This window comes from Triturus cristatus, chromosome 4_1 (genome assembly GCF_964204655.1).
Source record: "Triturus cristatus chromosome 4_1, aTriCri1.1, whole genome shotgun sequence".
NCBI classification, from domain to species: Eukaryota; Metazoa; Chordata; class Amphibia; order Caudata; family Salamandridae; genus Triturus; species Triturus cristatus.
In genome coordinates, this window is record NC_140585.1 from 55,084,830 (window position 1) to 55,145,777 (window position 60,948).

Here is a 60,948-nt window from a genome sequence, read left to right on the forward strand (position 1 = left end):
TAGTCAAGACACCCATCAACTCACCTGAAGCACCCGACATCTGTGGGTATTGGTCCATCCTGCCCTCGGTCACTGGCAAGTGACCCAGACTCTGTCCCCTCTGCTTTCAGGTTCCTTACATCCTAGATCCAGGTTTGGATCTCTCCGGACACTTCTCTTCATGGCAGCAGCAGTTCTTTGCAGGCTCCTATTGAAATCGACGACGCGACCCGACACCAAAAGACACCTATGCACCCGGCTTCCCTGGGTGAGGTAACTCGAGTACTCCGGTGCTCACGTCGGTGCTAGCCCTAGAACGACCTAAGTCGCAAAGGGTTTGGTCGTGACTCGATTAGAAGTGTTCCTAATCTTTCAATTTCCAACCGCGACATTGCCCATAGAAGATAACGGGAACCCGCGGTTGTGTTTACACACTGCATACAGTCCCTGTGGGTCCCCTGTGTCACTACCTTGGGTGGTTCCTTGGGGTCCCAGCGATTCTAGAGGCAATAGACCTAGTGTCTATTCCAGTCGTGGTTCTTATACCACTTTTTTGGTATATGGTTTGGTACGCCCCTAGGGCCCAAACGTATATTTGTGCTATTACTGATGATTGCTATCTTGTAACTTAAGTACTTCGAACTCCAGTCTCATAAAGAGACTAGAGGGGTGTGCGTTAACCTAAATACATATATTTTAAATATATACCTGGTGTGCTTGTCCTTTCATTTGATCATTCAAGAGATTATAGACTGGCAAAACAAGCTGCTTTACATTCCTTCAAGACTTAGCCTGAAGGCTACTCTCCATAGCTACCACTAGGATAGCTTTCAATAAAGGTTGTCTTTAACCTATCACCATAAGGGGTTGTTTGGACTGATACAAGGTGCCCACTAGAAGTAGTGGACAGCATATATCAGGCCACCTTCTCACAGTATCCCTGAGACTACGGTCAGGAGGCATGCTCACAACAAGCCCTTGGAGTAGTATTCTGCAAGATGATGAAAGTTCTTTAAAAGTTCCTTCTCCTTTCCTTGGGAATGAAATGCAGGCCAACCCAGCAAACAGCACACTGGCAGAGGGGCAGTCCAAACTCCTGCAGCTTCCTTGGTTCTTCTCCTTGGCAAAAGGTTTGTCTTGTTCCCAGAAGTGATCTAAAGTCTTGAGGTCAATCAATCAATCACAGACATTTATAGAGCGCACTACTCACCCGTAGGGTCTCAAGGCGCTGGGGGGAGGGGGGTGCCGCTACTGCTCGAACAGCCAGGTCTTCAGCTTCTTCCTGAAGGAGAGGTGGTCTTGGGTCAGGCGTAGGTCGGTCGGGAGGGAGTTCCAGGTCTTGGCGGCCAGGTAGGAGAAGGACCTTCCTCCTGTAGTCGCTCTTCGGATGCGGGGGACGGCGGCGAGGGCGTGGTTGGCTGATCGGAGGTGGCGTTTGGGAGCGTAGAAGTTGATTCGGTTGTTGAGGTAGCTCGGGCCTTGGTCGTGTAGGGCTTTGTGTGCGTGGGTGAGGAGGCGGAAGGTGATTCTTTTGTTGACGGGGAGCCAGTGTAGGTCTCTCAGATGTCTGGAGATGTGGCTGGTTCGTGGGATGTCGAGGGTGAGTCTGGCTGAGGCGTTCTGGATCCGCTGGAGTCTCTTCTGGAGCTTGGCGGTGGTACCGGCGTAGAGGGCGTTGCCGTAGTCCAGTCGGCTAGTGACGAGGGCCTGGGTGACGGTCTTCCTGGTCTCGGTGGGGATCCACCAGAAGATCTTCCGTAGCATGCGTAGGATGTTGAAGCACGCCGAGGAGACGTTGTTGACTTGCCTGGTCATGGAGAGGGAGGAGTCCAGGATGAAGCCCAGGTTGCGTGCGTGGTCTGTCGGTTTGGGTGCGGTGCCCAGGGCGGGAGGCCACCAGGAGTCGTCCCAGGCGGAGGGTGAAGAGCCCAGGATGAGGACCTCCGTCTTGTCTGAGTTCAGTTTCAGGCGGCTGGTCGTCATCCATTCGGCTACCTCTTTCATCCCTTCGTGCAGGTTGGCTCTGGCGGCGGCGGGGTCGTCGGTCAGGGAGAGGATCAGCTGGGTGTCGTCGGCGTAGGAGATTATGCTGAGGTTGTGTTGGCGTGCGATGGCCGCGAGGGGGCTCATGTAGACGTTGAAGAGGGTGGGGCTCAGCGAGGATCCTTGAGGGACGCCGCAGATGACTTCGGTGGCCTCTGACTTGTACGGTGGTAGGCGGACTCTCTGTGTTCTTCTGTCGAGGAAGGAGATGATCCATTCCAGAGCCTTCTCCTGGATTCCGACGTTGCTGAGGCGCTGTACTAGGGTGCGGTGGCAGACAGTGTCGAATGCCGCGGAGAGGTCTAGGAGGATGAGGGCCGCTGTTTCTCCATTGTCCATCAGGGCTCGGATGTCATCGGTGGCGGCGATGAGGGCGGTCTCGGTGCTGTGGTTGGCTCGGAAGCCAGACTGTGAGGGGTCGAGGGATCCATTCGTCTCAAGGAAGGCAGCCAGCTGCTTGTTGACGGTCTGGGTCCCCATATTTATACTCACATTCTCTTTGTTCTCTGAAGGCAGAGAGACCTCTGCCTAGTCCAAACTAGTTCAGACGCACAGTGGGAGGTGGAGCCAGCATTGTGGAGGGAAGGCAGAGCCCTATTCAGGTCCCAGATGCAACTCCTTCCACCCATCTAGATGCAGATCTCTCTATTCAGCACTGTGCTTTTACCATAGGCCTACATGCATTCTTTGTTGTCCATGCCTCCTTGCTTGTAGTTGTTGTTTGACCATGTGACCGGTTGCCATTTTGTGTATGTTGTATACACAAGCGCGGCCTTCCTATGTCATGCTCATGCTCATCGGTGCCCCGCTTGTAATGGTTTAAGGTTGACACGGGTGTGAAACTACTGTTCGCGCTCGTGTCCACCTTTTACATAATGCGGTGGGAGGTTGGCATTGTGGGAGGGCACGTGGGTGCATCTTTACTATGGAAGAGAGGGGAGATATAAGTGGGTGTGAACGACGGTTGTCATTTCTCCAACTGGACTTACCTCTGTTAACTTGCTGAATAAAGATTTCCACCAACAATTCCTGAGCCATCTTTCATTTGAAGCTAATGAGCCTTTGCTACAGGGTAGCCAGCCAGTGTACCTTTGCCATAGGCCTGCAAGTGTTCTTTGTTGTGTCCACATGCTTGTAGTAGTTTTTCGACCATGTGGCCGGCAGTCATTTTGTGTAGCCAGCTAGTGTGTGTTTTATCCAGTTTTCAAAGCCCTTTTCTATGGTGATTGATAGAAGAGGGCTATGCCATTCTTTTTTTTTAAACTTTTTTTTCCATGAAATCACTTAGTTTAACATGCTTGTGGAGCACTAAAGTATATGTATTATTCATGAAAAGTGTTCGATAAAATGTATTATATGCATTTGTTTCCCCATACCTTCTTGCCTCCCAATAGATTTCGCATTGTCCCCTAGTACACCAGCAATTATTTCCTTTTCTTTTTAGTTAAAAGATTTTTTTCTTCATGTTTGACATTTTCCCTCTACACCCTGCTTGCCATAGGCGCCTGCCACATATCAGCATTCAGAATAACATTTTTAAGGATTGTCATTAATCATTTTCCCCTGGACACCCTCCCTGCCATAGGCTTACACCAGCATTCATTTTTTTAAGGATTATTCAATTTTCCCCTGCACTCCCCTGCCTGTCATAGGTGTCTCCCCTTAGATGCACATAAAGCAAACAATTACATCTGTATGTTGATATCCTTACTGAAATATTATATATGGTGATAGTGTGGTTTGACTTTTGAATGGAAAGGATACACTATTGTTGTTCATTATTTCTGAGAACATAACTTCACTAAATTATTTTGTCTGTACTATGAATAATCAGATTGCAAAAATACCAAGTTGCACGAAATGTTTTTCTTGCTTTTAGCCTGATGCATAACAGATAACAGCCACTTTACCGCCAGCACAAATTGACTTGACCGCAACACGTGAGACATTCTCTCTTCTGCTTGTGCAGCAAAGTGCAAACTGACAGAGCTTGAAGACAGCCCCAAAGAAAGGTGCTGCCTAAAAAGGGGCCCAGGCAGAAGAGAAAAACACTTTGCCTGTGCCACCACTGGCGTGACGACAAACACCTTTTCAGGAAATGTGGTGTGGCATTCCCACATCAATGCCACCACCCCAACCTAAGCCCAAGGCCATGTCTCCCAGCGAGGCAGCCACTGCCATCATGGCGACAAGCCCTGCGTCTGAATTGGATTTGTCTCAGCCGTAAACTAGTACCCAGTCGTTGCAGGAAACTGAGCAAAGTGAACAACAGGATAGGCAGCCAGCTATACATCTTTCTGAAGTACGAGGAGAACGGGAGGTTGAGCTTCCTGCTGAGCATGATGTACCTCTTCTTGAACCATTGGATTTCTGATCTCCGGCAAAAAAAAAAAAGAAAAGGTACTCCATCATCTTCTCCAAATTCCAAGCCCCCCCTCTGATGATCTGGACATGGATTGGACCCTGGCTGTCAGGCCGGCAGTAGCCGTATACTCTAGGCTCCTACTAACCTGCGGATCGATCGGCAGGAACGATGGCGTGTAGAATATTTCTCCCTTCCCACTGGTGCAACCCCACGCTGGCGAACCCAAACAACCAATACGTGGTAGAGGCACTTAGGGGGAAAGAGAGAGAGGAACGAATGAAGGGAAGGATGGGGTCCGCTTGTCTCTTCTGTCAGGGAGCCGGAGGGTCTGACGGGTAGTTCTCTAGTAGGCTGCAGTAGTAAGGAGGAGACAGACAAGTCAGAGCATTAGGGAAGGAAGTACCTCTTTCCTCCTACCTCCCTGTTCCCCGCTCCAGGGCCCCCACTCACCTACTGTGGGCGCTAACTTCGATTCCCCAGTCAGAGAGACCGTTGGCTTCACGGTCTTGGAAATGGTAGATAGGGTATGGCCTGCGCAGAACCAGTTCGTTCTGTCGTTGCGCACGCGGTAGTTATTCCCACTACCGTGGCAGCAATGCCTATCTAAACAATAAGGTGTTCTCTCTTTGTAAGCAAATGTTGAAGCAAGCGGCAGGGCTTCCACGCCTCCTCGCGCTGCTCGCGTAGGACGCTGTCGAAGGGAACGGAATCGGGAATTCCTCGGGAAAGACTCTAGGCTACGGCAGTTACGTCACTGCCTAGCAGAATAGGTTGCAAACGGGTGCTCCTGCTCCTCCCAACGTAGTGTCCTACCTGATACCGGCTCAAGGTACCTCAGGCAGGAACGGGAACCAGGGAGACCTCAGGAGCGGCGTGACAACGGGTACAGGACATGGGAGTCACTATGCTGAAAAGTAAGCGAGCGCTCGTCCCCCAGCGGGGAATACCATCCGCTAAGCGCTGACTTCAGGGAACCTCCTCGGATTGTCAAGCGCCGTTTCTCCAGAGGGGCATGGTCTTATAGCGGCGGTCATGTGACCGACCCCTCTTCCGGTGCTCCGCCGTTGGATGTCCCGAGGTCTTCTGGGACTTGTAGTCGGTCTTAGGAGTGCGCTCCTTTGCCGCGCTGTTAGATACCCCCGGGTGGCGCCGATCTTCTGTCTGGAAGCCAAATGGCTCGCGAGGATCATGACACTGGCTGAGTCCAAGACCCGCCATGAGTGACAAGGGAAAAATAAAGTTCCTGAAAGCCTTAGAATAATGGAGGGGGATGAGGAGGAAGAGCCGGTCATAGTCATGGAAGCTGGCTCAGAGGACACCTACATTACCCCTCCAATTCAACCTGCTCCGAGGGATGTGGCAATGGTTCCACCACAACGGCCAGCTTCCATATTTGTAAGGAGACCGCTGAGACCTGCATCCACCACTACCTTAAAGTAATCACTGCAGAGGAGCAATCAACTTTTGTTTAATACATAATCAAATATTGAAAAAGGTTTACAATTTTCAGTTCTGCTTCTTCATTCGTACATCCTTTATTAATTTTAATATTATTAAATTTTGTAAAAACATTTGCAGACTCCTTGAGTAGGCCTCGCAGAGCCCCAGGGGTCCTCGGACCACAGGTTAAAGACCACTGCATCAGAGAACAAATTAGGGAGGGACAATACATATTAAACAGAGTCAAACCGCTATCCACAAAATTAAAGATAGTCGACTAAGTGCATTTAATTAAATTAGGACTTTCCATCATAGACACTGGGAACACCTGGGTTTTCTTGTAAGACTGGAGACTACCATCATGCTATTTTAAAACTGCTTAATAACAGAAGAAGCATGAACAATTGGTTTGTAATGGAAAGTTTTGAAAGTGGAAGCCGGAACCAATTTGCTGCTCTCACAATGTTCTTTTATTGGAAAGGTTTAGGAAGCCATGGCAGGCCTAGAGGAATGACCTCATGAAACAGGTTCTATTAATTGCAGATTGTTTCATGGACCACGTAACCCATCTGGGGTGTGGCAAAGGATAGAGGAAAATGAAGTATCCTAAAGTAAATAAATAAGTAAATAAGGATTTGAGGATCAAGCACTTGATGTTCCAGTTTCCTTCTCTTTACTGGATGCTTCCCCACAGGTTTCTCATCAATAAAGTGTGGTGTATACAATGGTCGATCTATGTGTTTTCACCATTCTGTAAGACTTACATGGAGTCGCTGGGTATTTAAGATATTTGCCACAATAGTGCGAGAGCCACAGTTTGAATGAATTGTAACTTGCCATAGTGATCTGTAACATTTTAGTAACATCACATTATTAGTGAATCCTCATGCCCTTCTTTCTGCAGCTCCTGCGTCTCATAATGATGGCGACAAACAGATAGGATCCCGAGTGGAAGGGGACACTACAACGCCACAGTTGTAAGCAAACAGATAGGATCCCAGGTAGAAGGTGGAAACTATGATGCCGCAGTTGGCAGCAAACAGGTAGGATCCCAGGTAGAAGGTGGACACTTTGACCCCACAGTCAGAAGCAAACAGATGGGATCCCAGGTAGAAGGTGGACACTACGACCCCACAGTTGGAAGCAAACAGATGGGATCCCAGGTAGAAGGTGGAAACTACAACCCCACAGTCGGAAGCAAACAGATAGGATCCCAGGTAGAAGGTGGAAACTAGGACGCCGCAGTCGGCAGCAAACAGGTAGGATCCCAGGTAGAAGGTGGACACTTTGACGCCACAGTCGGCAGCGAACAGATAGGATCCCAGGTAGGAGGTGGACACTACGACCCCACAGTCAGAAGCAAACAGATGGGATCCCAGGTAGAAGGTGGAAACTACAACCCCACAGTCGGAAGCAAACAGATAGGATCCCAGGTAGAAGGTGGAAACTATGATGCCGCAGTTGGCAGCAAACAGGTAGGATCCCAGGTAGAAGGTGGACACTACGACCCCACAGTCAGAAGCAAACAGATGGGATCCCAGGTAGAAGGTGGAAACTACAACCCCAGAGTCGGAAGCAAACAGATAGGATCCCAGGTAAAAGGTGGAAACTATGATGCCGCAGTCGGCAGCTAACAGGTAGGATCCCAGTTAGAAGGTGGAAACAAATATGCCGCAGTTGGCAGCAAGTGTATGGAGACACAATGGTTTTAGATAGGTCTTTATGCAGCCAAAGAAGGCTGCACACTACTTTTACACATAGTCTGATTCAACAGCACAGCCTCGTGGGGTGGCACACTGCTTTTACACAACATTTGATGCAACAGCACAGCCTTGGAGAACGGCACACTGGTTTTACACAACAGCTCATACAAATTACTGGGTGTAGTATGCCACTCAGAGAGGGGTTTCCCTTTTAAGGACGGTGCCCCTTCATGATGAACCATGACTCCGCTAGTGTGTGAGGGTAACCATCCTTAAAAGGGAAATCCCCCTCTGAGTGGCATAGTACACCCAGTAATTTGTATAACCTCCTGTTGATTTCGGACCCGTGGCCTTTTTTGCAATATGAATAATTAGTGGGGAGTTGGCCCACGCAGGTCCTGAAATCTCCTCTAGCCCCCTTGTGTGATTGCGTGTTTACACAACACCAGACACAATGTTGCAAACTTCCAACCAAGGTCTCTAAGGAAGAATCTCCACTTTCAACAGTTTTAAAAATTTGGAGAAACTGTTCTAATAAGGCTCTTTGAAAAGCAACAGAAATCCTTGAAGGATAAATTGGTGAAAGAGGTTATCCCAGAAGGACTGAAGCAGGCGAATAAGAGGCCAAGAATCATAGACAACCTCCTGATCCCTAATTCATGAGTAAGAGAAGAAAGCATGGCCGTGGTTCTCATGTGTAATCCCTTAGCAAATTGTATTAAACGGATTACAAAAATAAATTGGAGAATGTTTGAGGTTGGTAAGAAGAATCTACCACAGTTCCCCTCATTCAAATGAGGTCAGAACCTCAGAAACCCTCACAACAATGACCGACATACCTGGGGCGGTTAGTGTAAGTACATCAGACCGTACGCCCTACTTATGGTAGGCATTCTGACCTACTTATTTTTCTTCAGGAACACTATGAAAAGATTGGCAGTCTCAAACGGAAAAATACTAGGAAAAAATGACCCTTCTTCCGAAGGAGAAAGGGCTCTCGGAGAAAACCCATCCGGGATTATTAAATAAAGAAGCGCTGTATAAGAAGCTTAAAATAAAAATTTAAGTCAATTTTGTATTTGACAAATGCATATTTAAATCCCTCGTATGACAGAATGCTTTCAAGTACTCAGCATTCTGTAGCATTTTTATGGATTATTAACAAGAGGAGTGCCACGATACACGCATATTTTTCGTTTTCCAAAATAAATCCGGTATTTATTGGGTAAAAACGACTAACTTAAATTCCCAACACAGGAGTGAAGCCCAGATCTCAGTATTACAGGTAGCACTTCTCTCTTCATTAACACAGATGCAGAGGTGGTACCAACTCAAGCAAAGAACCGCCTCTCACTCTGAGAGAAGGCACACTGGGAAGAATAGTCTCCTCTGATACCACCTGCGACAGACTCCCTTCTGAAAGCAGTCATGCTATCGAGATTAGACACCTCCATTGCCAAATAATCTAGGCTCCTTGCTGACATCACAAATTATCTTTATAGTATAGGGAAGAAATCACATTTAACATCTCTTTCCATACAACCAGCAGTCAAATACCATGAATGCAAATACATTTTTTTATTACATATCAAAAAACATACATTTGTTGGTAATATGTAAAATCTAGTCATCATTGTTTACATTTCATAGCATTATGACTGTTCTTGCTGTATGATAAATTAGTTCATGTTAACGTTAAAGTAAATTGAGTTTGATCCTGGTACACACCTCTGTAGTGTGGTTTGTAAAGGCTCTTGGATGTCCATACATAGGTGGTGTTTGGAGGTTTGGTTATGTATCATTAATACAGATTTATAAAGTATTGGGTTTCAAATGTATTATGCCACTAATAGCCGTACAAACCACTTGTTCCTAAATATAATTTGTTCAGTTTAGAACTTGTTGCTGTTAACGTGAAAGTAAAGGGAGTTTGACCCTGGAGCAAACCCCTGTAGTATGTTATGTATAAGGATGGGTGTGCTGAAGAGCAGTCTTGTTGCTGTTCCTCACTGGCTGTGTGGTGGTGGTGGTGATGATGGTCGGCAGCAGGAAAAACTTCCCAGACTCAGCACTTTGTTAAAATGACCTCGGTGGAAAGCATTAGTTTTACTATCTTTGGCTACTGAAGATGTATCCTTTCTTCTGATGTGCATATTATATTGGTGAACTCCTCCAATTAAGCAAGGCTGGGCCATAAGAACACTGTGTATTTGGCAGTTCCAGCAACACAAAAGCACCTTACAGATGATTCAGAATCCTACGATCTATCTTATTTGTGGTCTGAGGACATCCCAACGGCATCACAAAGATTCAATGTTTGCTCATGAGGCAGCACATACATTTTATGTCCATTCATTCACCGGCAGTTTATAAAACAATTGTTTCTTTTTACTTGTAAACACAAACCTGAATATCATTTATGTCAAAAATTTGTATCATTTGTGTTCCTTTACTTCTGAATCCAGATGTATTTTCCAGTGCCAAGGTTCAAGAAATGTAAAGCAGGGAGTCGATAGTTGTGGACTCTAAGAGCTGGAATTCTTTACTGCTCAAGATTCAATCTTTACCTAACCATCAAGCTTTCAGAAACCTATTCAGAACTAAACTTTTCAACAGCTCTCTCTCCGATCAATAATTCTGCCATCATGCACTGATTCTGTCATTTCAGCAGTTAGGAGTTGGTTGGGTGATTCTTTGTAAATAAGAAACGTCTAAAATATATTCATATACAATTAATCTCACCGTGAATCATTTACATAGTCAGTGGTGAGCCAGCAATTTCCCAAGAGTCCAGCTTGATATTGGACACCGCTGAGGAAGTGCCACTATGGTGGGTGCTTTTACATATGCATGTGATGATCGAAATGAGCATCATTTTTTCCCACGTCAGGGCTTCGGAGGTAAATGTTGTGCACTGCAAGCATTAACTCTCAGAGTTACAGGTCACATTTTCCTACTTTGACTTCTTGTGCCTTTGGACGTTGTTCTCTAGCAGTTGTCATTGAACCAGTTGTTGCACAAAATGGCCAAACACCAAAACCAGCTACAAATATTCTCCAGTCTGTGCTTGTTAAACTTATTTAAGTGTGTTGTTTTTATAGGTGTTATCACTAATCCCTGTAGTTAGCTGAAAATCCTTTCTGCAACTACTTCCAAATCCACTGCAATGGTATGGTTTCTCCCCTGTATGTGTTTGCTGATGTCTTCGTAGAATTGATAATTGACTGAAGCTCTTCACACATTCACTGCACTGGAATGGCTTTTCTCCTGTGTGTGTTCGGTGATGAATCCTGAGAGCTGAGGAATGACTAAAAGTACTTCCACATTCATTGCAATGGTATGGCTTTTCCCCAGTGTGTGTTCGCTGATGATTCCTTAATTTTGAAGATTCCTTAAAACTACTTCCACATTCGCTACAATGGAATGGTTTCTCCCCTGTGTGTGATCGCTGATGTATTTTGAGTTGTGATAACTGACTGAAGTTCTTCACACATTCACTGCAATGGTAAGGTTTATCCATTGTGTGTGTTCGCTGATGTCTTCGCAGGCTTGATAATTGACTGAAGCTCTTCAAACATTCACTGCACTGGAATGGCTTTTCTCCTGTGTGTGTTCGGTGATGAATCTTGAGAGCTGAGGAATGACTAAAAGTACTTCCACATTCACTGCACTGGAATGGCTTTTCTCCTGTGTGTGTTCGGTGATGATTCCTGAGAGCTGAGAAATGACTAAAAGTACTTCCACATTCGCTACAATGGAATGGTTTCTCCCCTGTGTGTGATCGCTGATGTATTTTGAGGTGTGATAACTGACTGAAGCTCTTCACACATTAACTGCAATGGTACGGTTTTTCCCCGGTGTGTGTTCGCTGATGTCCTTGTAGGCGTGGTAACTGACTGAAGCTCTTCACACATTCACTGCAATGGAATGGTTTTTCCCCTGTGTGTGTTTGCTGATGAATCCTGAGAGTTGAGAATTCACTAAAACTACTTCCACATTCATTGCAATGGTATGGCTTCTCCCCAGTGTGTGTTCGGTGATGAATCCTGAGAGTTGAGGAATGACTAAAAGTACTTCCACATTCATTGCAATGGTATGGCTTTTCCCCAGTGTGTGTTCGCTGATGTCTTTGTAGGTGTGATAACCGACTGAAGCTCTTCACACATTCACTGCAATGGTACGGTTTTTCTCCTGTGTGTGTTTGTTGATGTTTTTGAAGATATGACAACCGACTGAATTTCTTCACACATTCATTGCATTTGTATGGTTTTTCTCCTGTGTGTGTTTGCTGATGTCTTTGAAGATTTGATAACCGACTAAATCTCTTGGCACATTCATTGCAATGGTACGGTTTTTCTCCTGTGTGTGTTTGTTGATGTTTTTGAAGATATAACAACCGACTGAATTTCTTCACACATTCATTGCATTTGTATGGTTTTTCTCCTGTGTGTGTTTGCTGATGTCTTTGAAGATTTGATAACCGACTAAATCTCTTGGCACATTCATTGCAATGGTACGGTTTTCCCCCAGTGTGTGTTCGCCGATGATCTTTTAGGAGTGCTAACTGACTAAAGTTCTTCACACATTCATTGCATTTGCACGTTGCTTCTCCTGTGTGTGTTTGTTGATTGCTCTTTAGTAGTGATGACAAACTAAAGCTCTTGCTGCATGTGTTTGATTCTTCTTTCTTGGTTAGTGTCTCTGGGTCTGGTTTAGAATTGTCTGCTTCCCATGACTGTGTTTCCTGAAGAGCTAACATGGTTGATAAAGCACTTGTGTTATTCTCACATTCTCTGTATGTGTGTGGTATGTTGGATGCTTGATTTCAGATTTCACAATGAAATACAAGACTCACCAACGACATATATTATAATTATGGCAAGTAAAGCTTCTTTGTAGGTGGTTATGTCTTTAGATTGTATAATGGTTTTGCATGTTTATGGGTAAAGATTAGTCTTCCTTCAGGTCGATGCAAATTGGGACAGTCTGTTGTAGATCAAAGACTCTCTCTTTCCTTTATCCTTCAGTCGTCTGGCTCCACTCCATTGTGCTTTTCTCTTGCTCCTGTGGTTTAGCCAGAAATAGTTTACAATATAACTAGCGCACTGAATGGTGGTCTGCCATCATTACAGGAAACAGAGCAATGCTGTATCCACCTCACACCGATCCAATGATCAAAGCTTTGAGACTTGTTTATACAGGCAGTAGTTAGTTATTGTTGTTGTGTTATATTTCTAGAGGTCATTTCTTCGTCTTGTGGTGTGGAGGTGCACAGCTCAGGTTCTTACATCCACTGAATTGCTCTTGACTGCTTCTTCCAGGATCTATCAGTTTATGTTCAGGTTCCTCAGTCTCTGACTGTGCAGCTCTTTACCTGAATATTGGAGCTCATTTTTTCTGACGGCTTTTTGGAGATTTACACGATTATTGTCATTATTCATAATCATTTGTGCATTCAAGGCTTGTTTCCTGTTGGATGTAAAGAGATTTATCACTAAATGGAAATGTAAGAGAATGTAAATACACAATATTTAAATATTTGTAAAAGACATCTCTTCTTTACCATTTTTTAAAGTAACCAAGAGACATTTCACCATACACAGATATTTAACTAAATGTTCTATTGAACATGCCACATCGTAATTCAGAAAAGGAGGTGATTTACCAGTGTTTACAGAGTAACTTAGTAAAGAAAGGGCACTCACGGAGCACCCATTCGCTAGAGGTATAGCTTTAGGAAGACGCACATGGTCAAGATTTCATTTAAAGAAGAAGACATTGTGGAAAAAGAGATGAACCAGGATATGCTGCTTCAGTTTTACGAAGTGTATAATAACGGTAACTCTTCAGGAAGTATATGACAAAGGAAACTCTTCAAGATGTAATAAAGGTAACACTTCAGGAAGTATATAACAAATGCAGCTCCATTCACACTGTTCTTGACAATACTTTCCTGTTCACACAGGATCAGCTGAAGTTCCAACTCCTGTCTTTACTTTTCTGTTTGTTAAGTTATCGTTGCACTTACCTGGGGTTGGTCCAATCATTTGTGGGAAGATTGCAGCATTTATAATAGAGATTCAATCACTGCCAGTGATATACCTTCGATATCCCTGCTGCCAAGAAGTGTGTGCTTTTTGTCTTTTTCTACCTTACCATGGTACCTGACTTAATGTCTTACGTTTGCTTTAACTCATCTCAGAAGCGGTCAGACGGACGCGCGCTGCTCCCGGAAGACATACAACTATTTTGTCATCACTGAATATTTAGTCAAGGCTCCCAACATGTGACTCCAACCAGCTGCTGGATGTCAATTGAGCCCATAGAGGAGACTCCAACCAGCTGGTGGAGATCCTCTGAGCAACAGTGCCATTGCAGTTAGGAAGAACTCTCCTGATTGCGGCACTACTACTGAACTTGAACATTAGTGAAGTTTAACCTTGGAATTGATTCACGCCTCCAAATTCCTGATCTCATTCATTGAAGAGTCTGCTTTGTGGCTGTCCACTCCTCCGTTCACAGTCCTGAGGAAGACCTGCTCTGATGCATACCAGTGTGCGCTGCTTCCAGGGTCGAAACGTCGACATCTAACATATGTCCACACAGTTCTCTTGATCATGATTTGATTCATCAATGGGTCTCGCATTCCATGTGTAAAATCATATAGGACAATACTTGAAAGATTTTTTTTTCTTATTTTTTTTCATGTCACCAATGTATTTGTCATGTATATAGTGTACTGTTCATTTCACTATATGTCACTCTCTCACGACAGTCACTCATTGTCTTCCTGCAATTTAATTTGTATTTGTGACAGCCAGCGGTATTTAATACCCTTTACAATATAAGATTAAATCTATTTCTCCTGTTGGTGTGTTCGTTTCTTTGTATGTGCTATAAATACTCTTTGGTTCGTTAAAGTAAATATATTACTCTAAGCAATTGTATAAACCCGATAGAACCATTTGTTCTACTTAATTCCGTTTGCTGCCAGCATGATACTCTGTGGGTGGTTGGGGCGTTGGCAGAGTGGGACAAGATGTCCGTTGCTTGAGGGTGAGTGCAGCATTTAAACCTTTGGCCATTTCTTAAATTCAGCTTTACCTTATTCCGTGTTCATCACTTTCCATACTCCTGTCACGTGGGTGCTAGAGTCATTGTCGACATCTTTTAGTTAGCATGAGCCCGGTAGCCATGATGCTGCTTTTGCGCACAACACTACATGCCTTTATTTTTACGAAACTCTGTTTATGCCTTTCACATGAGAACTCTCTGCTGTGCTTGTTCTCTGTCTGTTCCTGGAGTTTAGTCTGAACATTGTGAGCAAGGTCGATATTCTGTTCTGGCCAGGCCCTAGCATCTTAGACAAAACATACCAAGGCATCTGTTCTTGCTGGAAGCTTGTACTTTGATATTATGGGGATACACATTTGGGTGACACACACTTGGAGAGGGACCTTTCCAGGGAGAAGAGCAACATGCACCTGTGATGTAGAAATGCGATCTATGGCATGAGGTATGGGGTCTGCTGACAAAGCCCAGAGATCTTCTATTATATAATAATACTTCTGCTTACAAAGGGGAGGGTGGTTAGGCCTTATAGTTCTTTATCCACAGTCTTTATAACATGACATCTCCCCTTATGATACATTGCCTTGCTGCAAAGCTAACTGTATTGATATTATACATGTTGCTGCTGGTTGTGGCACGTATACTGCATTTTTGAGGACGTTAGTCTGATCTTATTGTGGACAAGTACGAGAATGTGAGAGAAAAGGTGTGTCTTATTACCGTGATTCCTGAGAGATACAGGAGTGTTGTGTTCTTCGTTGTCTAATCATTGGTTCCTCCATTTGTGAGTAGGAGAGCAAGTGAGACACTATAGCTAGTCAGTCCTGGGCTCGTGGGCACTAAGGTGGTAGGAAGGCTTAGCCCCTGTACACCGAGGTCCCATAATCCTGCGCATGGTTCTGTGTATGTGCAGAAACCCTGCAACACTCCCTTATGTCTGTGTGCCCGCTCAGCAAGGTTAGCTGACAACTAAAGCAGGGGAGTGACTTGATGCACACAGCAGACATGGGCCATGGTTGACAGTACAAGGATCACAAGCATCAACAAAGAAGCTTGCCCGGGACATACAAATGGAGGAAGTGCACAGGTAGCTCCTTATGAGGTACAAATAGAGGAGGTGAACACGTAGCACACATTCCTTTTTCTGTCTGTTTCAGGCCTTCACTGGGCTGGGTATTGGTGTACACCGTCTCTTATTTCCGCAGCTGATAAGGGCTCTTAGTGCATGGGTGCTACCACTTTGACCCTTTACAAGCGGGGGTGGGCTGAAGAGCCTTAGAAAGCAAAACACCTGGAGGTTGCCTGCCTAGGGGAGAAGATGAGGGTCCGGGTGTCAGAAGATATCACAGAGGCAGAGAAGCAAAATCGTCAGTCTGGTTGCAGAAAAGTAAAGGATTTTGAATCTTTCAAAGGTTAGGAGGCATAGAATTACATGGGGTCGGAGCTAGGACATGGAAGGAGTAATCTCCTGTTCTGGCTCTGCTGTGGCGAGGGATGTGGATGCACTGACAGAGAATAGTATTCTGAGGGCATTGAAAATTGCATCTAGGCAGCTAGGCTGGGTGCTCCTTGCTTACATAGGATTTTGTGAGAGATGCATAGGGCTTTGAACTTTGAGCGCTTTCCAATAGGTAGCCAATGGAGCTTGCTCAAAAGTTGGGAAGCAGAGCTGAATTGGTTCAGAATAGATATCTTTGAGCCCAAATATAGACCGCAATATTTACTTCACCTGCAGAGCCATTAATTTGGGGAACAAAAGTGACAACAGATTGTGTAGAGGTAGGTTGAATGACACTCTACTGACGCAATGCCAAGACCCCTGGAAATCAGAGACAGGATGGTACATATGGATAGAAGGTAAGAAGAAACTCAGTGTAGTCAGGTAGCTGTCAGTGTATTCCTTGTGTTTTAGGGGGAAAGGGACAATGCCCGTCGGGGGGGTGGGGGGGGGGACAGCAAAATGCAAGAGTATAACCTATAATAATGATATCCAGTGGGGCACCTCCACCATGATGAACTAATACTGGTAATGCAGCGCCCACGACTACAGCCAGATCGTCCCAGACTAGAGAGGGGTCTGCTCACTGGTCACCCTCTACACGGCAACATTGGTCATACCCGGAGTAATATTTCTGCACTGCATCACCATCCCATCAGCAAAGGCACCCCGCTTCTACACCAAGTACGCAGAAGATGGTCAGCTGGGTACTTTGGTTTGGACAGATTCAAGACATTTCTGAAGAGTTCTGGCTCTTCACTGATGTGCCAATATGTGTAGGAGGTTCAACCCGCTTCTTCACCGTGCATATCAAGGCCTACACTCGGTGGCTGCAGATCACCAGGTGGGAACTGCTGAAAATGATGAAAACCACCGAAGATGGCCTCAACAGAAAGAAAAAATGCACACCATCTTACTCATGGTGATGGAGCACCGGTATGTGTTGGACTTAATGAACATAATGGAAGGGTGTGTATGCGCCAAGATAGGTACAACCTGCTGTACCTTCATCCCCATGAAAAACCTATACAAAGGCACACTGTCAACCTACAGCAGGTCATGATTAAAGAAGGTGGTGCCCCAAACATAGAATTGTTCACAGGTTTGTTTACGGATCGCAGACTTATGCAAAGCCTTGTTACCAGTGGTTGTAATCTTGCTCTTGCTGTGCTGCAACCTACAACTAATATGTGCCTGTGTGAAGAAGGCTACCCAGAAAACAGGGGGAATACACCTGATTAGGACAGCCAATGCCAGGGGAAACGCTCGTACCACAAGCCAGAAAGAGGAACCGTCCATGCTCAAGACACTCAATTAGATGGGGGAATGTTAGCTTCGGATTAATTTATAGAAAGATCCCGGTCTTAGGAGTCCAGCACACCACAGAACAACTGTTGCCTGCGCTACCTAAATTCATCATAAAACACTTGTTATGGTTTCAGAGTGACACTTTATCCGATCAATGTAACACAGCCCCCTCTGTTCACCCCTAGCACTTCATGTGCTGGAGACACCAGGGGCCAGATGTACTACCATGCCAGTGTGAAGACGCCAAATGACAGGACGAGAGGATTGTATACATGGGAACAATTTGTGTTTGGATTCCGAAACACTTCTAATGGAGACGTGGTTTTTCTTCAAACGTTTGATTTTCAACTAAGAGGACGGATACTGGTCCAAATACGAATTATCTTTACGGATATTAATGAACTAGGAGCTGTATAACATGTGTCATTGGCGTAGGGGTTTATAAGTACCTGATGGAAATACTTACAATAGATTCTACGAAACGAGATCTTATACTTTCATGAAATACCTACAGTGCAATTTTCAATTTGAACCATTTAAGCCTTGGAAAAGCCCTGTGGGCGAAACGCGCGTCGGCTGCGGTTTGAAATTGGATTCATACTTGGCAAATAAAATATTCAATACAACATCCGTATTAAGATTGGACAATGATTGACATCTCCATATGAACTTTTCAATTCATGGATAACACCCAAAGAAAGTGATAATTTGGGGTACTATTAGACTACGGTGATGTGCTGCGTTGCCTTTCTAGTGCGCCAGATGTACTACCATGACAATTTGTGACTCGCGAATTGCACTCGATTGGAAGTTGCACTTTGAGAGTCGGAAAACGCTATGTACAATAGTGTCTGAGACACTGTTAGCGAATCCCAATGGGGTCACAAATGTCATGCCTCATGAATATTCATGAGGCACTCACAAATTGCAACCCCATTGGGATGGGTTGGCCCTCCCAGGGATGGTGGCCTGCTGGGTTCAGCAGACCTCCATGTCTGGGACTGATTTTAAATAAAGCAGCTTTTTTTTACAGCAGTCTGTTTTTGTTTCATTTTTTAAGGGCAGGTGGTGGTCCCTGGGACCCCTAAAAATATTTACCTGTGCAGTTGCAAACGGGACCTCTTCCCTTCATTCTTTAAAGGCAGGTTGTGGCCCCTGGGACCCCTAAAAAATATTTTCCCCTGCATTTGCAACGGGGACCCTTTCCCATTTGTGAATGGGTTACCACCCTTTTGAAGAGGGTGGTAAATTACAAGTGTTTTACAACCGCAATTGTGGTCACAAAACATTCTTAAATAGGATATTGAGTCGCTATTAGGAAGGGACCCCCTTGGAATGGCCCTTCCTAATAGTGAGTCTCAAATCCTATTGAGCGAGTCGCAAACAATGGTGACTCGCTACATAGGGTTTGTACATGGCCCTACCGTATTTTGCATGCGCAAACGGGTCGCAAATCCGTTTGCGCATGCAAAATAGGGTCGCCCATCTGGCCCGAGATATGGAACAAGTCTCAACACACCTGGAAGATTGCAGCAGTAAATCTCATATGGCCCCAGGATGTAATACCTAAAGAAACAAGTCAGATGCACACACTCATAAACACAAATAAATGCACAGCACAGAGTCTGCATTCCGGCTAAGGACGATGCCAGAGCAGCCAGTCAGTTGCACTCATCAAATAAAGCCCAAACAATGCCTAGCAGTAAGCGAGATAATACACAAAACACACCCAGCCACCTGGACCACCTCAGAATGTATTTTGTATTTGGATATTTGTAAAGCGCAATCTTTCGCTCCGAAGGGAGCATCTTGGTGCTGAGCATGCGTATAGGGGACAAGTGGTGAAAGATCTAAATAGCTGCCAACACATAGGTATCAGATTGCTGATAAACCCAGGTCTTCAGTTGTTTCCTAAAGAGACACTCGGTCTCGGTCAGTCTAAGATTTACGGGCAGTTTGTTCCAAGCCCTTGCTGCTAGGACTGTGAAGGTTTTTCCACCCGTAGTTTTGTATTTGTACCTCGGGATCTTAGCAAGGTTGGCCCCTGAAGATCGCAGGCATCGTACGGGATCATAATGAATGAAACGATTAACGAGGTATTTGGGACCTATATTTTTCAAGGATTTGAAAACTGTAAGTAAGAGTTTGAAAAGGATTCTCTTATGCAGTGGCAACCAGTGAAGAGAATTTAATGCAGTTGAAGCTGAAGATTTCCTGGGAAGTTTTAACACTAGTCTTGCCGCCGCGTGCTGTACACTTTGCAACTTCTTCAGAGTGGACTTTTTCACTCCTGCCATCAACCCATTGTAGTAATCTAGTCGGGAGAGTATCAGTGCTACCACGACCGATTTCCTAGAAGCAACGGGGAGGAAGTCAAAAAATTTCTTTAGAGATTTAATGAGTCTGAAACAGCAACTGGCCGTGATCCTGACGTGATCGTCAAAGGATAAGGTTGCATCAAATTGCACGCCCAGATTGCGCGCAGAAGACACAGCACTAGGTGGGGCCTCTGAGTCTTTGGGCCACCAGTTCTTCGGGCAGAAGAGTAAATCCTGGCCCAATGGTATGATTTCAGTTTTCCCACTGTTGCACTTCAAGTGGTTTTTATTCAACCACTGAAATACCTCCGTGAGACAATTCTGAAATCGCAGCTCTGTATCCGTGCGGTTTTTGTCGATAGAGACGACCAGTTGGGTGTCGTCAGCATATGACGTGACGAGGATCCCATGAGACTCTATCACAGCGAGGGGGGGTGCCATATAGATGTTAAAAAGAAGTGGACTTAATATGGACCCCTGCGGTACTCCCGATGTAATGGTTTTTTCACTGGATAGGTAGGGACCCAAAGATACAGATTGGGACCTATTGGACAAGAAGGATTTTACCCATGCCAAGGCTGTGTCTGTCACGCCAATCTCTTGCATCCTATCACTCAAGATGACATGAGAGATAGTGTCGAAAGCTGCTGTTAGATCAAGCAGGATGAGGATGGCTTGCCTTCCCTCATCCTGCAGGAACTTGATGGAATCAGAGAGTTCTATCAGGGCCGTTTCGGTGGAGTGGCCAGGGCGAAACCCAGATTGCTGGGGATGCAGGATGTTATGGTTCTCCACAAATGCTTTTAGCTCCCAATGCACTATCCGTTCAGTGATCTTTCCTAGAACAGGCAGGAGTGAGATGGGGCGCATGTTCGTCAGATCCGTTGGAGATTTGTTCTGCTTTTTCATCAGGGGTTTCACGATGGCCTTTTTCCATTCATTAGGCACTATCCCTGATTCTAAGGATGCGTTTATAATGGCGTTGATGGTAGGATTGACTACCTCAATTAGATGATGCAGAATGCGAGGGGGACAGGAGTCGGTTGGTGCTCCTGATTTGCAAGCCAAGATCGCCTTGCGGGTCTGTTGAAGGGAGACAGGTTGGAAGCTGCAAAGGGAATGGCGATTGTCGACTACATGTTTTTGGGAATTTAGAGTGGAGGAGATCAAAGGAGGCGAGAAATCCTTTTGAATATTTGCAATTTTTTCCCCGAAGAAATCTGCAATTTGGTTGCACAGAGTTTCGGAGGGCGGGATTTTGGGCTGAAGAGCTTTGGGGTGAGTAAAGGATTTAACTATAGAGAAGACGGTTTTTTGCTTCTGGTGGGCATCGTTGATAGCTTTAGTGTAATACACCTTTTTGGCAACCTTTATGCTAGAGAGATAGGATTTCCTCTGCTGAACATAAAGGGCTCTTGAGGCCTCGTCGTATGTTTTCCTCCACTTCCTTTCTTTTATTCTACAAAGTAGATGACTTTCAGTTAAGGCCTGGGTGTACCAAGGGGCACTTAACTTCCTTTTAAGACAGTTCACGCGATCGCCTTTGGAGTCAGAATTTTCCAAAATAATCTGATCCATCCAGACGTGGAAGTTGCGAGAATCGACCGATACGTCTCCCATCAGTTTAGGAGCCTGGGCCAATGGCTGGGTGTCCAGCTTAATACGATCAATCACCTTTCTCCAATTTACCGAGAAGGAAGGTTGAGGGCGCTTTGTTGTTAATGAAGCTAGAACTTGTTTCTTGATGTCAAAGGGAATGAGACTATGGTCGGTCCAAATTTGCGGAATGGGGGGGGATGTAGTCATGGTACTTAAGTTGGAGCAGATACCATCAAGAGTGTGGCCGGCTTGGTGGGTAGGTGATAGAGTGATAGAGTGAAGTGGGGGTAGCGTAACATGAGTGACCCGAGAACTTCATCTAAGGAGTCCAGAAAGGGGGTGGCATTGCCTTAGGGCGATAGATTAGGCCTCCCGAGAAGGAGGTAGAGGCATTAAGTTTAATCGAGAAGCCGATGCTCTCACTTCCTTTGAGAAGGCCCAGATCAAATGTATGACACAAGAAGGACTTTTTAACAATGAATGCAACCCCCCCTCCTCGCCCAATTGGTCTGTCCTGCCTGAAGATAGTGAAATCTGGAGGAAGGGCAGTAACCAAATCAGGATTGGAAGAGTCGTTGAGCCATGTTTCTGTTATAAAAAGGGCATCAAGATCATGACACATTATTAAATCGTGTATGTCTTGGCTGTGGCCACACAGAGAGCGGGCATTGATAAGACCTCCCTTGAAGCTATTACCGCCGTGCATAGAGGGAACAGAATTTTTGGGCATCTCTAGGGATGTCCCGGGAGAAGTCCATTTACAATGTAAACATGAGAAGGGGCCCCAGAGAAAATCAGTGGGGGGACAACCCTTACACAGAGCCCCCATCTTAGGACGAAATGCTAATAATGCCCTATTGTCGTACCTAACGGTGAGTGGCTATTGCCCGGCGTGTCCTGCGGCCGGCGCGATCCTGGCGCGGACGGGCGCAGACGGGCTTGGCTTAGGCGCGGCTTCGGCGCGCCCGCTGCGCCAGCCCGCTGCGCCGTCTGGCCGGTCTGCACATTATATAGGGAGAAAGTAGGGCGGGAGGACGGCGCGACTAGAGCGCTCCCCCAGCCTCACCAAAGATGGCGCCCACCGCCGCCGAGTGTCAGCTGAAAAGCGGCTGTGCAAAGTGAAAGGAAATCACAAGATGGTAAGAATGTCAGTTTGCCTGGTTTAAAATTCCCCTTAACGCTATTAAAAGCCCCCAAAGATGAAGACACAACAAATATAAAATCGCTCAAAAGTGCATTCAAGATCGTTGCTAGTATAAAGATTGTCACCACGTTCTGGTAACACGCAGCTCGCAGCCCCAGTTACCCTCACTAGGCAGACTTTCAGTTGGTATTTATGGACCCTTCTATCAGAGGGAATCAAGCATGTAAAGACACAATTAATGACCCACTGTACCAGTATTTCCTGCCCAAAGGGGGACAAGCTTCACTTTATTGCACCGGGCGTACAGAATAAAGCATGCCATGTACCTAATGCAAAAGGAATTTCAGCACGCAGCTGTAGGAGATGTGGCTGATGTTCCTGGCCATTATTGTTTAATTAAATGTAAACTGTTCCTGATTGCCAAGCCTCGCTGTTCTCCTTTTTGATAATCAGAACCTGCTTCAACACAGCAATGGTTACAACATTTCACGTTATCTGTAGTTACGGAACATCTATATTTCCTTTCTGATGACATGGGTTTACAAGATTTCTTGTTGGGGCCTAGGTCACCACATTCTAAAAGAATCATATATGTCACTTACAATGAACTGTGGAAACCGTTGAACGCTTAAGATAAATTGACAGGATTAATTTGGAAAATGCATCGGCTGTTGTGGACAATGCCTTGACAGCATGGTCAAATCACAGATATTCTTTAAATAATATTGTATCTTATGCATTCTATGTTACACTTAATGACACGTCTCTCTTACAGCATGGACAAAGTCAACTGAGAACGATTATGCCATTGAGTGGAAATAGCAGGTTTTAAAATCAAACCGTGGGCCTTAGAAATGTCTAAACACAACAGAATTGTTTTTGATTTAAAATTTAACACACACACAAAGACTGATGCAAAACAAGATGGAGGCTAACCATTCTACACAGGCTGGCTTTGTGATACATCTGTGTCAGGTATGGCAGTTTAGGCTAACCCAAGGTATCTGGCAAAGGGTACTTCCACTATGCCAGCAATCGTATAGATAGTGTTAGGTAGGAGTAGAATAATATAATCATATAGCCACACAGTAATGTTATAATGGTGAACTTGTTGCACTGATTCCGTTGGTAAAGCAGAACTGTTTGTTAGGGCGACAGAATGTCAGAGTGTAGGGACTGAGTCTCTCTACAACGTCAGTACTTGTCGGCTCAATCCTGGCAGCTCAGAGTGCCTCACTTGAACGCCTAATCTTTCCAGAGTAACAGGTGTTATATATTCCAAGCACCTTGGGGCCAATGCATCAACAATGCCATTTGCGATTCCTTATTAGCGAAAAATAAGGAATCGCTAATAAGGAATCGCAAAAGGCTATGCATGTAGGAATCGCTATTCAAATAGCGATTCCTTAATATTCCTTATTACCGATTCGGTAATACCGAATCGGTAATAAGGAATACCTACCCATTCATTCCTATGGGCTTGGAGGCCCATAGGAATGAATGTAAAGCCAGTCTGTATTAGCGATTCGGTATTACCGAATCGCTAATAGCGGGAGCACTTTCAAGGGTGCCAGGGTGTCAAAAGGACACCCTGTTGCACCCCTGAAAAAGATATGTGCACATATGTTGCACACACACATGCTCATAAGTGCATTTTTCAAAGTTTTTGCAAATTACCATGCAGTTCATCTTCATAGTAATTTGCTCCCCCTATTAGCGAAATCGCTAATTTTTTAACTTTGATGCATTGCATTTAAGGAATCTCACTTTGGGATTCCTTAAATGCAATCGCTATTTAAGGAATCGGTATTTAAGGAATCCCTATTTAAAGAATCGCTATTTAAGGATTCCTTAAATAGCGATTTCTGCTTTTGGGTTGATGCATTGAGATTGGGTATTTTTTCCTTAATACCGGGAGCTATTACCGAATCGGTATTTTACCGACTGGATTTTGGGTTGATGCATAAGGCTGCTTGTGTGAAATGTGTAGATGAAATCCCAAGAATAGTCCTAGAATAACAAAAGCGTACAACGTATTCTCAAAATAATATCACAAACACAAATGTGTTATATGTGGCTATGCAGAGCGAGCACAGACAGCCTAAAACGCAAAACTAAGGGAGAACCGAAGTGGACCCAAAAGGGAAAGCATTGTATCTTTGTCTTTTACACCATTCTTGTAATGCTGGTTACACTGCTTTGTTTGTTTTGCCTGATAATTGCAGCTCACTCTTTTTACACAAGAATACGATTGTTTTAATAAATGTTTGAAAAGCCAATTTGTATCTTTCTTGTGTTCACCTTGGGCATGCAAAAGTAAACAACAAAAGGGTAGGTCTGTTTCCATGTTTACCTTGGGGAGTAATAAAGTGGTCATGTTCGTGGTTGCTGATACCATCTGGTACCCTCGTGAGTTTAGGAGGTTCAGATCGGGCACTGTGAGCTAGTTAGGAACCAGGCCAACAATTCCTGATAATACTCGTGAACCAAGTTCCCATATTTTAACGTTTATGTTGTCCAGAATACACAGTCCTACTTAATTTGTAGGAACCGTAGAACATTCCCATGGATAGGACGCAGGCAAAAAGGAATTGGGTTTCAAGTCAGTACAAAAGGAAAAGAACATCCTTTCAAGCTCAAAGGGATAACTTGCTACAGGGGTCCCACAGTGGGGGCATTCACCAAAGAACTGTCAGGTGACAGACGTGTCCCAGCAGCTCCCATTATAGTGAGTTGTTAACTTGGGTAATGGGCCCCTGTTGGACACAATCTAGCAGCAATCACCATTTTGGAAGGGGACACGGATGTTCCTAGGTGCATCCATCCAAATATCATGGGGTCTGTGTTGTTAGTTATCCTCCAAGGGAGGAAGGTCATTACCCTGAAGGATGCAGGTGCTGACAGTACTATAGTTGGAAGGGAGTATCCCGAGCATGAGGAGATTCTCTCTAGTGCCGGATGGCACAGGCTGGCTATCCAGTGGGGATGACATGGAGTGCCCATTGCCCGAGATGAGGTAGAAATTAATGTCACATCTACAACGGCCAATGAAGGGTTGAGCGAGAAGCAAGGTGTAATGATGTGATTAACCCTGGTTAAGTACTGTTGTGTCCCCAAACACAATTTAACACCACAGGACACAGTAGCTAAGTCTTCAGTATTAATTTGTGGGAATAACGAGCCAGCGCTCCTCTCACGACAGAAGAGAGGCAACAACTGGCTTTCTTAGAACTCCCCGCATCCTAACACCATGACAACACATGGGGTTCTGAAATGCCAGAAACCGGTCCTAGGAATCTTGTTTCCGGTCCAGGGAAGGCATGGCTTGGCAGTTCGGGCTGGACTGTTCCCATGCGGCACAGGGTCAGACTGATTTACATATGGCCATGTCTGAACTGGGGTGGCAGAGTGGGCTAAAGAACGGTGATGGATAAACCCAGATCTGTTGACTGGGTATGAGTGTTTGATTGGTTCTGATGCTCCGTCCATCACCACCCCCTTTTGTACCGCTTTGTTTGCCATAAGTTGGCAGGGTATGCTCAGACGTGAGTCCCTTGATCACTTTGCCACTGGATTCAAGCAAGCCTGGCTGAAGACGGCTGAAATGCCAGAAACCGGTCCTAGGAAGCTTGTTTCCGGTCCATGGAAGGCTTGGCTTGGCAGTTCGGGCTGGACTGTTCCCATGCGGCACAGGGTCAGACTGATTTGCATATGGCCATGTCTGAACTGGGGTGGCAGAGTGGGCTAAAGAACGATGATGGATCAAATCCAGATCTGTTGACTGGGTAGGAGTGTTTGATTGGTTCTGATGCTCCGTCCATCACCACCCCCTTTTGTACCGCTTAGAACCTTAAACAAGCATATCTAGGTACAACATATTACCTCCTTTTGTTAAAAACAACCAAAATAAAAGCATACAATAAAAAGAAACAAAGAAACAATAATTAACAAAAGTCAGAATGCCTGAACATGGAAATACAAGAAAAATATCTAGTATAGAACAATTAATGCAGATGAGATAACATAGAAATTTTGAAAAGTTCATCGTAAACTCCAAGGAACACGTCTAACACGAATAGACCTCCTTGGCACACGACTTGTCATAATGGTTTCAGAAGCATTACCTGAAGGTACATTAGTTGGTCCAGAAGGAGAATTACCTGCAGAAACATTAGTTAGTCCAGAAGGCAAAACAACATCACCCCTGGTGCCATTACAATTATGAACAGCAGACTGAACTTTCACAACGTTTCCCGCATTCCACCAATGCCCACCACGTACCATAATGGCACCACCACAAACTCTCTCGACACAGATAGGTTCAGCAAAGGACATACCACCTTTTTTGACAAAATTATGGTTGTTTCTGAGCCGAACCATGTCCCCAGGACGCAAATTGACTGTCTTGGCTGACTTCTTTTGATTATACCTGTCGGACATCTTCTGCGCAACTTCGACTCGAGATCCTAAAGCAACATGATCCAACCAACATGAAACTTTGTCACAAACAGTTCTTAAAAGCCAAGCTGGATAAAGAGCAGAAGTGGGTACTCTACCTTTGAGTGAAACAAAGGGTGCAACTATTGTGAGAGAATGTGGCGTTGTGCGGTAACACCACAACATGGATCTGACAGCACCCTCCACATCAAAACAATTATGTTTAGCCCACTTAATGCATTCCACCACAACCCTGTTCATCCTTTAAACCAGGCCGTTGGTTTGCGGATGTTCAACCGAACTTCTTAGATGTTTCACGCCAGATTCATTCAAAAACACGCTCATTTCCTGATTGACAAACTGCAAACCATTATCAGAAACTAGAGCCTCTGGAAACCATTCTCTTATAAAGATCTATTTAAGGAAAAGAATAGCATTGCATGCTGTGGGAGAAGCACAAAACTTGACTTCAGGCCACTTGCTGTGAAAATCCATTAACACAAACGCAAAGCGTAAGTTGGAGGGAAGAAAATTGAACGGACCCACCAAATCAATCCCCACCTTAAGCCATGGCTTTATAGGAAAAGAGATGAGCTGAAGAGGAGATCTGGGAATGTTGTATTCTGGGGTGTCTAATCACTTGTTTCTCTGGGAGTGAGTAGGAGAGCAAGTGACACACTATAGCTAGTCAGGCCTGGGCTTATGGGTACTAAGGTGGTAGGATGACTCAGTCCCTACTCACTAAGAACCCATAATTCTACACATAGCTCGGTTCTTGGGCAGAATCCCTGCAACAGGGCCCTCTCTAAATCGAGTCCTGTCTGACATCCTACCCTGGGAGGCTTGATCAGTATCTTTAGTTGGGTCACAACCCTGCCCCTTGGAATGCAGGTGCCAATTCTACCCCTTCTTAACCAACCCAAGAAGGCCTCTCAAAGTCAGAGGTCTGCAATTTCTTTTGAGCCCCTAGATTATGGCTGTATTATTAGGAATGCACAAATGTTACTGTCCCCCCAGAACCCAGCTGTGAATTGGAGACAGTCAGATAGGCACACAGAGCCACGAGCACAGAAAAGCCCACTTTCTCAAAGAGTTATTTCCAACATCGTAATGTCGGATCTACTCGCTCCACCGGAGAGGGTTAGCTATGTTGAATTCATTACTATCAAACACTATACTGCCACACTTCTGCATGCAAGAAATCCAGCTTCTGCGTCTTTCCACAGAAACCTCACATAAATCCAATGCGGAAACATGCCCTACTGGACCGAACACACCACATGGTGCCATTCATTACCAGTGCATGTAGCACAAACGCACACATGCCCTACCTCTTCCCGACACCACACCCTGTCACTAGGAAGTACTCCAATATAGCAAGACAATGGCAGAACCTTTCCAAGTAGCCTTTTAAATCCCAAGCCAAGTAACAGTAACCTGCACACACAGACCCAGTCATGGCAAACCTGTGGCACGTTTAAAGAGCTACCTCCGTGGGTGGCACAACCAGTGCTGCAGGCCCATGGAGGAGCCTTTGAGTTACATGTTCTAGATATATATTTCACCTATAGACAAAGGATTTATAGCTAACTCAATTCAGCTAATCATGCCTACACTAATCACCAGTATGTATATGATGAGCACAGCGTTTTGGCACTAAATGGCAGTGTCAAAAGGGCTCAAAATCCTAAGTCTACCACATAGATCGGTGGAAAACCGGAAGGGAGAAAAGCAAAAAAAATGCACCATAGAAAGCGCCATTTCCAATAGAACTTATTAGGGCTGGTATGTAGGATACAAAATTACAGATCTGTGCAGTATGTGTAGTAACCCACGTGGAAGCTTACATTTGGCAATGAACCAACGTTATATGCTGAACTCACAAGCTGTTCCAGTAACATCAGAGCCTCGAGTGAGCATATCAGGTTTGCCGAAAGAAAGTAGCCTTGACGAAGTTAGTAGACGTGCTCTGCCCAACATCTCGTAAGCGATTTGTCACGTCGTTTTAGACAGTATTCTAACTTCCGAGAATTTCTCATTTATTAACGTACCTTCAGGGTTTGACTACAGGCGTCCCTTCAACTCCTCGAAGGACTCATGAGGCCCAGTGAAGGTCTCTGATCATGTATGTAATTACCTTCAATCACCACTGTAACATGACAATGTGCTTGCAATTTATGCTTTTTAAATGTTTATATGTTTGTAATGTCTTGTTAGTCCAATTATCACAGCATTTTCCCACTTTATACGCACTGTTTTGGTGTATTTTCTTTCTCTTCATACCTCTGCAAGACTTTTGAGATTTAAAGCAAACCAATTAGGTGCTGTATATATTTTAGTCCTTATTTTTGTTTATCACTTTAACTGTGCTGATAGCAACATCAGGAGTGGGAGCATCATTTCTCCTTTGAGGTCCTGACGAAAAGCCTTGGGGTAGGGCCTGAAACTAGTCGACCAACCAGGGAAACAGTAGGTAGTCACGCCTCTAGCATTTCCCACTTCTCCCCAGATTTTTGTAACTCATTCAGGGGTAGAAAAAAAAAATTGTTTTTGTCACACTATTTTGATATTTTTTACGTTCACTTCCAAAACCCACTTCATCTTCATAACAAGACCACATTGTGGTAAATATTTAAATTACCTGTACTATTTTTATGCGGTAAAATTCAGGAAGAATAACTCAGTAAAAATAAGAGGCAGAATCCGTGGTATTAGAGGTTCTAAAAGGATTTATTCCTTACAAAGGAATTATGGTTCGAACCAGGCAATCGAATTCCATCACCACGAAGGTTCAGGAAGGGATAGGCAATACATTATTGACAAGTAATCGTATATATATGAAATGCATTACAGTAAGACAGATGCAGGAGGCGTAACAGCTGATATGAAAGATAATAATACACATACGTAATGAAAAAGGCGTTACAATAGGCGTGCATAAAGGCGTATACTAGAAACGTCATTTAAAATGATGTCACAGGTGGGTGGATCCATAAGAGAATCCTGCAATGTCAGCAGAAATACTTGGCAGAGATGCGCGCGCAGCCGCATGACGTGTGATTGACGTGTAACTAGGGGGTGAAGGGGACTTGACATTTAGCCCTACGTGAGGAGACAGAAGTCTGGGGAGTCAGGTCAACCTAATCCCAAATCATATCTAATATCTTATGTTTAAGGAACTGTATTATCCAAAAGGAAAGGTCTCTCAGACAGAATCTATTCTATACTGACTGTTAGTGCGTGTACAAGCGTCTATGTGTCTACATGAGATGCGAGGGGGCATGGGCCTACCATGGAAACGGAGGCTATGAATTACTTGCACGGAGACAGTAAGGCCGGGCCCTTTGCCTTGTAGCTGGAAGGATGTTTACCTAAAATACTAGACAGGAATGCAATGGATGAGGAGCGGAGCAGATAACTTGAAGGTGAAATACAGTTTTTGGCAGGCAACAGGCCGAGTCAGGCACCGTTAGCCGCGCAGGGAGTAGGACAAAGTTAATGGATACAGATGCAAACTCAGGCTGGAGCTTTCAGAGGCAGAAGGCAGGAAAAGGCTTGATGACAGGATTCAGGGCCTACTCGCCTGAACTGTAAAACGTGAAAAGTGTACCATATAAAGTCGGTGGCCAATCATACTTAGGAATGGAATATCCGACCCATTTATGGCGGATCTGAAAGAGGACATGTTAACGTTGGACGCACATGTATTTGCGTCTTCATAGCTGGAACTGGAGGGAACATACATGTACTTGTAGCATGTACATGGAGCCGTTGGGGTCTAAGATAGGGGACATAACTGATCATAAAATTCATATTTCCTCATTCCCTCCTTGTCCCCTACGGACCCTTCATGAAATATCGATCTTCATTAATCCATCAATCTGTTCATATAGCATCATCTGTTCTTCTTTCTTCTTACGAGGTCTTGAATGAAAACTTGAATGTGGAATACACGATGTGGCACACAGACCACAAATCGCTGGCCCACATTGTAGACATAAGCAACAACTGAATAGTATGAGAAAGCCAATACCCAGGAAGGATAGGATCCTCCATCCCCAGGCTGACAACACGCTCCAAAACCAACCGGACCAAGTCCAGGTGCCTGGACTCTGGTGTATCTGGCTTACAATCTTATGAAGGCGAGTTATGGCTTTATATACTGAAGGCGCGTTTTCTGGAATGAAAACACAGCAACTTGATCCGATGACCCTACAAGCTCCGCCCCTATCGGCCAGGATGACGTCAAGGACAAGACGATTTTGAAGAACAACAATCCGCATCGCAGACTGCTCCTCTGTTAAGTTACCTAGGGCGGAAGTAGTTTCATTCACTACTGCTTCAAGTGTTCTAGTTAATCTACGTATCAGCTTACTATTAGTGACAGTACCTATGTAGGGAAAGAAACCTTTATTGAAATCTGTGTATTGCTCCCATGCCGTTTCAGTGTAGTCGACAATCGGGAGATCTCTCTGCTGTCTGTTGTGTACTAAATGGGTATTCCTATGGTAATCAGGAGGGGCTAGGAAAACAGGTGGCAGAAGGAATGCAATGTAACAGGTACCATCCCAATCTAGAGGTAAACGTATATATGCGGTCTGGCCACATATGAAGTAGGAATGACGAGAAGCTCTAAATGTAGACTTGCCTTGATCACTGAATTCGATTACAGTGGTACATTTACTATGGCCCATGTGTATTGAACCATTCTTTCTTACACATAATTCACCTTTAACTGGAAATACTGACATAGCGGGCAAGACTGGTGTAGCTTCAGATTCAACATTCAAAATCATGAGGTTAAGTGTAAAGTTACCTAACCCATATACTTCATTTTCTAGATCAGTTCCTGTTCTTCTGGGAAGTCCCTCCTTGTTAGGGTAGCAGACTTTAAGTAAAACTAGGTTCAGGTTTCCCCATACCCAGTTGTCTTGGTAAACTACTGAATTTGAATCTAAGGAATTAATCAAACTAAACCATGCTCCACAGGAGCCATTGTGTGTGAATGGATACGGAAAGAGGGGCAGAACTCCCTTATATTTCTGATAGGGAGGGAGTCGGCCACATATCCAACAATTGGTAGCATTGCGGGTCTGATGAGAATGATGTAACATACTAATGAATGTGTTGTTACGCAGCGCAAATCTATAGGACAACTCATGCGGAGGTAATTCGCTAAAAGAATGTTCGGCAGTAGCATTGAAAACACGCTTGGAAATAGGATAATACATATGTAATAGTATACTTGCAGCAATAATCAGAATGCTTAGAAAAAACATAATTAATAATGTCACTATGCAGTGACTACGAAGTGATTTACAGTACGCATGTTTCTTGAGCTGTTTCTGTCTATTTCTCTCTCTGTTTCGGTCTAGAGGATACATGTCAGAGACTAATTCAACCGATTCACCTTGGAGAGGACTTAAACAATCAAATTGTCTGACTTGCTAGACCTTAGTTTCAGTTTATAATTTTCTTGTTTGGTTTTTTCAACCAGGGGGAGTTTTGAGTCAGTCGGTGAGGGAATGCAGGGCTGAAAGTTCAAATCCGATGGTAGTCCATGAAATTTCTTGATATGACTCGAGTGTAGCCGACCCTTGCGACCCTCAATCTTCACGGCTGTCCTTGTTGTGAGAAGAACGAGCTTTGGCGACTGCCAACGAGGCTCCAGCGGGCTTCTCCTGTCGAAATTTCTTACAAGCACCAGATCACCTGGAACCACCTCATGGGGCTTCACCTCAGTGTTATCGGGAAAAGCTGCAGCTACCTGTGAACGACAAGATTGTAGTGCAGACATCAAGGAAGCCAGGTAATCTGTCAGCATATTACAATCAACGTCAGTGATTTTACGAGGTATAGGCGTCCCCCACATATTTGGTGGCCTACCGAAGACCACCTCATACGGGGATAGCCCTGTTCGAGAGTGTGCTACCATTCTCATGTAAAAGAGCGCAACTGGTAAGGCTACTATCCAGTCGACACCTTTTTCTCTACATATTTTGGACAGTCTAATTTTCAGAGTTTGATTATGGCGTTCCACGAGACCTGCTGCCTCGGGATGTCGGACACAGTGGAATTTCCATTGATAGCCTAACAGAAGTGAAACGTGTTTCATTAGCTCGGATGAGAACGGCTGGCCGTTATCTGAGTACACGACACGGGGCAAACCATACCGTGGGAAGAATTCTCGAACTAACTGTTTGGCAGTAGTCGGGGCAGTGTAATCTGAAACCGGGTAGGCTTCTGTCCAACGGGAAAGAGCACATACAACTACGAGAACATATTTGAATCCTCGACATCGTTCCATCTGGATATAATCCATCTGGAGGACTTCAAAAGGGTGATCGGGAGGTTGAAATCCACCTTGCTCTACAGGAATGCTTTTACCTGGATTGAACTGACAACATATCATGCAGGTACGTACTTTCTGTTTGGCTGCTGCTCGCAGGTGTTTGTTGAACCAAATGTGTTGAATACTATCTAGCATAGCTTTTTCTCCTAGGTGCGCTGGACTATGTATTGTGTTAATGATAACTTGAACCATGGAGTCGGGGAGAAACCATATAGATTTTCCCTTCGTCATCCATCCTTGATCCGTTTGGATCCCTCCTTGTTCAGTCCATTTCTTTATTTCCTCTGGTGTAGCATGTGTCTGTATGTCAATTACATCAAGGGCGGGATCCTTAACTGTCATGCAGTGTGTCGGTGTCGGAACTATTGTCTTTGTCAAGTCAGTTGTATGAGTCCGATTCTGAGCAGTCTGTTTAGCTGTTCGGTCAGCTAGATCGTTACCTTGGGAAATGATATCGGTCACTTTTGTATGGGCTTTGCACTTCATAATAGATATTGCAGTAGGTAAATGTATTGCGTCTAATAAAACTTGAATGAGGGGTCCGTGTTGGATGTGGGCACCGTGAGAAGTTAAATAACCTCTTTCGCGCCAAAGAACGCCGAAGTCATGGACGACTCCGAATGCATAACGTGAATCTGTGTATATGTTGACTTTCTTATTTTTGGCTTGAATACAGGCTTGTGTCAGAGCGATGAGCTCTGCTGCTTGAGCTGACAAGGTGTTAATACAATTTGTTTCAATAACTTCAGTGTCTGTTGTGACTGCATAAGCGGCCACTAACTCTCCTGTACTTGTTCTCATGCATGAACCATCTACATACAATGTCAGGTCTGGATCTGGTAATGGAATATCCGTCAAGTCTTGTCTGGGTTTCGTCGTAATAGTAATGACTTCAATACAATCATGTGCCAATGGGTCTGTTCCACTTAATGGCAAAAGTGTGGCAGGATTTAATGTACTACAACGTCTGATTTCTATGTGTGGCTGAAACAATGTTAGTTCGTAACCCGTCAGTCTTGCTATAGTCAAGTGTTGTGTTTGTGTCCGGTTCAAGAGAACCTCTACTGCGTGTGGTACTTGTACTGTCAATTGATGTCCTAACACTATGGCATCGCTTTGTCTGATTGCTAAAGCTGTTGCTGCGACTGATTTCAGGCACGCAGGAAGAGCCTGAGCTACGGGATCTAACGTGCTAGAAAAGTAAGCACATGGTTTGTGTGATCCTGCTTGTTCCTGAGTGAGTACTGACAAGGCAGTACCTTCTCGTTCTGTAACAAAAAGTGTAAAAGGTTTACTGTAACATGGTGTTGCCAAAACAGGTGCTTGGCATAAGGCTTTCTTTAAGCTTTCAAAAGCTTGTGTATGTTCTTGAGTCCAAGGGAGGACAGTCGATATCGCTGCCTCCTGTGTTGTCAACTGAATGAGTGGTTTTGCTAGAAATGCATATTGAGGGATCCACTGCCTACAGTACGAAGTGAGGCCTATAAAGGCCCGTACCTCCTTTTGTGTCTTGGGTGGTGGCATGTTAACAATTAACTGAATGCGGTCAGGTGTAAGCTGTCTTCCCCCCTTGGACAGCAAGTGCCCAAGGTACACAACTTGCTGGACACAGAATTGCAGCTTTGAAGGGGACACCTTGTGCCCCTTGTCGGCTAGGAATTGTAAAACCGTCAGTGATGCTTTTTCACATTCAGGTTCGCTTCGGGCGGTGATCAGCAGATCATCAACATACTGAAGCAGGGCAGTGTTAACTGGCATGTGGATGCTGTCAAGTTGTCTTTTCAGTGCTTGGTTATAGATGCTGGGGCTTTCTGTGAATCCTTGAGGTGCGCGTGCAAATTTAAAACTTCGTCCATTTAAACTGAATCCGAACAAATATTGACTTTCCGGATCGATTGGGACGCTAAAGAAGGCATTCTTGAGATCAATTACAGTAAAGAACGTTGCTTCTGAATCAATGGCTGTTAGTAATGAGGAGATGTCTGGGACCACGGGGTATTGTGGTACAATGCATTTATTCAATTCGCGCAAATCAATAACTAATCGATATACTGGCGGTGCTTTTGGATCAGTTCGTTTAAGAATCGGAATTATCGGAGAATTACATACATTGGAGTCGGTTTCCACAACCACTCCTTGGGCAATGAGCTCGTCAATGATTTGCAGCAAAGCCACTACAGCATCTGGAGGTAACTTGTATTGTCGCATTCACGTTAATACCACTCCTGCTTTGAGTGTGACTCGATATGGTGTAATGTGCATGCAACCAACATCAGTGGGACCTTGTGCCCATAAATGTGCAGGTAAATTCTGTAACCGGTGATCCATGTCTCTGGACATGTAGTGACCTTTAAAGTCACGCAAAAATAATCGTACTCCTTCCGGAGAACAACATATTATAGCTCCTAGAGCTTTCAGTGTCTTTATACCTAACAAGTTTTCTGGACATGATTTAGTAAGCAATAAATCTGTAGTTCGTGTCAATGGACCAACCGTAAGTGGAAGAGGTTGCGAGACTTCATTAATAATAGGTTTTCCTGAGAATCCAAGGGAAATATTCTGTGAGCCTGAGAGGGGTGCCCCTGGAACTTCGTTATGACTTATAGTTGTTCTGCTTGCCCCTGTATCAACTAGAAATTTTCTGTCTTTCCCTAATACTTGACTATGTACATAAGGTCCCTCTTGGTCTACAGGAACCTCAATAAGGGGTAAGCCAACTTCCTTCTCTAGGCTATTTCATGTGTATCGCTGATAATCGGGATAGTCAGCTTGTGCATACTGGTACATTTGTTGTGTCGTTGTTTGTGTTGCAGCAATAGGCTGCGGCTGTGATATTGCTACGGTCTGTTGTGGAACTGGCATAGGTTGCACATGCTGAGGTACTTGTTGTTGGATCTGATCCTGTCTAGGGGGACGTGGTCTCTCCTTGGTTTTACCCGTAGAGATATTATGTTTCAGAACTGCACAATCGTGTATATAATGACCTGGCTATTTACAATAGTTGCATGTCCCTTTTACAGGAACCGCTGAATCACTGGACTGTGTCGTACCCTTTTTATGACCGTCAGCTGGAACTGACTGAGCAACAAGCATTTTCATTTTCGTGTCTTTCATACGTCTTTGTTCATGTTCTTCTCTAATTCTATTGTGGTGATATTGTAACATTTGTAACATCTGTGAAGGGGTGTTACCTTGCCAAGTACTCTCGAATTTCAATACTCTATTCTTAACTTGGGGCAGGGAATTTTCGACTAGTTTTGTCACAAACAGATGTGGATACGACTCACTATTTGCTTTTATGCCACTATTAATACCAAAACATTTTTCAAATCGGGAATAAAAATCACTAGTGTCTTCGTCTTGTTTTTGTTTACAGGCTGAAATTGCACCCCAGTCTTCCTTTTTCGTAGTTAATAAACGTGGTAATACCTGCACTAATAATCCTGGCAATGCCGTGGTTTTTTCCCCAAGCCCTGAGCCTGCAGTTCGGGCCTTTTCTTCGTTTTCTAATGCTGTCCAATCAATATTTTGGTCTCCCACCTCCCATTCCTTTTCTTTGAGTTTCTCGTAAATACCGGCAGGCAATAATACTTTTAATATTTTCATAATGTCAGGGTAGGTATAATCTCCCATGAGTAACATGTCTTTTATCTCACGGTGGAAACCTGCTGGATCTTTGTCATGGCTGGGTACTACTTTTTTCATTTCCAATAATTCTATTTTAGTTATAGGCGTGTACACAAACACGCGTTTAAAAATATTGTCTTCACCTTTGACTGGGTGTACTTCGCGTAAGGGATTCTGTCTGTCTATGTGATACGTTTTTCTTTCCATGGTGGGAGCTGAAACATGTTCTGGGCATACGAAGACAATGTACTGGTGCCGATATTCTAGAATTTCTTTAATTAAATCAGTACCTGAACCTCTCCATTTATTCGTGAGTAATTCTATCAGTATATCAGGTAGGGGACCAGGATCGGAGTGTTGGCTTTTATACAATATAATGAGGTGTTGTATCATGTATATACCAGCTAAACGCTGTTCGTCTGGGGTAAGATTCAAAAACGTGTGTGCTAGCGCATCATCACTGTATTTTTCAGAACTGTCAGCCCATTGTACTGCTGACCTGGCTAATTCTTGTTCATCCATAGAATCGAGCATATGATACCCCCTTCGGTCTCGGAGTAATTTATCAGCAGCCTGGAATAAGTGTTCAGGGGACCTCGTATTTAACATAGGGGTTTGAAAATTTCTGTTACATTCTGGACGTATCGGACGTATTGGATCATTAAAGTATCTGGTATTGTTAAAAGATCTTCCCCTACCTACATAAGCTATCGTTTCTCTGTTTTGTAGTTCTAATTGTCCTGTGGACATTTCTGATTCTTCCTCCTCCTCTCCCTCTGATTCAGTTTTGTCTGCCTCTAATCTGGTTTTATGCATTCGTTCTACTTCTTTGCGGATCTTTCGGCACATAGCTACTATACACTTCTGTTTATCATGTTTTCCCTCTGATATATTCTGACCCCATCTGGTAAGCACTTGCATTTCATCCTGATCTACCTCAGGCCTATCTCTGTTTCTGATCAAGCAGTTTATGAAGAAGCGTAACAGTAGTCTCTGTATATCCACTTTCTGGTATTCCATGGCCTCGTCAATACTTTCAGGGCCTCGCCCTGATTGGACAAAGTGATATATATTGTCTAGATGAGCAACCATTCCTGGTAGTGTCGTTAAATATATTGAAGCTCGTCGTATACGTAGTGATGACAGCAGCATTCTGTCATTTTTACCGGGCACTGGATCATATCTACAATCCACAAGATGTTCCTTAAACATGTCGGATTTTGCTGTTTGAGGTGTACGTTGGTATGCTAAATCTCTAAAAGTCAATTTATTTCCTGGCGGTGGCGTGGAAAAAATTGCTGTCGCACCTCCTGTCGCACCTTCTGAGGTGCCAGGCGCGAAAGGATTGGTTGAATGTAAGGTAGAGACGGTAGATGCAGGAAAAGCGGTAGAAACAGATGAAACGGTTGGAATGTGAGGGGGAGTTTGTTGTTGCGGAGTTGGGGGCGGATGATCTTGGGGTTGAGCACCATCGACCGGTGGTGTGTGTGGCAGCGGAGCATTAACATATTCGGGAGCTACATCGTCTAAATAGGAAGAAAGGAAAATATCCTTTGCGGTCTTGGGGTGTACTTTAATCGGGAGTAATGGAGGTGGCAGATCTTTCGGTACCTCCGGGGTGGCCTTAGGTAAACCTTCGGCCAGAAGAGGATACATACCATTCATAAGAGTGTTTCGTTGTCTGTCTACTTGTTCTGTTTTTACTCGGATACCTTCCTCAATTAATATATTTTCTCGGGCTTTATTTGAATTCTAAACAAAATACAAATAGTGAACTGGTGGTCATAAAAATGAGGAAATGAATACAAAGAACAGAAAAATAGAAGAGTGCTATAAACTGTTCTGAGTGTGGTAAATAGAAATAGAACAATGTACTCTTGATGCGGATTCCCATCAACTGCCAAGGGAGGCCAGTGTCATCACTTGGTAATCCTTCCTTCCTGTCACTACTCTATAGCCAAGAGGCCAGTGTAGTAGGCAAGATCAGAGCAGAGTACAAGTTCCAAGGAGAAATCGACCAAGAGTGGCCATATGTATTTCTGTTGACAGGTGTTATGTGTAGTGAGTGCAGTGCAAGTGAAAAAACTATTAAAAAGGGAGTTGGACAGGGAAAACTATGTTTATTGGATATCTCTGTTCCAATCCAGTTAAAAAGAAGAATCGTAGCGGCAACTTTTAGCAAATAGGTTGCATCATATAGGGGTCAACTAGTTTCAGCCAGTTGGGACTATTTTCCCGGCTTTCTTCAGGACCAATACATAATTGCTACTGCAAGTGAAAAACAAAAAGTGGAAAAAATGACAAGTTGTTAAGTGATACAACCTGGTACCTATCGACCTCACAGGCAAGTAGGGTGTATTTCACTCCTGTTGGAAGAAAATAAAATACAGACGGTAGGTAATGTTCTATTTCAGTATACCTCAGTGCATGCAAATTTAAAGATAGGTTGTCAAAGCTGGTTACAACCAAAATGTCATTATATGAGACTGAGCATAACAACTCACCTGACTTGTGTGAGCGTCAGACCTCACCTCACCCGGTAACAACTCAGGTATTTTAGAGACTCTCATCGTGACTTGAAAACGCATCGTTACATCTACTTTATCTGATAACGATGCGCACATAATATCTGTCCTTTACTTTTACCGACATATTCATGTTTCTCCAACTGGACTACGACTTCCGCATTTAGTGATGTCATCTTGTAGTCCTTCATTTGCCACTCCCCTGAGTTAATTCATAGCGCACAACGTGGAGTGTCACATGACCTATTCACGTCCTTAAACTCCCGTCACACGTTGCCTCGGTACCTCCCACAAACACAGGAAGGACCGAGGCACCGACGGAGAGGTGAGTCGTTATGCGCGTCTACATCTGGCATGCTTTTGATTAGGTCCTACTCGATGTGTGACTCCGTAATCCCTACGGCTTAATTACCCACCCCTAGCGATCCTTTAGCTACGCCCACGGGGTTTAACTAACATACGCGAGAGACATCGCGATAAATCATAACAGTCCGTCTCGCCTTTTGATCATGCCCTGCTCGAGACTTGACTCTCATACTGTTCACCCCTAGCGATCCATCAGCCACGCTTACGGGGTTTTCACTTACTTACGCGAGAGACATCGCGAGAAACCACAATTGTCTGTTTTTTCCACCATTAGAGATACACCTTAATATCTCACGAGTCCCTTTTGTCTAGCTTCACCTTGACCGACTAGCCTTTGACTCGTTTTTATACTGTCCCCGGTACCATAACATGGCGTTATTGTCACCGTAACACAATGCCGCAGTACTAATTGTTTGTAACTCACCTGGGGTACTGCTGTATAAAGGCGCCATTTTCACCGGTGCTCCATTTATGTGAGAATCTGCATCTCCACACTGTAGTAGCATACAAAGCAGTCTGCTTATGTTTTATTCCTACTGGACACGCGCTGGACAACATGTTTTTAATCGCTTTTCTTGTATTTTCAACACTTTCCTTCAGTTTGTTGAATAATCCGCCCTAATTTGATTCACACTTACAGGGCGGGGTCTCAATTACCTGAGTTGTTACCGGGTGAGGTGAGGTCTGACGCTCACACAAGTCAGGTGAGTTGTTATGCTCAGTCTCATATAATGACATTTTGGTTGTAACCAGCTTTGACAACCTATCTTTAAATTTGCATGCACTGAGGTATACTGAAATAGAACATTACCTACCGTCTGTATTTTATTTTCTTCCAACAGGAGTGAAATACACCCTACTTGCCTGTGAGGTCGATAGGTACCAGGTTGTATCACTTAACAACTTGTCATTTTTTCCACTTTTTGTTTTTCACTTGCAGTAGCAATTATGTATTGGTCCTGAAGAAAGCCGGGAAAATAGTCCCAACTGGCTGAAACTAGTTGACCCCTATATGATGCAACCTATTTGCTAAAAGTTGCCGCTACGATTCTTCTTTTTAACTGGATTGGAACAGAGATATCCAATAAACATAGTTTTCCCTGTCCAACTCCCTTTTTAATAGTTTTTTCACTTGCACTGCACTCACTACACATAACACCTGTCAACAGAAATACATATGGCCACTCTTGGTCGATTTCTCCTTGGAACTTGTACTCTGCTCTGATCTTGCCTACTACACTGGCCTCTTGGCTATACGGAGTAGTGACAGGAAGGAAGGATTACCAAGTGATGACACTGGCCTCCCTTGGCAGTTGATGGGAATCCGCATCAAGAGTACATTGTTCTATTTCTATTTACCACACTCAGAACAGTTTATAGCACTCTTCTATTTTTCTGTTCTTTGTATTCATTTCCTCATTTTTATGACCACCAGTTCACTATTTGTATTTTGTATGTAAGGATAGGGGATTTGAACTGTTGTGTTGGTCATTAAACTCTTCCCTTAGACCCTTTCATCCCCTTTGGGGGATTTATATTGAAATTTATTTGAATTCTCCCTACTTTTCTCTTCTTTTCTGAGCGCTTTCTCTGTGCGTCTATGCGATTCTTTACGCCATAATTCAATGGCATCTTTCTGTGATTGTCTGGCTTTCTTTTTCCATAATTCTTCTTCTACTCTCATGATGCAATCTGCATCCCATGTCCCAGCTGCGGGCCATCTCTGACTTTCTGCTAAATCCTTGGTGTAGTCCACCCATAAATCAAGATATAATACGGCATCTAGGCCATGTTTATGGTACATAAAGTACCCTGGAGTGTCCCTAGGTGGAATGGGAACAGCTTCTTCGAGTACCCCTTTTCTAGTTTTGATCTGTCTTAATTTTGAAAAGAACGGCATCTTTAAACCTTGCTACTTGATTCTTACTCAAATTCTTAATACTTGGACTTGAACACAATTAATACAATAAACACAAAAATGAACACTCATTCATACCACAATTTTTAGAACATATTAAAACATTTAACATTTAACGAACAATGATAATTAGAAGAAAACTAGTTACTGACATAATACTAATACTAGATAATACTAGATTATACACTAGATATACTGGATGTACTGCTAAACAGTACAGATACACTGCTAAAACAGTGCAGACCGGATCTGTGTACCCAAACCCGTCTTGACCGGCACAAACTAATGTGCACGTCTAAATGCGTCCCCAGCAACGGTACTCACCGGGAAGCACGGAACGGAAGGCCTCGGAACTGAACTGGACTGGACCGGACTCGACTCGACTCGACACGGAACTTCGGAACCTGGCGGGCCTCTGTATACCTCGGATCTTGCTCTCTCAGCTAGGCTCTGGTCGGGATCCTTCGCACTTCTCACCGCCTCGTCTGGGTGTTGATCGCAGCCTCAGTCACCCCCGCTTGGCCGGAGGGAGATACAGGAAATCCTGCGGGTACGCGTAGTTGTCCGTCCAGCTGTGGCAGGAGACCGGGCCTGCAACGCACCTCCGGCGCGTGAGATGGGGAAAGAGTCCCTATTCGGGCGCCAATTTATGTGGTAAATATTTAAATTACCTGTACTATTTTTATGCGGTAAAATTCAGGAAGAATAACTCAGTAAAAATAAGAGGCAGAATCCGTGGTATTAGAGGTTCTAAAAGGATTTATTCCTTACAAAGGAATTATGGTTCGAACCAGGCAATCGAATTCCATCACCACGAAGGTTCAGGAAGGGATAGGCAATACATTATTGACAAGTAATCGTATATATATGAAATGCATTACAGTAAGACAGATGCAGGAGGCGTAACAGCTGATATGAAAGATAATAATACACATACGTAATGAAAAAGGCGTTACAATAGGCGTGCATAAAGGCGTATACTAGAAACGTCATTTAAAATGATGTCACAGGTGGGTGGATCCATAAGAGAATCCTGCAATGTCAGCAGAAATACTTGGCAGAGATGCGCGCGCAGCCGCATGACGTGTGATTGACGTGTAACTAGGGGGTGAAGGGGACTTGACATTTAGCCCTACGTGAGGAGACAGAAGTCTGGGGAGTCAGGTCAACCTAATCCCAAATCATATCTAATATCTTATGTTTAAGGAACTGTATTATCCAAAAGGAAAGGTCTCTCAGACAGAATCTATTCTATACTGACTGTTAGTGCGTGTACAAGCGTCTATGTGTCTACATGAGATGCGAGGGGGCATGGGCCTACCATGGAAACGGAGGCTATGAATTACTTGCACGGAGACAGTAAGGCCGGGCCCTTTGCCTTGTAGCTGGAAGGATGTTTACCTAAAATACTAGACAGGAATGCAATGGATGAGGAGCGGAGCAGATAACTTGAAGGTGAAATACAGTTTTTGGCAGGCAACAGGCCGAGTCAGGCACCGTTAGCCGCGCAGGGAGTAGGACAAAGTTCATGGATACAGATGCAAACTCAGGCTGGAGCTTTCAGAGGCAGAAGGCAGGAAAAGGCTTGATGACAGGATTCAGGGCCTACTCGCCTGAACTGTAAAACGTGAAAAGTGTACCATATAAAGTCGGTGGCCAATCATACTTAGGAATGGAATATCCGACCCATTTATGGCGGATCTGAAAGAGGACATGTTAACGTTGGACGCACATGTATTTGCGTCTTCATAGCTGGAACTGGAGGGAACATACATGTACTTGTAGCATGTACATGGAGCCGTTGGGGTCTAAGATAGGGGACATAACTGATCATAAAATTCATATTTCCTCAACATAGGTGTTTAGGTGTACAGGGACACCCTTATTTTTCTATTAAGTGCTCCCGCACATTTGTAGGTAGCAGCATGCTCCTGTCCATAGAGGGCAGGGATGGACCATGATGACGCATGCCACCGAGGGGAGACCTGGGGAAGGGGTGAGGGTTATTTGAAAGATAACGTTTTTTCTTTCTTTACAGTCCTAGCAAGGAGTGCGCTTTCCTTCTGCAATACAAGGGACTCTCTTTTTGGTTATTTGACAAGTTTCGTGGAGGACGAGTCCCTATCTCTCCTACCGCTACCCTCCCCCCTTGTGATTTGACATTAACCTATTTATACAGGAGGACGGTTGGAACCTAGGACCTACTAGCTATCTCACTAGAGTTAAAATTGGTAACACGCAGGAAAATAGATTGATTCCTCCATTTGGTTCATTTACACCGTTTGTTGATTGGGAATAATTCCCAGATCCAAAGCTCTAAAGTTGGTTCAATTATTGGTACCACTAAACAGCACATTACACCTATAACTCTTGAAGACTCACATTCACGTCACACTTAAATCACATTTTTAGCTCACAACATATAATTCAACTTTTGGAAAGTTCCACATAATGTTCATTACATTTCTTTTCCTGCCCTTCTTTAAGAACTCTCAGTCCCTCCCCTACAAACGTATTTCTTTCACATTTTGACCAATATCTATTGACTACTTTACTCCACCCTTCATGTTTTCCTCTCTGTGTCACTCTTATTTCTCTTTTTCTGGCCTCTTCTAGCATTTTCTGCTTGTTCATCTTGTTGTCCCCTTCCTGCTGAAGTGACAAGCAGAGCAGAATGGAATCCTTCACATAGACTCCTATATCATAGTACAATCCTCATCAACACACCGTTAATGAGAGATTATAGTAACCCTTTGCAGCATTATCATACAAGTAGCCTTGGGTGCTTTTTTCACTCACACATTTGGAGGTTGTGCTGAAGTCTCACTCAAACCTGCCTAATTCTACCAAACTATGGGGAAGAACTAGAACTTCACACGTGACTTTGCTGAGACGTCTGCAGTGTGTCGAGAAGTACCTGACTATTCTGCACAGAGCAGACCCTCTTACAACAAGTGATCATAAAGATTTCTGTACAGAGAGGAAAGGCCAATAACAGTGACTGACAGTCGCCAACATCTGCTAAGACAGACACCCTTTAAAAAGACACACTGTAGACGTGTCTCATACACACACACACACACACACACAAACACACACAGCCTGAAAAGGCAACGCTACCTTGTTCACATGAACACACATAAAACCTGCAGAGATTAATCAAAAACACAGACACATACTACTTGGAAGGCCTCCTACCTGCGAGACCCAAGGTCAATGCACATACACACAATCCCTGCAGCAGACACACAAAATCTGCAGCAGATAATGCTATAAGCCAACCTATGCCGCTGGAAACTATTGCAGTGACTGAGGTTTTACCTAGACTCAGATAGGAAAACAGGGGAAAAGAGGCACGGGTAGCAGGGAAGCCTTGACAGTAAACTGCCTGGGGGACATGCTTCTGACACAGGGGTACAGGTGGGCAAGTCAACAAACAGCGAGAGCCGAGCAAAGAATGTACACAGATTTCTCATAGAGCGCTAAGATGCAGTGCAATGTGAACAGATTATTCACAGTGCAGTAAGATGCAGTGCAGTGGCACAAATTCCTCAGTACAGTAAGAGGCACTGTAGTGACACAGATTCCTCATAGTGAAGTAAATACAGTGCGTATAGATCTGTCACAGTGCATTAAGATGCAGTGCAGCGTGCACAGATTCCTCATAGTGCAGTAAGATGCAGTGCAGCATGCACAGATTTCTTATAGTGCAGTAAAATGCAGTGCACTGTGCACAGATTTTTCACAGTGCAGTATATGGTAGTGCAGTGCATAGATTCCTCATAGTGCAGTAAGATGCACTGCAGCGTGTACAGATTCCTCACAATATAGTAGGATGAAGTGTAGGGACACAGATTTCTCTTAGTGCAGTAAGATGCAGTGCAGTACACTGATTCCTCACAGTGCTGGAAGATGCAGTGCAGTGGTACAGATTCTTCAGTGCAGTAAGATGCAGTGCAATGACACAGATCCCTCATAGTGCAGTAAGATGCACTGCTGTGGGTACAGATTCCTCGTTGTTCAGTAAGATGCAGTGCAGTGTGGTCAGATTTCTCATAGTGCAGTAAAATGCAGTGCAGCATGCACAGATTTCTCATAGTGCAGTAAGATGCAGTACATTGTGCACAGATTTCTGATTGTGCATGCAAAGCACCTTGCACAGATCTTAACACAAATGATGACCACAAACACCCACAGGGCCAGAAGAAAAGCCTCCGTCCTCTCCCCCTCCCCAACCCACCCCCCCCCCCCCATAGAAGAGCCCGCCTCCTGATTGAGAATTTTCCAGGATTATACCGTCTATTTCTACAAACACAGCAGAAGGTGCTGACAATCTCCTACCTGAGCAGAAACCTGTGCAGACATTTCCAGGCTCTCTCCTTCTCCTAGGGTGGAGGTGGGGAAGGTGCACATCTGGGGTCTGGGAGGGCTGTGAGGGTCTGAAGATAATTGGACAGAAAGACAGGGCGTCCTTTGCCCTCTGCAGCAGGCTGGACACAAACGAAGAGGCCGGAAGTGATGTCAGCATCTGCTGCTGGTGCTGTCTCTGCCATCGCTGACCTGGAACAGGAAACCCTTCTCCCTTTCATACAATGTGCCCAGTGGATTAATCTCAGCAGGCGAGGAGCGCCCTCTGCTGGCCACTAACAGAACCTCCATTTCCAGGCTCCAGGAGAGAATACATTTCACACGAACAAACATTTTGTGGCAGGAAAGACCTATGTTTTTAGATGCCACAGATATGGATGTTTTTAAGACACACACAGTCCTCGTACAGGGTCTCACTCTCGGTTGCTGCTGCAGAAAAGTATCTACAGCTTCAATTCACATGAGCATCTTCAAAACACTGATGCAGAGGACTAAAGAGTATTTACAGGAAGTTGTCAACTGGAAGTGAAACTTTGTATTTCATTAACTATATGAGAACATGTGTTAGTGGTGCAATTAAACTGGACAGCTTATTTCTTTTTCATTTTATTTTTTATCGGGTTTTTCAAATGCACAGCAGGGTATACAGCAACGTAAATAGAGAAAAATACTATGAAGTTTTATTCACCAGATCAAATTCAGTTTGGCATAAGGCATGCTTTAATGCGGAAATTAAAAGAAGAGCCTGGAGGATTCATTACGGCAGTGCCAACACGTAAGTGTATTGTTTTGTTTGTGTTTGCTGGCTCTGCCTACAGCCCGTACACACTTTTCATTGATGACTAGACATGTGGCAGCCGTTGGGCTCTGCAGGTGACAAGGCCAGGGTTTTTCAGGCCAGCTCAAGTCACTCTTCTTTCATTTCACCGCTGCGCCTCCTTATCTCTCTTTCCAGACCTATGGCAGCAGGAGACAGCTCAGCGCCAGCCTCTGGCGCCCCTCCCCCATCCTGCAGGCTTGAGCAGAGCCCACTGTGACTCTGCGGTGCTTTTCATGCTGTCACCTCAGGTAGGGTTGACCCCTTTCCACAAGATAATTACCGACCAGTTGTTGTTTTAAGAGTCTGAAAGGCCTGGGTGTGACACCAAATAGGACTTTAAACAAAATCAAATATATACATTTATAACATCACTTTTCTGCCTTAGTTTTCTCTTCATTATTAATCAGGGTATCGTACTCCGTACTCCTAGGTGCATCAGGGTACTCAATATGTCCTTGTGCTGTAAGGACACCGGTCTTAAGCCATTTTTCGCTCTCCTTACACACTTCACAATCCACAACACATGCCATGATCTGATCATCCATACAGGGTCACCAAACATTCTCCCTCACCCGTTTTTTGTCATCGTTTGCCCTAAGTGCCCCTCACGATAATGTTTTTGCACCTCAAACCCTCAGGTGGAACAAACTTGTCATTTCTCATTAGAGCGTTTGTGTCACTCGTTGTTAGTTCATCCAGAATCTTAACAAATGGTCTCACAGAAGGACCAACCATGCTCTCCCTACGCTCGCCATGCACTACCATTTGTTCCACACTCTTCAAGACTACGTCCGATCCATGCAGGAACGCCCACGGCATTAAGCGGGCCAGGTCCTGCCGGTGCTCACTGGCAGTTCTAAAAAGCAGGTACTGAGATGGTTCCCTATCGGGCTCTCCATTTTTTACTTTACCCGCAAGGTGAAAAAAATATCTTAACTCTGCAGCAGTGCCACCCTTGACATCCTTTGATGTAACTTCAAAGAACCTCGTTTTAGTTCTTTCACAGTCTCATTTCAGAACGGAAGTATTTTCAGTACTATATACAACAAAGCCATAGTTGTTGCTTAATTATCGTAGGCAAATAACAACCAATGACAAAGCCAATAGTCCTAGTTTGTTGTAGGTGTAATCTTACGTGGTGTATTATATATGTGAATGCAATGACAGAAGCAGCATCATTTTTGTCTGGTGGCACAGTATGCTAAGCATAGGTTTTTAGCTTCGATGTTTTTAAGCCACGCCCTAATTACATCGACCACACCCCTTTGAGAGACCCCCAGTTTTCATCCCACTTAAGTCCCTGCGAACCCAATTCATCAGCACAGACCCAGCCACGGCTACATTCTTCCACATCGCACAATGAAGCCAAAGCCCCTTCCTGATCCCAGGCAGACCCACTGGACACTCCAAAGACATACAAGAAGGCAGGCAGCTTGCGCGTTCTTCCATACTGATATGTGGGCAACGTTGTAACGATACTCCTGAAGTCTGGAAGCCAGTCTAGCTAGCCTAACTGAGCCCTTACCAGTACCACCAGGACTCAAAACTTTCACCAAGGGTTTGTCATCAATGCGTATGCAAAAATGTAAACCCCATAAATAGGTCCTAAAATGCTCGGCAGAGCAGGCAGCTGAAGAGCCTCGAACTCTATAACTGAATAGTTGCTTTCACGTTCCCTCAATGGGCATGAGGGAGAAGCCACAGGTTTTTTTGGGTACCCGTCTGCACCTGGGATAATACTGCCCCCAAACCATGCGCACTGGCATCCACCATTAGAAATCTTTTAAGGTGAGTGTCAAAAGGTGCAAGAATTCCCGCCTCACAAATGTCTCTCCTTACACGATCAAAAGCACTTTGCTGAGCATTGCCCTAAACCAATGAACACCCCTTCCGCAATAACATTCTAGATTCTTCAGTCTTGTTCGCAAAATTAGGAAAATAAATTGTATAGTATTCGACCAAGCCCATAAATGAACGTAACTGGTCTTTATCATGTCGAATGGGTGCAGACTTAATAGCCTTCAAAAAGTAAATTTTAGGTTGAATGCCCTGCCCCGAAATCGTACGGCCAAGGTTTTCAATTTCCTCTACAAGGAACTTGCAGTTCTCCTGCCTTAGGATAAGACCAGCCTCCCTTAGCCTACCTAACATAGACCTTAAGATGTTGTTGTGTTCCTGAATGGATGCTCCAAAACCCAGAATATTATCTTGGAAACAGTTTAGGTTTTCCAGATCTTTGAAATCCTCCACCATAATCCTTTGAAGCAAAAGACACACAATTTATGGATGGAATGCAGAACAAATCAGAACATTCACCCCCAGTCAAGAGATCTGGGTTAAATTCATCATTATTTTGCTCACCAAGCCACCTCAGTTTAGACCTGGCCATATGGAGATCAGTCTTGACCCTGTGCCTCATGGGAACAGTCCAGCCTGAACTGCCAAGTCAGGTCCTCCCTGGACTGGAAACAAGCATCCTGGGACCAGTTTTGGGGTTTCACACCCTCATCAGCCAGGCTAGCTTCAATCCAGTGGCACAGTGAGCCTGAGACCCACTTCTGTGGGCATACCCAGCACACTTAAGGTGAGAAACCAAAAGACCTAGCAAAACCCCTTGTGCTAGGGTTAAAAACAGCAAGGAGAAAAAGAGGTATGACAGGAACCATTAGATCAAGTCATCCTCAACTTAGATTGACATGTTTCAGCCTATGACCTTGAAAGTGTCTTGGCTTTCTTCACAAAGCAGTGCATCTTACTGCACTATGAGGAATCTGTGTCACTGCACTGCATCTTACTGCACTGAAGAATCTGTACCACTGCACTGCATCTTCCAGCACTGTGAGGAATCAGTGTACTGCGCTGCATCTTACTGCACTATGCGAAATCTGTGTCCCTGCACTTCATCTTACTATATTGTGAGGAATCTGTACACGCTGCAGTGCATCTTACTGCACTATGAGGAATCTGTACACGCTGCAGTGCACCTTACTGCACTATGAGGAATCTATGCACTGCACTGCCATATACTGCACTGTGAGAAATCTGTGCACACTGGATCGTGAGTGAGCTACGCTGTAATAGTGAAAAGAAATAACAACAATGGTAAGTGTTTCAGTAAACTGTATTTGATACTAGACCAGTGATCAAGGGGTAGCAAGGTGATGGATCCACTGGTGGTACCTGTAGGGGAACAAAAAACAACATACTGAGCAATGTATGAATAAGTATAAAACTCATAGTGAGCCAGCCACTAGGAGTTGTATACTTACTCATACATTGCCCAGTATGTTCTCCTTGCTGTTTTTAACCCTAGTATAAGGCAGCCAGAATAAAAGTATGCACCTCGTAGCCAGCTTTTATTCACCCTCATTAGCACTGTCCCACTCACAACACTCTGCCAGCTCACATCGGGTCTTAATGAGAACCCCTCTGAAAACAAAACATCCCTGAGCTCTTCCCTCGCAACGAGAGGGTTGTAGCCCGCACCATGACTAGGCTTCATTGTGCGAAGAGGATTCCCTATGATGAAGCATGCCAACTCTGCTGGGTGAGGGAAACTGTCCTTTAAAGGGACGTCTTCTACTAAGCCAGCCTCTCTTACCTTTTTCGATCAATTACAATATGCAGGTCAAACTGATATCCTGACCCCAATGTCTTTGGCCCATCTTCAGCCACGTAAGCTTTTCCCACGACCTGTGGTGATATGAACTCAATGGGAGACAGAAAATATCTCAACACTTCTATCTGTTCTCCCTGTAACCTCTAGGATTAATATCTTTGGGCAGAAGAGTAACATAAGGCCTCTCCTTTCTCCACATCTTTTTAGGTATGATCGTGTATAAAGAGCTGGAGTCGATCCATCAGTTCCACCCCTCTGTCCAGAATCTGGAATGATGCCTTTGCAGGGGCGGCTTCTCCACTAGGGTGGTGGAGGGTCGCCCCACTGATTTCTCGCAGTGCAAGAAAGCAAAAACATAAAATGATAATTACTTTTGGTTATTACCATTTTATGTTTCTTTCCACACTGCGGGTGGGCTGATGGGCAGAGCTGCCCGGGCAGGGCAGGAGTGGTTTGCCCACTCCTGAATATGCATGACTGGTTTGGTCGGCCCTCTCGGGCCGCCCGAACCAGTCATGCGTACTCTGGGTTGCAGCCTACATGGAGAATATGCAATCCCCTACAGCCCCAGGCTGGGCGGCATCCCGGCCAATCACAATGCTCCACTGGAGCATTATGGTTGGCTTAGGGAGGGGAGGGAGGCTGCCTGCTTCCTTTTCTGCCCGGAGGCAGGAAACCAGGAGCAGACTGAGCAGTGAAGACACAAGACCCGGGCCAGCAGAAAGATAGTTTACTTTTCATTTTTTATTATTTAACCCCCCTAACAACGCAATCCCACCTTCCCTCGTGACCCCTCGCCCGTCCCCCCCCCACCCACCCATGAGCCATGCCGGCCATGACTGTACCTTTGGTTGAATCCTTCTGACATATTCTCCCAAGCCAGGGAGAACCATCAACACACGATCCTCATTCTTGTCTTCCCAACTGAAGTCATCGGTAACTGCAGCACGGGATTTGGCAGACTCTTTACAAACCCGGGCATATTGACCTCTATGCCCACATCTTCTGCACTCCTCGTTTGAAGCGAAACACCACTTTGAGTCACTGGTATGATACGCACTGCCACACCTGGAGCAACCCTTTGCTTGTGCCTCTCTCTGTGCTTGATTATTGTATTTGCTTGGTCTTTCCAACTGCAGCAACTTCTCCTTCTGCAGCCTCTTTCCTACTCATCTCTTTCATACAACCCTCCAATTCTTCAACAACCTTGGCAATGGAGATGGCATCCTTCAAGGAAGGATTTTTTGCTGCCCACAGATGCTCTTTTTCACTCTGCCACCGGACAATAAGCTGGTCCCTGATCATCGGTCATTTGACCAAAATACAACTTTATAGAACGTTCACATAAGTCTGATACACAGTCATCCAGCGATTTGCCTGGTTTTTGAGGGCTGCTATAAAACTCGTAACATTACATTACAATATTTTCCTCCTTGGAAAACCTTTTTTCCAGACGTAGTTTTGCCTCCTTGAACACATCCTCGACGGGCTGATTGTCACTACCCAGCATCTCAGGTAAAGATTTAAAAATATGATGAGCCTCCTTGCTAATGGTGTCTAATAACAACGCTTTATTCCATTCAGGAGTGAATTCCAGCCCATCCAGTGCAATAATGTAATTATCAAACAGGTCTATCCACTCCTCCCCTTGAATGGAAGGTTGACCCTGTTGTGCCAAAAGTGGGGGTGGAATCACAATTGAGGAACGTGCCATAATTAAATGCTAGGGGAGCTCTGGAAGGGTTAATGTCTTGCTGGGTCTTGCTTGCCGAGGTACTTTCTTCTACTGAAAACCACCCAGTCTACTCAGACAGAGGATACAGCCTTTCCTCTAATGTGTCACGTGAGCCCTGACTCTCCGTCTTCAGAAACGCCCCAGCTACAGAGCAGACCCGAAGAATCGTCCTCCACAGTGTACACTGACCCAAAACGGTAGGGGACTGGCTCCAACAGGCGCGTCGTGTAGAGGGCGGGCAGTCTTCACCAACACAAGACCAGTTGTGTAGTGTGTGTGCCCAGCCAGGCAGCTTAGCAGAGGCCTTGTGCGGCAACGATACTCAGCAGCTACAGCGGACAGACACCACAGGCGAGACAGTCTGATGCGCCCATTACTCACAGCGATCCCCGGTCACACTTTGGCCCCCAAACGCACATCTTGACAGACGCAGTCTTCACACATTATAATGCCAGCAGTGTAGAGCGCTTGACATGGCAGTTCAGCAGAGGCCTCGGTGCATGAGGCAATGTTACACTGCAGATACAGCAGGCAGACACAGCAAGCAGACACAGCATGCGAAAAGGAAAGGTGCCCATTGCTCACTTCGGCCACCTGACATGAATCTAGACTGGAAGCACTGACTTGAAACTCCTTTTCCAGTGCTACCCATGCCTCAAAATTCCTTTAGATGTGACACACACCCAGCGGCTGCTGCGGGCCCCAGCACCGACTCCACTCACACCACAGTCTGGTGTCATTCACAACATGTGACTGGCGATTGTTGCCAAAATGTTGAAGTGACTGCACCACACTAGTTGTAAAGGTAGAACACCTTTAGCAACAGACACCAATAATGTAGGGTGATTTTCCCCTCCCCAGCCACAGAGAAACTTACTCGAGTCGAATCCCGCACCGACAACATTCCGACATGACATTGCATCATGACATTATCAAGACCATGAGCCCCGAGTACCACACAATGTATGTGGCACAGCCTGATAGTGGGCCTATCACGAGTGTCCAAACTGTACAGTGTGGAAAACTAGAATTCCAAATAAAAGCTGCACCATTCACCATGAGACCAGCTGCCTCAGGCTACAATGTAAAATAAAGCTGTGCCCGTCACAAGTTTGAAGTCATGTCTCAGCACTATACAAGCATTTCACATAGGTGTAGCTGTCAACGTCTATGCTGTTATGCAATATCACAGGTAACAATAAATAAGCATATTTCCTGTTAGCTTCTTTACGATAGCTCTCTGCACTATAAACAGATACCTGCATCTTGAGGGTGCTGTGCGGATCAGGCAAGCCTCTACTCCCAGAGCGTTATGTTCTGTATTGTATATTTTCACCCTGGTACTGTAATGCTGTTTCCCCGCAACATGGATGATTCCACTTCTGGAATCTGGTGTGTGTGGATGCTGAGAATCTCTGAAGCAGACAGTTGCCAGAGATCAGGGAGGTGCCAGGGGTCATTGTAACCTGCTGAATAACGCTCTAATTAATGTTATCCTCTGAGTCCTGTCTTACAAAACTGGCAACGAGGATGGGATTCTATTGAAGAGGACACAGTGCAGAGGAAGAAGATACTCGTTTTGACAGCGTTTTTACTTGTCAGCTCGACGTTATGGGGTTTTCAGTCTAAATTGTCGCCAAAATATAGTAAAGGACTCAGGAGAAGTTCCTGGGCATTTTAACCTGTTTACTTTCGCCTCCCTGTTCAGCAAAGCACGACCGTTGCTAGTGCCTGCGTCATGTAGCTTTACACACGGGCGGTAACTCAACACTGGAACGCTCCAGTGAACAGGGAGGCGAATGTAAACAGGTTAAACCGCCCCTGGGACTGGTTGGTGGCTGGTATGTGGGCCCATAGCTCCAACTAGTCCTTTTTAATGGTATGTGTCCAGGGAGGTGATCTTTGACCTCTTCTTGCCCTGATGAATTTGCCACAAAATAATTGGCAATGAAACATGTTGGCCGTCATTAACAAGGTATTCAACATGCTGTGTTTTTAAACAGCGGGATAGACTCCTAACCAGAATAAATAAATATTTGAGAGTCTAACCCCCTTTTTTTTTTGTCTTTGTTGGCACAGTTTTTGTGTTCTTGTCTTTACAATACACCTCCTTTTGTTATGTGTTTCTTTTTTGCACTGGACACTGCACATTTTTCTTAAGAGAAAGTTACCAATGATGAAATAGACGTGGGCAAGCTGGTGAGAACCAACCAGTAGCTCCTCTGGTGGTGCGCACGTGAGGTACTTTCTCTTTCTTTACACATTTTTTCACCTCTTTTTTCCATTACTGAGGGTGTGTGTAGAGCTAATTAATCTGTGGACTGACTTCACGTTTCTTTGTTTTCCCTTTCTCTGTTGACTTATACCATTTTTTAAATATTTGTAGCATACTGGATGGGGTGATACTATGCAATACAATGAGCATTGGGGTTTTTTGACAAAGCATTCTCTCTCCCACCCGATCAAAAATAAATGTTTGCTACTGGGTGCCAGTACTTTTGTGTTGAAACTAAAGCCATATGTGGACAGGGCTGACATGGGCTTGCTCATGGCAACTGATGAGGGACAGGAAGAAGAGAGTGACCCACTCCCTGACCTCCTCTCACAGAACCCTGATGATGGGTCTGTTGATGGTGTAGCCTTGGCAGGCAGCCTCACTGCCCAGCAACAAGCCGATTGCAGACAGGTGTTCAATCAGTTCAGACACATGTTCTCACTGACTCCAAGTCAGACTACCTGGTGCACTCATGAAGTGGACACTGGGGACAGTCTGCCTATTAAAAATAAGATTTATAGGCAACCTGACCATGTCAGGGACTGTATCAGGACAGAAGTCCAGAAAATGTTGGATTTAGGTGTTATTGAACCCTCAGATAGCCCTTGGGCTAGTCCAGTGGTCCTTGTGCCAAAACCTCACACCAGTGGTGGAAAAAGAGAGATGAGTTTTTGTGTGGACGACAGGGGTCTCAATGCAATCACCAGGACTGATGTCCATCCAATACCAAGGGCAGATGAGCTTATAGATACTTTGGCCTCAGCCAAGTACATTAGCACATTTGACTTGACAGCTGGCTACCGGCAGATCAGGCTAGCTGATGATGCCAAGCCAAAGACAGCATTTTCAACCCCTAGTGGGCACTATCAATTTGTGGTAATGCCCTTTGGTCTGAAAAATGCGCCTGCCACTTTCCAAATGTTGGTGAATACAGTTCTCACAGGCCTGGAAGCCTTCAGTGCAGCATATCTAATGATATTGCTGTCTTTAGCTCCACCTGGGAGGATCACCTGGTCCACCTAAGGAAGCCCTGCAAAAAGCAGGCCTAACTTCCAAGGCTACTAAGTGTCAGATAGGGCAGAGTCAGGTTGTGTACCTGAGCCACCTTGTAGGTGGAGGCCAGGTTCAACCATTGCAGAGCAAAATCCAGACCATAATGGACTGGGTTGCTCCCACTACCCAGACTCAGGTGAGAGCCTTCTTAGGCTGACTGGGTACTATAGGAGATTTGTCAAAGGGTATGGATCAATAGTGACACCCTTGAATGACTCAACTTCTAAGAAAATGCCCACAAAGTTTCAGTGCACAGCTAGCTGTCAAAAGGCATTTGATGACCTGAAGCAGGCCACGTGTACTGCTCCCATTCTGCAGACTCCTGACTACTCCAAAAAGTTCATTGTTCAAACTGATGCATCTGAATTGGGGGTTGGTGCTGTACTGTCACAATTGAATGAAGAAGGTCAGGATCAGCCAGTAGCTTTCATAAGCAGAAGGCTGACCCTTAGAGAGAAACGTTGGTCAGCCATCGAGAGGGAGGCCTTTGCTGTGGTTTAGGCTCTGAAGAAGTTGAGGCCATACTTATTTGGTACTCACTTCCTTGTTCAGACAGACCATAAGCTCCTCTTATGGCTCAAGCAAATGAAGGGTGAAAACCCCAAACTGCTTAGGTGGTCCATTTCCCTACAGGGGATGGACTTTACAGTGGAACATAGACCTGGGAGTAACCATGTCAATGCAGATGGACACTCTAGGTATTTCCACTTAGAACATGAAGACTCAACTGGTCAAGGTTAGTTTAATGTCCCTGCGTTTGAAGGGGGGTGGGGGGGTTTGTGTAGGAGAGTAGGATCTGCTTCACATGGGTACACCCACTTTTTGCTGGTGTTTCACTATTTTTCGACATTAGTCTGGCTGTGGCCCTGCCAATCAGGACCCCAGCCTAGCTGCTTCCTCTCTAAAATGGTTTGTGTTAGAAATGGGGGGCTCTAGTTGGCAAAGGCTGGCCACTGTCCAAGTAGGGACCCTTCTATCTAAGTCAGAGTAAGCGGACTACACCCTTTGATAACCCCTGCTCAACCCTGTGGTAATGTAGCACGAGCAGCTAGGCTTACCTAACAGTAAAAAGCCACAATACTAGAAAAATAGGGTTACTCTTGAAATACCGCAAAAATAGTTCAAAGTGTGCAAAGAGGAGTTCAATTCAAAGCAGTGGTCTCTGCGATCCTTTTACTTAAAAAGCACCTGGATTATGTAGCAAAACAACCAAAATGTCGCAAAGGAGCTGTAGCGATGATTTACCTCATGCGAGGCCAGCGATGCGCGTTGAATCCTTGCCGCAAGGGAGGATGATGCGCTGATCTGCAGAAGCGTGTGGGACAAAGCGACAAACTTCTCCACTCTAAGCCGGCGATGCGTTGAAATCCTTGCCGCGAGGGAGGATGATGCGCCGGGCCTGTTGCATGTGCGATCCTGTTGCGATGAAAAGAAATGGCGGTTCGCGAGGGAGCGACAATCCCGGTGCGATGCGATGAAAATGGCGTATGCCCGGCGTCTGCGCTGCGATGTCGTGAAGCGATGAACTTGATGCGATGATCTTTAGTTAGCGAGCACTTGGAGGCCCGCAAACATGCGATGTGATAATCTTTGTGTTAGCGAGCAGTTGGCAGCCCGCAAATGTGCGATGCGATTATCCTCGGGTTAGCGAGCCTTTGGCAGCCCGCAAACGTGCGATGCGATGATTTCCGGTAGCGAGCCCTCAGCGGCAGCAGCGCGATGATTTTTCGTACGTGCTTCAGCTGCGGCGGCTCGCAAACGGGTGTTTGCGACGATTTTCAGCACTCTTTACTCTGTAGTAGAACTAGAGGCCCTGGAACTCACAGGAGCCTCACCTGCAGATAGAAATCCTCGCTGGGAGGAAACAGGAGGCTGGCGGTGGAGTCTGATGTGCCTGAGACTCCAGCAGGAGGCTAGCTCTCTTCTAGCCCTTGGGTGATTGCTTTAGCAAGTTGAAATAAAAGTTCTCTTCAAAGTCCTTTTCCTCTTCTTCCAAGTCCAGTAGTAACCACTGCAGGCCAATCCAAGAAACAGTACACAAGCACAAGGACAGTCACCTCCTGCGGATTCCTTCAGTTACACAGGCAGAGGTTCCTCTTGTTGTCCAGGAGCAATACAAATTGTAGGGGTTTCAGCACAGATATTTATACCCCAAAAGTCTTTGTTCTCAGAAGCTACAAGTCACTGAACCCAGCCAGAACCAGTTCTGCCCAGTCATGGAGCACATTGTTTACCAGGCTGCATCCTTCCTTTCAGAAAGAGGGGGTCTGCCATCAGACGCACAGTGGGAGGTGGAGCCAGCATTGTGGAGGGAAGGCACAGCCCTATTTCGGTCCCAGGTGCAACTCCTCCCATCCATCTAGATGCAGATCTATCTATTCACCACTGGGACACCTCACCCTGTCTCCTGGAATTCCCCAGCCCTGTCACTCCAAAACCAGACAGCCAATACACATAACAGCAGAGCACACTGGAAGGCTTAGGCAAGAAAATACCTACTTTCTAAAATAACTAAAAGGTGTATTTTAATATTCTGAGCTCAGGCATACACAAATTCGTTTATCTACCATGTTCTTTGGGTCAGTTAGGACTATAGAATGTAATAGTCAAACTGCCTATTCTGGCCTATGGAGAACAGGTAGCCTTACAGTAGTGAAAAATGAAATTGGGTGTAATTCGCTACCAGGACATGCTACACACAGCAGGGCATTTCCTACCTTACACATACAATGCATCCTACCATAGGGGTGGCTCACATGATGCCAAGGGAACGTTCAGGGGCTGGGAAGTGGGTGCACTTCACAACCAAGATGGCAGTTCTGGACTGCGCACAGACACTGCAGTGGCAGGTCTGAGACACACTTTACAAGCTGCTTCTGTGGGTGATGCAAACCAGCGCTGCAGGCCCACCAGCAGCATTTGGGTTACCAGCCCTGGGCACACACAGGCCATGTTACTAGGGACTAACAGGTAAACCAAATAAGCCAATCAGGGAGATACCAATTCACTGTCATATTTACCAAGGGAGAGCAAATGCACTTTAGCACTGATCAGCAGTCGTAAAGTGCCCATAGTCATAAAGCCAACAAAAACAGGTTAGGAAAAATCCAGGAGGAAGGCAAAAAGCTTAGGGATGACCCTGCAAAAAGGGCCATTTCCACCAGTTTGCATGTACATTAGGTACATATCTAATTGGATTCTGGAGTGCCTTATAAGCCCCTAGTATATGGTATACTATGTACCTAGGGCATAGGTACCTCAGAGGCCTACCAGGGGCTGCAGCATGTATTATGCCACCCCTGGGAAGCATTCCAATATGGCACCGCAGGTCTGCTACTGCAGCCTGGGTAAGGGTGTGATTGCACCCCTTACTGTGGTATAGGCTACCTATATCACTACCCTATACAGACACATATAAACCTATAAGCCACTCCTATGGCAGGCCTTGACAATCCTGAAGGCAGAGTGCTTGGTTTTATGCGAGAGGGTGCCCAAGCATGAGCTGAGCCCCTCTGCAGCTTTCGGAAATACTTCCTTATGGCTGTTCTGTGATACAGCCATACCATATACTCTTAAGTGCATTATAATCTCGCGGTAAATGCTAACTTTGGAATGGCTGCATCAAAACATGTTGTGTTTGGTGTCAAACACTTTGGAATACTAACCCCCCACCAATTCTGGTGGCGGGGTTAGCATTCCACCATTCTAGAGGGAGAGACATGTTCACACTGGCTAAACCCGGTAGGACTTTCCTGAGCCCTGCCATCACAGAATGGAAGCCTCTGCCACAGACATGGGTCTGGCCTCCTGCTGCTGACCGACACTCCGGCAGGGGAGGCCTGGACAATAGGTTTCCTGCCGAAGGGAAGTGTGAGCACCTCCCCAGACAGGCTGATGTGTATTGGGGCTGGGCTGGAGCACTCTCTGATGCTTTAAAGTCCTGCACTGGGGGCACGTTTGCGGTCCCTGTGCAAAGCCCAGTTCAAACCGGTTGCAGGGGCTACATGCCCCTGCTCTGGTGTGAAACTGGACAAAGGAAATCGGTGTAACCAACCCTCTTTCCAAGCCCACCCATAGGTGGGGCCTTAGAGTTAGTCCATCCCCTAAACTTACTATAAGTATAGGAATCCAGTCCCTAGGACTTTAGATTACCCTGGACGAAACTCTCCAACATATATCCTGGACCTTCGACGTTCTATCCTGACTAGAAGACTGAAGAAATCTCTCTTGGGGTCAAGGAGTGACTCTCCTGCTTGGCAGGCACCAAAGAAGCAACTGACCGGTCTGCATCACTGAAGCTCCTGCTGGACGCAGAAGTCTTTGCATCACCAGAGGTGGATTTCCAGACTTCCCCGAGGCTACCCTGAGTCCACAGCAAAGCTGAGGCCCATGGCTATCATGGGTGACGTGGAACCGTGACCCCTGGACACCGTGAACTTTTGCAGCAACACTATCTTCCTGGTCCTCCTTGAAGTTGTGCTTTGGGCTCCGAGTAGCCCCAGCCTTGAGCACCTCCTGCACCGAAGATTGTTGGCCTCCACTCCACGAGTGACCTGTGGGCCAGCTTCAAGTGCGACCGCTCGAGGCTCCTTCACGATCAATAGCCCGTTGGCTAGCAAGTCCCCTCGAAGGAGACTCCTTTGTGATGTTGGGGCCCTAGGCCCTCATGCTGGGAATGACGGACACAGGACACATGCTTAGATAGTGGGTTAACTGGCCACGAGCACGCGCGCTCGGCCCTTTTATTAGCCTAGTCACCTGACCCAGTGACGTAGGTGGTGGGTGGGTGTAAAGTGTATGATTTACACATGTGAACACTAGAACGTGTCCATGCTAGGACACTACATTCCTCCCAATTTTTAATAACAAAAACCCAGAGTCAATGTTCAACCTAGGGGAGAAATAAATATATATATAGATGTAATACAGTGACTAAACTTCTGCAGAATCGCTCACGCTTCAGCTGCTTGGAGTCACAGACGATGTTCTTCCTGTCGCTGACGACGTTCTTCCTGTCACGGACGATGCTCTTCCTGTCGCGGACGATTACCAATTCACTGTGGCACCAGCCTGGGCGCTCGATGGATCCAGTCTGTTTGACGGCTCTGCCTTGAAGTTGTTCTCACAGTCTTTTCTTCGCTTTACTTTCTTGGCGACAACCGCAGTGGTTCACCGCTAGATGTTGCCGTTCATCTTTTAGTCCAGTCCTTTTCTTTATCTGTGGCGTGTGTTCTGTTTTGCAGAAAGATGGGTCATTCGCAAGACACCCCTCTCACCAGGATGCCCCTCTCACAGGTGTTCCCCTGCCACGGGAAATCCTTGAGGCCCTCTTCCTCAGATCTGTCCTGTATCGTGTTACTCCCATGCCGATAAGTGCGGGTGCGG

General features: G+C 45.2%; 1 pseudogene across 1 annotated transcript; it reads right to left on the reverse strand.

Moving 5' to 3' along the window:
- Positions 1 to 9,084: 9,084 nt before the first annotated feature.
- Positions 9,085 to 46,178, reverse strand: LOC146839469 (uncharacterized; annotated as a pseudogene). The gene is made up of 2 exons (XR_014981082.1): positions 46,035 to 46,178; positions 9,085 to 12,999 (listed from the first exon to the last, which is right to left on the reverse strand). The product of XR_014981082.1 is annotated as an uncharacterized LOC146839469 (transcript).
- Between the last annotated feature and the right edge of the window lie 14,770 nt (positions 46,179 to 60,948).